The sequence below is a fragment of the Cryptomeria japonica genome, unplaced genomic scaffold (genome assembly GCF_030272615.1).
Source record: "Cryptomeria japonica unplaced genomic scaffold, Sugi_1.0 HiC_scaffold_62, whole genome shotgun sequence".
NCBI lineage: Eukaryota > Viridiplantae > Streptophyta > Pinopsida > Cupressales > Cupressaceae > Cryptomeria > Cryptomeria japonica.
This window is the reverse complement of record NW_026728884.1, coordinates 363,407-435,495: the sequence shown is the minus strand read 5'-3', so window position 1 is coordinate 435,495 and position 72,089 is coordinate 363,407. Positions and strand designations below refer to the sequence as shown.

Genomic DNA, 72,089 nt, shown 5'->3' with positions numbered 1-72,089 from the left:
AGATCTACTTACAAGGAAGAAAATTGTAAGATATTTGATTATGATATCAATAGAGAAGATAATTGCCTAATAGATTATAAGAATAAGAGAGTACATTATTGAGATAAGTCTAAGAATAAATTTTGTTTAATGGAGACCTACTCATCTTAAGATGAAGATGGTGATGACTCAAATGAAGAATCATATTTTTTAGCCATATAGGAAAAGAATGATCAAAGGTTTGGTAATTTGCATGTTGAGAAGAATAGTGAAAGATAAATAATTTTGAAGACTACAGTCTATGCAAAAGTGTAATGTAAAGCTTCGAAGTTTCTTGACTTTGAAAAGTATGGTGGTCGATTAGTAAATTTTTTAGGTGAGGAGGCTACACCCATTTGTGGTAAAGGGACCATATCTATTGATGGTAAGGATAAGACAATATATTTTTATTATGTTAAGGTTTGAGATATAACCTTTTGAGTGTGATCAAAATGTGTAGTAAAGGCTAGAAGCTCATATTTCATGGGTTTAGATGTGATGTTAGAAAAGGAGGTTCTAAAAGATTACTTGTATAAGACAGAAGAAATGGGAATGTCTACCATGTCAAGGAAAATAAAGGAAGTAATTGTCTACTAGTGTAGAGTAGTGAATATTGATTATAGCACAAAAGGTTGCGATATATTAGTTTTGACAACATTGTGTAGATCATTTTCACTCATGCTAGGAGAGATTTACCAAAGATTATCAAAATTGCTAACACGGTGTGTGAGGAATGTCAAATAGGAAAGAAAACAAGGAGTTGATTCAAGAAATAAGAGTATTCTACTTCAAAACCATCATACTTGACTCATAGAAACCTATATAGACCTAAAAGAATAAGAGGACTAAATGGTGAAAGGTATTTTATGTTTCTTATTGATGATTATTCTAAAATGACATGTGTTACATTCTTCAAAAATAAATCTGAAGTATTAGATAGATTTAAGGTATTTAATTGTATGGTCGAGAATCAAATAGATGCTAAGATTAATTGTTTGAGGTTTGATAGGGGAAGAGAGTTACAGAGGTCAGTACAGACTATTATCATTTGTAGTGTTGTGCCCTTTGTCCTTGATGTCAAAGGGGGAGAGAACTAGAATTTAATGGAGTTTATTATTTTATGGTGGTATAAATATTGTCATCAATGATAAAGGGGTAGATTGTTGGAAACATGAGGTGTGTTGTGTTTGATGTCATTGTTTTTTTTTGTATGTGATTGTATGTTAAGGTGATTGAAGTGAAGTTGAAGCTGGAAGATGTTCATTTTTTAAGATATACTATATGGTTTGGAAATGAGAGTTTGAATTTTGTTATCAATAAGTATAAGGTGTTTATGTAGGGAGGTGTTTGTAGAAGGCTAGAGTAGTCAAAGTTGCAATATGTAGGAAAGAGTATTTAAAGTAGCTATGGAAGAATTCTCTATATTCGTGTAGTGTTTAGACATGATGGCTTGGAATTTTGGATATAATTATTTTATTTTGTGGATGTTGCACTATCATTTTTTTCAAGTCCTCTATTATTCAAATGGTGAAGTTGGTTGTTGTAGTTCACTGATAGTGAGGTTTTTTGTTAGGACTAATCCAAATAATTCTTTGCATTTCTATGCTATAAGAATTGTTGTTTTGCCACTTGGAGGATGTGTTCATATGGCTTGTACAATATTCCAGTTCAGAGTTCAAGAGTTGATTTGATTAGCAAGTGCAGTTATGTTGTTCTATTGCTTGGCATGTTCAGTTGTGTTGGTTTCTAACCAGCTTAGTTAATTTATATTATTTGTATCAAACTCTTATGGTTTTGATATACATTGGAGGTTGAGTTAAATTTTAATATGGATCTTACGGAAACATATTTAGATCCACATTGAGTATTTTGTGTTGGGTGATGTTTTTGGGTTAACTGGTTAATGTGCTTTATTAATTTTCTACACATTATATTTGATACCAATTTTAAAGGATGTTTAAGCATATGTGGTTTATTGGAATCAACTTAGAAATATGTGTTTTGATGTGTTTGGGTCTCATTTATCTCCCAGAGTGGACCACATTGTGTTTTATTATTGTGGGTGGTCAACTTTAAGTAATTGATGCATACTCTAACTATGCCTAACTATACCTGACCAAGTTGAGGGTTTCAATAAATAACATAGTATAAATGGATGTGTAGATAGATGATTTGGTGTGTGGATTGTTGTCAATTGTATGTGAATTATGTGCAAGTATATTTGGAGAATCATAATTATACATTTTAGTTTGTAAAGAGCTTTGACAATCATATCTTCAGTTTTATAGTGTTGTGTGACAGAGAATGAAGTGAGTTGTGTTTTCTATGTTATTATTTTCTTGATAAGGTCTCAGGGTAAGTTCCATGACTGTTACATCTTCATTTCAATTCCTTATTTCCATGCACCTTGGGAAGATAGTGAGTCCATGTTGTAGCCTATCTAGTCTTTGTATCTTTCTCTAGAGAAGTGCACTTCACTAATGCAATCCATTGTATCGTGCTTTGGTATTTTGCATCTCACTAATGAAAGTCCCTTGTATCTTGCCTTGTGGTTGTACACCATAGTCTTCTAAGTCCAATCAAGTGCAATGAGCTCCTTGGCCTTGGGCCTAAAACATTGTAATGAGTTATTAATATTGTGAGTGTGATTCTCACCATAGTTTTTCATTTCTTAGGGTTTTCCACATAATTCTAGCGCTCTCTGGTGTGTTGTTCTTAGTGGTTTCATGTTTCATACTTTTAGAGATAAGTTAATTGTGGTTTGAATTTTAAAGGATTAAAAAGAAATTATTTTAAATTATTGACTGATTCACTCCCCTCTCAATTTTGTGGCATTTTCAATACTAAGTGATACACAAATATCAAGAAATATAGTTCATTACTAGAGGAAAAAACATACTAAGATTCATATGCAATAAATTTGAAGTTGATTTAGGAAGGAATAATTTATCTTTAGTATCATTCCACATAATAGTAGACTACAAACATCTTCACCAAACCCTTCAATAAAAGAAAGTTCATTCATTTTCTAGCTTTGTTTGGGATGAAAAAGTATCTACTTTAAGAGGGTCTTCTTATTCCTTATTACTCTCTCTATTAATGGGATCTCTTTCTCTTATGGTGTGGCTTCATATTTTGGAGGGATCTCTATGTATATGGGTATCTAACATGGCCTCATTTGTTGGGACCTATGTTTTAACATAGCTAAGATATTCTTAAGTGGTGTGTTAGTGTAGTTTTTTGTTTTCCTTATGTTAGGGGATATTTATTTTTCCTACACATATTATTTACCCTTTCTTAGGTTATTAGGAGTGGTTAATATGAGGACACATTGTGAAATACTCTATCTGCATGTGTAACTCTCACCCTTACATGGATAGTTGAGTTACACACTCTTCTTTGGATTATTTTTCCACCTCTCATAATCACTATTTAATATTTTTCTAAGTGAATTATGGGGTAGTTAGGTTTCTCACCCTCTTTTAGTTTTATGTGCCACCTTTGATAACTCCTTTCATTTCTTCATGGAAGGAGGTTGTGCCACATGTTTTAGCATATTACAAAGTAGGTAGAACCTCCCACTTTTTATGTGGAATGGGAGTTAATGCATTCCTTGCATGTATATACCATATTTTGGGTATATAAAGAGCACTCTACTCTCTCATTCACTAGTTTAGTGATAGTTTGATGAGAGTATGGAGAGTCTTCTCAAAACAATATATTTTTGTCTTATTTTTTTCCTTTAATTCCAAATTTCACTTTGAATTTATTTATTCTAATCTTTGGTCAGGTATTGTTTGGAGTTACATATGATCAATGACCAACATGAGATCCTATCTTATATATCACTTCTTGCACAATCTACCATTATTATAATATATAAAAATATAGAAAGATCTAGAGAATATTTTTTAATGTATTAAACAAAAATAATAATATAAATATATTTTGTAATCCTTCATAGTGATGCATTAATTGAATAACTACATTATCAAACCTTAGTATTTAATTATAATGTAGTGTGTATGCTAACATGTGAACTAGAAGGACATAAACAATGATGTAAAATACCAAATACACACAAATTAACAAAACATCAAGATAGGATGAAAAAGGAAGAAAAATAACAAAAAAAAAAAAGAATAAAGCAAGAACCCCAAATATTGTTAAACTTTCCTTTTTATGCAATGATGTTTCCTATATTCTTGGTTGGATGTGTGCTAAAACAATGGTATCATATCAATATGGTAGCTCTCTATTTTATCAAGCTTGCATGAAGATGGTGTGAGTGCTCAGAGATTGTAAGTTCAATTGTTGCATAATGAGAGAATGAGGATTGTTTTTGGTTAGGTTCTTGAATTGGTCAAATAAAGGGCTAGGATCAAGAGAAGAGATTTAAGGGATAAGATAGCTTAGGGATCTCACATTCAATGTGAATTTGACAAATGTCAACATGTCAGAAGGTGAGAGGAAAAGGTGGTTCAAGGAAGAGTGTAAAGAATATTTTCTATAATGGCATTTCTTGTCCTCACACTCCAAGGTACCTGGGGGAAAGGAATAAAGGAGTTATTTATTCCTTGGAAGGGAAAAAAATTGAAGAGGAAGTGTAGCATAGTAAATTGTACTCCCTTACAATTTTGTCCTTATTTGGTCCCTCACCTTGGTGTTCATGTCCCAAGGTCTAATTGGAACCCTAATTCTTCTCACACCATGTAAATAATTCATTTTTCAACATGCACACTTTTTCCCCCTATTTCATATATCCTTGAATGGTTAGGACTAGGGTGATAGCACCTTGGTCCTTATGGACCAAAGTGCCCAATGTCATGGTCCTCCCAAATAGGGATGATTTTGGTATCTCATAATGGTCATTAAATTTGAGTGGGAATTATGATTCTGTGTCAACTCATGTCATAAAATTGAGTTGATTTTCAAATGCCAAGTATTAAAGGAGGTCTACCCCTCTCATTTTGACAAGACACACACATCAAATCAAGCCAAAATCACACAATCAATCACTTGAATTCAAGTTAGAAAGAAATCAATGTTCTTTCACTCATTTGAAAAAAAGTCCATGTTCTATATTTATGAAGACTACATGAAACCCTAATTCCTTATGGAGACAAATAAAAATCCATGAAAAGGTATGTCAGTAGTTCTTCATACATTATTCAACATTACCCTCCAAAGGAGATCACTTTCATTAGGGTAATTCATTTTCATTTCATTTTTATTTCATAGTTAATTCTAAAACCAAGGTTTGACCTAAGACAAACCCCTATTCTCAACCTATTTCCCTTCTCTACTATGCATAGGAACAAGTACAAAGCTAAAATTTTTAGGATCAACATTATTCAAAGATGAACAAGATCCCCTTTAGATGACAAAATGTTTGGATGACTAGAGCAATGGCAATACCAGTTTCAAAATTTTAGGATGACCTTTTTGGAGTAAATCTAAAAAATCTTACATTACTCAGATCTAGGTTTGTATCTTTTTCTGACGGTTGTAGCTCACTGTTTCTGCATTATAACATCAATTCCAACATATTTACCCTAATTTCAATATTTTTACAATTCAACTTAAAAATATGGAATCAAGCCCTAATCCAATACAGCTAATTAGAATTCTTAGCTCTATCCTTGTTGATTTGGGGCTAGGTCTATTAGGTTTACCCATTTTTAATGTACTATCCCCTAAGGAAAAATTAGTGGTCTTCTCCTTCCTATGGTGGAAACCCTAATTTTCACCCTTTACAAGAAGTACTAGCCATTTAAGGTTGAGGTGGTCATGGGTTAACTTTATTGGCTAATCTTTGGGATTAAAAATGTGTATATGTTTAGGGGCGAATGATTATAAAAATAATCAAGGATTGGGAGGCAAGTGGAAAATGTAGGAGGATGTGATGGTTGGAGAGAGAATGAGTGAAGACAAATAAAAATTCAATTTAATTCCAAGTTAAGAAAGAGAGATTAAATTAAATAAATAAGGAGGTTTATTTAATTTAATTGGAGGTTTATAAATTAAATTAACTCATTTTGGAAAAAACAAATGGATGAATGATATTTGATTAAATAAATATGGAATTTATTCAATCAAATGGGATCAAAATGTTAGATAGATAGATTAATTAGTTAAATTATTTTAGCTAGGACCGCAGAGGAAATGAGATATGATTAAATAACTAAATTATTTAATTAAAAGCTAGACTTTAGAATAGAGTGAATAATGAAAATTAATTTGATCAAATAACGATGATCAAATTTAGGTGTCTACACTTGGATAACTCATATTTAAACTATAGTTTATATTTTAATGATTGTATTACACTCTAACCAACAATATAAACATAATAAATAATCTTCTTAATAGAAGGAATAAGAATATGTTTAATTAAACTATATTTACTATTATGTAATCATTACATTATATTCAAATTATTTTGTAATGCATCAATTCAAGCAAACACACATAGAAAATCCAAATTAATTTAGTGTGGTTGGAGTCTATAACTAGTGAAGTTCAGATACAAATATTGTATGAGATGACCCCATGAAATTACTATGATTTTTATCTTAACTTTCTACACTCAAAGACAAGTGTTAAAAATTGGATATTGAAAAATTGAGTTAATTTTGGAATGAAAATACTAAATTGAAATATTTTCTCCTCTATATACTCCACAATATAACAAGTCATCTATCATGTACACTTATAAATTGAAATTTAAATATGTTTATGGGTGACAAGGATTCCATGTTGAATGTAATGATATGATAAATATCATAATTTAAAAACAATGATGCATATCATGAAGCTAGGAGTGAAATACTATGAAGAAAATAATAAGGATCAAGAGTTGGCTAGATCTAGAGAGAGGAAAGTAACATGGTCATGGGCTAGTATTTGATCATATTTACATTTCAACCTATCTCTCTCATTGGTTCTTTATTTTGAATTTCTCTATAAATGTTTAGCTTTTAACTAGTACAATATTTTCTATATAATGGTGAGGAAGTTTTCATTGTCTTTAGTTTATTTTTGTTTTATTCAACTCAAAACATTTGGGAATATTATAACAAATTAGAATATATTAATGTAATATCTTTTTTTTTTTTCCTCATTTAAAGAAAAGTTAATTTTATAATATTTTTTTGTTGGTGTCTCAAATGGGGAATTACATCTAGTATCAGAGCCCATATTGTAGCACTAGAATCCCTAATTATTGTTATTGAGTGTGCTTTTTGGTACTTGATGTATGGTTGTTCAAGTAATAATTCTTGAGAATTAATTATTGTCCTTACTACTTTGGTGTGTTATGTGGTAATTTACAATTTTTGTAATAAATCAACCATAAAAATATGTGTAGGAAGATGCCTCATAGGTCCTATTGAGCTTCACTAGGAATGTAAGATACCTCAATTGAGACTCTCCTAAATTGGAAAATTATTTCTTCTTTGTACATTAATGATTTCATTCTCCCACTTTATGCCAAGTTCATCTTCTAGGGCCTTGCTTACTCATTCAAATTCAAAAAGTAAGCTATGGCATGAGTGGTTTGGTCACCTCAACTACTGCTATCTTTAGCAGCTAAGCACTAAAGACATGGTCACAGGTCTACCTCAAATCAGTTTTTCAAAGGGTGTATGTTTAGGTTGTTCCATGGGCAAGCATCCCGAAGAGAAGTTTGATAAAGGGAAAACTTGGAGAGCTTTGGAAGTTCTTCAACTTGTTCATAGCGATGTAGCAGGTCCATTTCTAGTACCTTCATTTAGTAAGGCCCGCTATGTTCTTACCTTCATTGATGACTACTCCCACTTCACTTGGGTCTACTTTCTCATTCATAAGAGTGAAGTATTTGATAGATTTCAGGACTTCAAGACTCGTGTGGAGAAGTAATCAGGGAAAGTGGTCAAGATTCTTCGCACAGATAATGGAAGGGAATATGTGAACAAGAGACTTGAGGATTTTTGTACATTTGAGGGGATGGATCTTTAGCATTCTATCGCATACACTCCACAGCAGAACGGGGTTGCAGAACGCAAGAATAGAACTCTCAAAGAAATGGCTAGCTATATGATACATGCACGTTCTCTTGATCCTACCTTTTGGGCAGAGGCTATCAGTTGTGCCACAAACATCCAGAATCGGGTTCCTCACAAAGCTTTGCAAGGTATTACTCCTTTTGAAGCTTGGTCTGGTAGGAAAGTGATTGTGTGACATTTCAGAGTCTTTGGGTGTCCAACATGGGCTCGCATACCTCCGTCGAAATGCAAGGCATTGGAACCTCAAAGTCGGCCTTGCATATTTGTTGGATATCTTGAGGGTGCTAAGGCATACAGATTGATGGATCCAGAGACACATGAGGTATTCATTGCGAGGAGTGTTCACTTTGAGGAAAGCTCTCCTAGCTTAGCCTCTCTACCTCCTCCACCTTCCTCCATTATGGATAGTGATGTTAGTGATTCAGATGATGAGATTCCTTCAACTCTGACTCGCAGGGTTACACCTCCGCAGGGTCCTCTTGCAGTTGAGGAGCCTCATTCTCTACCTCCACCTAGACCTCGTTGGGCTCGACAAACACTTGAGTCCATGGGTTCTCTTGTTGGGGATCCTTCAGATACACAAAGAACTCGATCACAACATCAGGATCTTCCACATGAATTCATTGCTACCGCTTCCAATCCACAGACATTTAGGGAAGCATCAGGGGTTCCTGAGTGGGACCAAGCTATGGAGGAAGAGTATAGTTCCTTGATGAGGAACAACACATGGGATCTAGTCCATCTCCCTAAGGGGAGAAAGATGGTTCGATGTAAGTGGATCTATTGGACCAAGTTTGCAGCAGATGGTAGTGTGGATAAGTATAAGGCTTGGCTTGTTGCAAAAGGTTTCTTGCAGGTTGCAGGTGTTGACTATACTGAGACCTTTGCACCTGTAGCCAAGATGAACTCCATTCGTTTGACACTTGCTATTGCTACAGCTCATGGTTGGGCTGTACATCAGATGGATGTGAAGAGTGCTTTTCTTCATGGTGATCTTGATGAGGAGATTTCTATGGAGAAGCCACAGGGTTTCATCCAGGATACTTCCTTGGTTTACAGACTAAGGAAATCTCTCTATGGCCTTAAGCAGGCCCCCAGGGCTTGGTACACCAAGATGGATTCCTTTCTTCTCTCTGCAGGGTTCACCAGGTGTCTACATTTTGCAACAAGATGACTCTCACTTGATACTTGTGCTCTATGTTGATGACTTGATCATTACAGGGAGTACTTCATCCATCATTAGTAGGGTCAAATCTACTTTGCATGATAGATTTTCTATGACTGACTTGGGTCTTTTGCACTACTTTCTCGGGATAGAGATTTCACAATCACCTTCCAGGATTACACTATCACAGCCCAAGTATGCTCTTGATCTACTTGCACGCTTTCATATGGCTGATTCTAAGCTTGCCCCGACTCCCTTTGTTTCAGGAGTCAAGCTTGAGGCTCAATGTTCTTCTCCACTAGTTGATGCTACTTTGTATTGTCAGCTTGTGGGTAGTCTCATCTACTTGACTCATACATGCCCTGATATTTCCTTTGCAGTTGGCATGGTTTCCTGCTTCATGTAGGATCCACATGAGCTTCATTGGAAAGCCACCAAATGCATCCTTCATTACATCCAGGGTACACATCACTATGGGATTCACTATGTAGCAGGCACAGGACTTCACTTGGTTGGTTACACAGACTCCGATTGGGCTGGCGATCTAGTTGATCGTAAGTCTACTTTTGGTTATAGTTTTCACCTTGGTTCGGACCCCATTTATTGGTAGAGCAAGAAGCAACATGCTATTGCTCTCTCTTCGACTGAGGCTAAGTATCGAGGCACTGTTAATGCAACAACTAAGACCATTTGGCTCTAGCAGATCCTCACAGAGTTTGGATTCACCACTCCACGGCCAATAGTTCTACATTGTGACAATCAGAGTGCTATTGCAATCTTGAAGAACCCGATCCAGCACCAGTGGACCAAACACATCAAGATTCATATGTACTATATCCAACAGCTCATCCAGGAGCAGGTCATTAATTTGCAGTATTGTCCTACAGCAGAGCAGGTTGCTGACATATTCACCAAACCTTTCATCGAGAGTAAGTTCCAGCAGTTGCGAGCTCTCTTGGGGGTGCGGGATGTGTCATTATGGGGGCTCAACTGACTTCTCCTTCCTCTCTTATGGGGGGGACTTTTTCCTCTTTGAGGTTTTGTCCTTCTTCTTTGAGAGTCTTTTTTACATTCATCTCTCTTTTGGGGGGGAGTTTTTTCCCGTTGGGTTTTCTCCCTTTCTCCATTTGTGAGAGATTGCATTGCATAGTTTTGCTTGCATTTACATATTGTACATGGGTACCTATCATGGCCTAGTAGCCAGGACCCATCTTGCATTGTTGACTTGAGTCTTCATTCCCCTAAGTTACACTTAAGGGGGGGTGTTGGTGTAAATAAATATTCATTTTGGATATTATTACACTTACTTAAGTTAACTTAGGATAATGCATCTCTTCGTAGTTTGGATTTGAGACACTTAGGGAAGTGTGCACATAGGGATAGAGCTTGTAGGAGAAATTCCACCTTTTGTGGTCTTATTTTGCTGTTACACTCCACATTCAGTGGGTCATCCACCTATTGTGGAATATTATATTATTTCTCCTACCTACCCTTAGTATTTCTTACCTACCCTTGTTTCTCATTGAGCCACATGTCATATTTGTGTGCTCATACATCCATATGGCCTTTCCTATATAAGCAGGCCTCTATTTATTGTATTGGTTAATCGAGCTGATCATTTTGCATATTGATGAGAATACAGTTTGATCTTGTCATTCTATTGTCTCTTTTATGCTTTTCATTGTGCCCTTGATCTTGGAAAAATCCTATAGGATCCCTCCAAAGGTTCTGCTAACATTTTCTTTTTCCTCGGAGGAGAGGATTTGGCTCATGTCACACTAGTCCTTTTGATTGACAACTAGGAATGAGACCTTCTAGTGTGCTCAGCCAAAGCAAATGATACAACTGCTTGGCTTGTTGAACCCAACTCAATCTCCTTCGCTTTTCTGGGCTATTGTTGAGTATCTTTCGATAAGGTTGATTCTTGAGGGTCAAAGTCATTTCAAGGAGAGTCCTCAAAAGAATCTACATCTACATTGTGTTTATCCCACTCCTCAAAATTTTTATCCAAAGGGTAGTTTTCTATATAAACTTAGGTCTATTGAACTTCTTGTCAGTATGTCCAAAAAGATAACTTCCTTCTTTATGGCCATTTATCATTGTCCACCCTCCTAAGAAAAGTTGTATAAACTGGTTTAGATGGATTTTCTCTTATAGTTGGGTCATAAAACTTTAACCATGGTATTCGTTCTTTGACAGGAATACCATTTAGCTCCACATATAATTGAGAATCATTTCTTGGAAGGTTAATCTTGGCTTTCCAGGATTCACGTGGCTCATGCACTATAGGATTATTTCTCCTTGCTAAAAATCCATTTGGATCATAACTCCATGGGTCATCAATAACCACGAGACCCAATTGTATCAATTTTGAAGTGAGCACTCCCTCTATGAGGAGTCTTTTTATTAGACCAATAGGACCTATCATTTTACAGTCCTAGGTGACAGTGATGTCATTCTTGCCTATGCCTATATAATTTTCAATCATAACTAATTGCCTAAAAATATCTAAGGCCAGTGTATGATTAGTTACATAAGTGGGGAGGCGAAAAGGCTTGTCGATAAAACCATGTACTCTGACAAAAGAAAAATACTTACCTAGAAACTAGTCACAATAGGGGCTACGTGTAAACATCCAACCAATTTTCTATAATAGGAAATAGGAAATATAAAATGAGACTTCCATCACTAAATCTTGCATGGTAAGTGTTAGGAAACAATCAGCAAAAGAATATGCATCATGTGTGGCAGATAGTATGGGAGTCTATATAGTCACAGGCTTTCACCTATTGTGCTCATAAAAAAATGATAACTTAATATATTGACTGAGAAACCCCCATTCTAATGCAAGAACATGTGAAGCAAAAAATGAGTGTACCTAAATCTATAATGTGTCTTGAAGTGTATTAATTGCTTTTCTATTCTGTGGGCAATAATCTCTGAGAAGTCATACAGGAAAGATTCATTTTGCTTCTAGAGTTTGAACAACACACCCATTTGGAAAGTATAGATGTGCATATTATTATCAAGGCCACAAACATAGGCCAACATTGAGGTGACTTCTTTCAGGTCATTTTACTTCAAATCATTGAATGCCAATGGGGATTTTGAAAGCTCAGTGAGATTCGTCTCCATTGCAGTTCCGCAAAAACTTAAAGTAGCCTTCCTTTTACATCAATAATTTTCTAATAATTTCCTACTAAAAATATCCATTTTATTAGAAAGAAAAGGGATGCACAACAATGTCTCAAGTGGCATCTACACTTATATCAATTCTCAATGAAGTGTGTTGAATAACAGGGGGTCAACACTAAAACATCATGAGCATGCCTCAATGAATTCAAAGAAATGAGGGACCATTTGGATGACATATTATGAAAGACCACAATGCCAAATATTTACCACCACGTGTCTCAATTTTACTTTGTAAATGAAAATCTTAGTGCAAGAAGCCTCTTGAAGGCTCTTGGGATGCTTATGTATTTCGAGATCAAGAACCTCTTCATATCTGTTTCAAACTAGAGCGGGGTTCTTGGTCATGTCTTTTGTCTATGGGAATTTTCTTGGATAATCAAATTTTGAAGGAATGAAGTGAGAAGTGTATGAGATATCCCCAAGAAAATTGACCCAAGTCTCAAGTTGTGTGATGTATCAGCAGGAACATCCATCTCAATGAGCCAAGATTGTTCTATCTTCTCCTTTTCTTAGAAACGTTTTGGTGCTAGAAAATATATTTTTGGAGAATAAAATGTTGCATGTTATCTTTAAAATATTTTCTTCTCCAAGAAACTTCATGCCTTGATTTTCATTCTCAATAGAATGTTAATAATGGGCTTTTCCTTGGACATGCACCACATATGCTTTTCACGTAGAACTAATTCTACAAGACACTATATTAACTTCCACCTCGAGTGTACTTAAAAGCCACTCTCCATCTTATACCATCGTTTATTTTATTCACACTATTATCTCAGAACCTGCAATAATAGTCAGTGATGTTGATGCAAGCCAAAAGCTAGCGACGATCTACCTTAATCTTGAAAACTACACACGATAGGATGCATGGCGCACGATAGCCCCTTGCATACTCTCCTAAAAAAATGCACAACTTGACTATGATTTGGCTTCCTAATTTTCACTAGCTGTGAAATGACCCATACAATATCCCAACTTGTGATCATTACTTCAACCTTGGCTTTTATTTTATAGATTGAAGTTCCTTCATGTCTATAAATATAACCATGATGCAGAGTCCTTGTTGTCTTAGAGTTTGATTTAGTTTGTTGCATATTAGGAGCTTGGATACTCCCATTAGGTTCTCATTACTTCATCTTGAGCTCCTCTTGGAAGCTCAGGTTCTTGAGCCATGTATTCACAAAGGGCCTTCCCTTAGATTACCTTGGTGGGTCTGATGTCAATGCCATACTCAAGAATCTTGGTAATTCAATTGGCTCTCTTATCTGTCATTTCTCCTTTCATTATGTATTTATAGACCATAGGGTGAACCATGTAGATAGTTGTCTTATTACAGACAATGAAATGCCTAAATTTCTTCAAGCTTTTTACTATGGCAAATGCTTGTTTTTAAACAGATTTGTACTTTACCTCATATGCTTTATCATTTTTGATTGAAAGGAAATTGGACGCTCCCCTGTACCTTCTACATCCCTCTGTTTTAGTACAATATTAATCAAGTTATTGGCATAAACATACATTAGAAAATCTTTGGACATATTTGGTTTAGACAAGACAAGGGAAGATGGGATGGCTTCTTTAATCTTTTTGAAAGCTTCTTTAGCTTCCGGAGTCCATTTGAAATGAAGGTCCTTTCTTAGCATAAGATTTATCAATCTTACCATTCCAGTAAAATCTGAAATGAATCGACTAATGAAATTCATCTTCCCCAAAAAGGATTGGACACCCTTCTGTTCATGGAAAAAGAAATCTCTTTGCTAGGTTTCACATAGTCTAGGTCAATGGAAATCCCCTCTTTAGACACTACATATCCTAGTAGCTTTACTTAAGAAACTCCAAAGTTACATTTCTTGGGGTTCAACAAGATACCAAACTCTAGCCATTTCTAGAAAACTAGCTCTACATGATCAAAATAGTCTTCTTTATTTTTTAAAAACATTGTCAAGTCATCCATGTAAATAAGAATAATCTTGTTAATCATGTCCCAAAAGGCTATATACATGACTCTTTGGAAAGTAGTACGAGCATTAGACAACCTGAATAGCATCTTTTGATAAGAAAACATTCCCCATTTGGTGGTGAAAGAGGTTTTGTGCTGGTCTTCTGGCTTGACAAGGACTTGGTTATATCCGAATAACCATCAAGCATAGAAAACATCTCAAACCCGACTACTTTATGCAAGATCTATTCTATTGGAGGCAAGTGTAATGGTCATTCAAGGACGCTCTATTTAGATACTAAAAATTCACACAGAGGCAAATGTATCCATTATTTTTCCAAACCGGCACCATGTTACAAACCCAAGTACTATGTTTGATCGGATAAATGATCAGGGATTCAATTAGATTTTGTAACTTTTGTGACATTAGGAAATCGATCTTGGGGTTCATAGGACGTTGCTTATATTGGACAAGATTTGCCCCTTCAGTTAGCTCAATGGTGTGTTGTATGACCTCAAAATTGTAGCCTTTGAGGTCATCATATGACCATATGATATCTCTTATGCATTCATCATAGAAATGAACCAGCCTCCTTATCATGTTGAGGGACATTTTTTCCTACCCTGAGCTTCTCCCCATCTCCAACATGAAGTTTGGTATAATCTCCCTTATATGTGATCAATTTCCTTTTATCATTTTTTGCATCCTCTCAATCAAAAAGGTTTTCCAAAGTGATCAAACCCTATGGGACTTTATTTGATCATAGTTTAATAACTTGTTCTTCGTTTGCCTTAGTGACCTTGGGCAACAGTTGGTATGCAAATTCCTTGGATTTCTGAATAAACGTGGCTATATGTTGATCATTTTCAAAGAATTTCTAGTGTGCATCATTGTCTAGGATATCTTGTCTAATGTCAGCCAAACTGAGTGTTTATTTTCTAGCAACTCAGAGGCCGAGTCAAACTGTGATCCTACTAAGGTCATACGATCAACACCTTCATTCTTCTTCCTCGAAATCCTCTGAATATTGAAAGCATCAAATATTTCAATTAGATCCCAAACTCAATAGCAATATGAATGCATGGGAACATGCTTTGCAGCTAATATCTCCTAGAATTGTTGAACCACTAGCTCAAAATGTCCCAAAACTTTAAACCGCTTGACTCCAAGGTATTATTTGTTAAGTTTGCAACAAATTCCTTGAATTTTCAATCATGTGATGAATCAAAGTTACTTTCTCTCTTATCCATGAGATAAAATAAATTTTGAATGTATCTTCTTGATGTTAGATTACACTTAGATTCTTAAACCCTACTTATATGATTTTCTACTCAATAATCCTTCCGCATGGAATGAATATTTGTGTTCGTTCCTTATTTCTTTGTAGTTTTTTTTTTGTTTCCATTTAGTTTAGTTACCTTTCTTTGTTTCTAATAAAAAGAAATACCCTTAAGAACCCAACCCTTATCATATGAAGGGGTTGGCTCTTTCAAACATAGAGGAAAATCATTAATCCCATAGTGATCTCTCCACTATTAAAGCATTTTTCACTATCTACTAGATCATTTAGGGTCATTTTCAATGTAAAACTATTGTGACAAGTATGTTTACAGATAGGCATAAAGAGTACTGCCCTAGATACAAATACCAAGAAGTCTAAGGCCACCCATAGTTCTGGGATGACAACTAAATCTCTAGAAATTTTATGAAAACCCTTGAAAACATAAGATTTATCTTGTAAAAGTCCTCGATGTAATTATTTATTTAATAATAGGAATCTGTGAAAGCTCAATTTCATGAAGTAAAAAAAATTGATTGACATAAATATCCTAGAATAAATATGAAATTTACTAGCCAATGAAATGTCTTTAGTAATCCAATAAACAAGTTAAGAATTTTAAATAAATATTTATAACTAAATAAATTGGAAAGAAAAAGATTCCCTATAACATTGATTCCTTTTCATTGAATGGGAGAATTTAAAACTACATGATAAATGTTAAAAGATTCTATAGCATGGACCATTTACTAGCCAAGTAGCCTATATGCAACTCCTAAGCCTTCTTTCAGTGAAAGACCTAGCTAACACTAGTACTTGCATCTAGGTAAGATGCATTGTATAATGCTGATAGTAATTTATATGATTATAAATGTGAGATAAAATTATAAAAATTCAAAACGTGTCAACATTTTTTTTTCAAAGATGTAATAAATGGATCCAAGGAGTCCTTATGTTTCCTCCTACATTAGGTGTTGGTCCCTTGAAAATAAGTTGAGGAACTAATCTTGGTGAGCCTTGAATAATGCATGTAGAATTTTGGGTGGACAATTGTGTTGCATTCAACTCGTTCAACAATGTCAACAATGATAAATGTTTATGATGTTTGAATTTTCGACAATAATTTTTTTTAGGCATGAAAACTAGCAATGACATTCTAGTGTGAGACAATATTTTTGGTGGGGGCTTCCCCACCATAAGATAGTCTACTAGTGCTTGCATCTAAATGAGGTGTAATGGACAAGTCAATAGTAATTTATTTATCTTTAGAATTTTAATATAGAGGATTTTCTTCATTAATTACTATTATTAAAAAAAACTTTAAAACAACTAATAAGAAAAATATAAAGGATGCAATCATAAAATAAAAGGAAAACCATCTCGAGTTAGTCTAAATATGTGATTTGATAATTTGTTAGATTGTCATATATATATATATATATATATATATATATATATAGTTTTTGTTTTGTTTTGTGTTAATATTCATAGATATTAATAATATTGATAAGTACATTTGTTGGATTATCATACTTTTAAAATTAATGAACCCTAAATTAATTCTCACATATTATTCTAATATTGAAAAGTAATAAAAACAGTTAATTCCTACAAGCATTTCAAAGAGGTTGAAAGAAAATATGTTTCTTGGTGAAAGTTTTGGAATGAATTACATTTGTGGAATTCGTTGAAACCCTAGAGAAATTTCCTCTAAAATTTTAACAAAATAGATTTGAATAGAATTGGCAGATACAAAATTTGTAGCCAAATCTCCTCAAAGTTAAACTAAAACAAATTAAAGAGGATCGGCCACTGTGCAACACTGAGGCAAATTTCATCCACAACAAATTCTAAGCAACTTGAAATGTAAAAACAGTATCAAAGAGGTAAAATCCGACACTTGATTAAATTTTCACAAAAAACATTCAAATTCAACAACAACCGTCCACAGAGCACACATGGAATCTTAAGAAATAATTAATATTAAATACAAATTCTACACCTTCAAATTCAACAACCACCATCCATAGAGCACACATGAAATCTTAAGAAATACTTGATATTAAATGTAAATTATACACCTTCAAATTTAACAAACACTGTCTACAAAGCACCATGAAATCTTAAGAAACACTTAAGATTAAATACAAATTGTACACAGCTATCTAATTCGTTCATCCCTACGGGATCAAACCCACCCAATCCTAAATCAAACTACAAACACATTCCAAATTCTGTGTTGCCAAATTTGTAGATAAATACACAGAATTTGGATTCTCTGTAATTTGTAATTGATCTTGGGTATTTTCATCTTCAGAAGATCTCGGTTTTGGAGCCCACAAAGACTTTAAATTTTGCCTAAAAATTCCTTTCACCCCGTCATTTGTTTCTATAAGAATAAATTTCACCACTACTTGGAAGCCATCTGTGGGAAGGGCTCATCGAACCACGCGTAACACAAATAATGTTCGGAAAATTGTTTTGAGATGACCGATTTTGACATGAGACAATTTCCCGATGGGGAGTTCCTCCCGAGGGAATGATGGGGAGTTCCTCCCTAGGGAATAGTAACAGAAATGAAAAAATATATTCGTAATCAAAAAGACAACTTTCAGGCAGCAACTTCCTCACATATTATGAGAGCATTGGAAGACAGTGGATGCCAGGGCTGTGCTAAGCACATTTAATGTTGCTTATTCACATTTATTGTAGGTCATTCATTGATAGTTGAGATAGTAAATGCACTTCTTGCAGAGTTTCTTGAATTTCCAGTCAGTGGGAAGGATTGATGTGAGCATGCAGCCAAAGCCAAAATTCTTTCCGATGTTATTCTTAAGAGATTGATCATGCAGCTTTCATATCTTAGCGAATAAAACATATACATATTCCAGCTACTAGCTTAAGAGATTGATCATGCAGCTTTCGTATCTTAGCGAATAAAACAATAGCGAATAAGACGAGACGAGAGGAATGCAGAAGTTGTTGGCTTTGGCATCCTTGGGCATGTTGAGCGTCTGTGTTGATTTATTGTATGACTGGTTGGGCATATTTTTCCCGAAGCAAACTGAGGTAACTATAATGCATACCTCAACTATGTTGTTTTTCTTTGCAAAGTGCTTGCAAGATTTTTGGTTTGCTCTATCTGGTCACCTTCAAAAAGCTTGCATTTGTATTGTAAGTAGAGGGGTTCCGTTTGGCTTTCGGTTTACAAGATTTAAACTCATTTGAGGCGGTTTATTTCAGGCCGCGTGTCTGGGTTACACGATGCAGGCACAGTGACAAATGTAGCCAATGGAGAATGACCTTTCTTTTCCCGACACTACACCAAAATTTCATCACCGACGGAAACATGTACCACATAACACACAATGCTCGGAAAATTGTTTTAAGATGGTCGGTTCTGGCGTGAGACAATTTCCCGGTGAGGAGTTCCTCCCCAGGGAATAGCCTATCAGCTTAAAAAAACCCGTATAGTACTTAAACTATGTACAAGAATTATCGATTTGAGGCAATTCTAAATTAATCTCAATCTCAAGGAAAAGTGCTTCTAGAGGAAGATTAGCCCGGACCAGCAACATACATAATTTATCAAAGAGATTGAAAAGAGATAAAAAGAAATGGTTAGAGAATCACGTTGGACGATAGTTTAGAATAATCCTATTTTATTGTGCAAACGAGAGGGAGAAGGATACTCTAAAAAGAAAAAGTTAGGTCGAAAACTTTGTAATTATTGATGAATTTAATCTCTTTTATACTGTTAATGAGAAAGCTACAAAATAAAGCAGCAGCAGCGGTAACAAGAAATGGCACCCTAAGATAGGGATTGGAGCTTTGGACTGTAGGTAAGAGGACATATACAGAGATCTGCAGCGGGTGGGAGTAAAGGAGAGCCTCTGCTTAGCGTTGTCATACAGAATATGGTAATCTTGTTGCTGAAAACTTCCAAGGACGGCCGGTACACCTGCAACCGAAGCCTCATCCATATCTAACATTGCCAGACATAGTAAATTTCCAATTTTAGTCGGACCAGATTCTGTATATTGAACGAAATTATGTTTACCTTCGACAATATAATCTGCACCAAGCATATGGAAAGTCATATTCACATCAGGGATATAGTCATAGTAGGGTGATGAATAGCATACACTTAACCCAGCTTTAGAATCGTTAGATCTGGGTAGCCCTAGGACAGAATCTAAAACAGATGCCACTGCAGTGAAGGCAGCGTGCGGCAAAACTGTGTAGTGTGTTCCAGAGTCGATGATGAATCCCCCGCTTCCATTTGATTGTATATCGAACGTTCCTCGTGGAATATTGAGAGACACGTTCCCCAGAGTTATTCCTTCCACGGAGAAATAATAGTAGCTGTTAAGCTTGGGCAGGACTGTGTTGTTTATCACCATCGTCGACTGCACTCCTATGCCGTTCAACTCGGCTGCGCTGCCCAACAGGAGAGGCGTCGAAAATCTGTCAATGTCATGAAAGGGGGATCCATTGTATTCGAAAGATAAGCAGTAGGAAAATTTGGATTCTCCAATCTGTGAGATAAGCGATAATTGTCCTCGGCCGAGCCCCACTACGCCATTGGCCTCCTCCAAGCCATCTCCCTGAACGATATGGCTGCACCCAAACGCTATTCCGCCAAAGGAATGCGCAGCCCCGGATGTATCCGCCATGGTGAACGTCTCGAATGACAGTTCTCCCTGCGTGCTCCAGCTTCCGCTGTATATATGAGAATATTGACAGTCCAGCGCACAAGTTGAATTGCCAAGGGCAGAGCAGAGGGAAGAAGAGCAGGGAACCGGTCTGTATGTGGAGGAATCTTCTGGGTAGAACATAGGAAGAGTATATCTCCTAGAGCCATTGAAGGGATCGCACTGAAACCAAATCAAATCGCTTCCCGTGTCCACTTTTCCTCGGAAATTTCTTGGTGGGGTTCCGATGCCAATGTTCACTACATGTGTTGTGGGCAAGCGGATCAAAGGAGCAACAGCGCCACCCAGTTGGGTTTCGGTCCTTCCTGATTGCACAGCTTTAATCGAGGCTTCCATTCTTTTGAGCCTAGCAATGGCGGAATTCCTTTCCAAATGGGGGCCTCCACGCGCTTCTTCTGAACAGAGCAAACTGAAAAAACAACATATTGTTAGATTCGCCACAACTAATGTGATCGCATTTTTGTGTGCCATTGGGCACCTATTCAATCCCGCTTTCAAATTTCCCTTAATTACTACTACAGGCAGGTTTACTGAGGGTCGTCATTTATAAGGATTAGTCTATATCTTAATCGGATTGTTTAATAAATTGTGCGCCTGCAGGTAACTTCAGCATTCTGTGTTTCATCTGTCCAACCGTAGGATATAACGACGAGATTGATGAGATTATAGAATAAAAAGGGCATCTTGTTTAACAAGAAACAACGTGCGGAGTTTTCTAGTTGTTGTATCGAACGTGACAATGGGAAAGGCGCGGAATCAAGAGAGTTGTTATTTTTTTGTAATTTCAATTTTGGCCGAAGTGAACATGTTGATCAAACATTTCACGTAAAATTCGACCTTGTAAAACATTTCTGAATTCCCATTTTAAATTTTACTATAGATTAAAAAGTTTTTTTCTAATTTAGTTTGGATTTTAGAAATATGGCATGTTTCAATTACTTTTTAAAATATAATTCATATTATATTATAAATGATAACATAAATATTGTTAGTAAAAAAGATGTTCTATGTTTATGTTTTTTTAAGGAGAGATGATGTAAGATTATATCTATGTAAGATAGACAATTGCTTTATTAATCACTTTTATTTTTTTGTCCTATCTATTATCGAAAAGTTGTAGACTAATCTAATTATGAAAATAATGTTCTTCATTAATTTTACAAGAAATGCCTAACAAATCATGGTTCATGGTTACATATGACACGATGGAAAGCCAAAATTAATGTAAATATAAATGAACAAAAAATGTCCCATATCTAACATAGTGATCTTTCTACTATAGACAACCATCATAGCAATCCTCAAGAATTTATCTATATTATACTAATATGTTTATGTAAAAATAGATTGATTTCTTAAAATTATTTATTTTAGTCTCACAATTTGCACATGAAGTAATAAAAATTTAGTTTATTAAAACGGACTTTTTCTCCTCAATATGAAATACTTTTATTTTTGTGATTATATATCAAGATCAATTAATAGAGCATTTCCAAAGGTCAATAATGTGATGGCATATGTCATCTTCATAGTTGCATATTTAGAATCTCAATAAACATTATTTTTACAATACTTTGATGATCCCTCTATAATCATTACCCTATGTAAAGTATGAGATAGCCCTTCAAACCATGTCTTCCCTACCATTTCAATTTAAACTAGGTTGTGTATATATGAACTATTTGTTGTGACCTTCTAAAAATTTAAACCAATCCTAAATATCATAATAAATGGGTTTCTCTTTTGAATGGTTGAACTCCAAAACTATCTTTCCTTATTTTAAGTTCTTCCTTGTCAACTAAATAGAATCACTCGATGATTGATTGATCATATGAACTCTTGACCTCATTTGTATACATGTATACTACTAATCTCACTCTATCTTGATGTTTTTATCATGTGTTGTGGAAACTTATATGACCAATATATAGGATGTCCATATATAAAATAATTTTATTAAAAATTGTAATGTCTACCTCAAAAAAATATATACCTCTTCAAGAGTAATATCTTCCTATTGTTCTATGTATTTTGTTCTAAGTATGTTAAAAACTAGCCTCTTTATAATGGTTGTATTTTCCCTTTGCTAATTGCATATATTATATCCTTATCAAACCAGCCTCTACCTTTATCTAAACATTTCTACCTTATTGATATTGGTTCCTTATTTATACGAACCTATTGATAGGCTTCTTAAAAAAATTATAGTTTTACAGTGTTCGAACCATACTTTATATTCATCTTTAGGACATTGACATATCATGAAGCCTTCACATGATCTAGCTATTATTATCCGATCTTATGGAAGTTTTATTTTTTTTCTTTACATGCAACTCCATTTTTTATAATTTCTAAAATTTATTCAATAACTCAAGTTGATAACCAGGTTGGAATAGCATGGCCTTCATTCTAGTAACTATCCTATTTTAAGTAGTCATTTTTCTTCCCACTTCTGTTTATTTCAACAACACATCTTTCCACCAAAGTACAACATGCAATTTTATCTTGGTTTATGTTACCTTGATTCTGTTGGGGTCCTCTATTTGATTATACTCAAAATATTTTTACATTTCAATTAGCTAAGGAATTAGATGTTCTAAACCTAGACACACTAAGAAACTTCAAATTTTCATTTTCGTTATTTTTTCTAATCTCGAAAATAAGATTAATTAATTTATAATCTCTAACATCCATTCCATTTAGATCATTTTCCCATCTCACACTCTATACTCTCCAATGTTCATGGCCATTTCCATCCTCTTAAAATAAATCCATTATAATTTACATTTTAATTATGGATTCACTCTATTGATCTGAAATTATTTTTATTAGAGGAATACTCTCTTCATTACTCTCATTCCTCACTACAACATCCTTTGTCAAAATCCTATGCAAGGATACACACACTCTCTCTTACACATTGTTTTGGATTATTGCTAACCTTAAAGTGAGAATAGTGCATTCCTTCCTGTATTTGTAGCACGGTATGATAACAATGGATTTGATATAGTAAACTCACAAATCAATTTGTAGCAGTACACAGGATGGAATTGGGATAAATTATCTCGTACAAATGTGGCATCAAACACAATTATTGGCCGTCTAGAGATAAAAACAAAGTAATGCTTAATCAATAAATTACCAACTAGCATCGTCGACAAGTACATGTACAGACTGTAAACGCTTTCCTCGAATCCCCTTTCCTTTCGTCGTCTTGTGGGAGATTCTCATCAAAACAAATATGTATCAATGTCAAAGTACAAGAATGGTCCAAGAACCAGCCGGCTGCGATGAAAGCTGTCAAAAACCCAAAAAAAATAAAATATCTAAACACAAGAATGGTCCAAGAACCAACAGGGAGCCAATATAGAAGTTGTCAGAAACCGACTCATAGATTTAGTAGGGTACTGTTATACAAGGCGATCCCCACTCCCCACTAAGCAGGCCTGCAACTAAAGGCTAGAAAAATTAAGTCCACAATGGCATACAAAAATGTGGTCACAATGCTTGCGGTAAATCTGTTCATGTGCTGCTTTTGTACGTTACTTCTTGCGGAAGCTATGCGCGCAAACCACCAGTTCAGAAGTGATTCAGCCTTTAGCAGGCTCAAAAGAATGGAATCCTCAATTAAAGCTCAAAGTACAGGAAAACTGGAACCTCTAGTGGGTATGGGTATTCCTGAGGTGGGCGAGGACAGAGCATATTTCATGATAATCGGAATGGGAACGCCACCAATAAGCATACGCTCACAAGTTGATACGGGCAGCGATCTAATTTGGTTTGACTGCACAGCCCTCCCCACGAGTTCCTCTACCTTCAAATCTCTCCCCTGCCCATCTTCCCTCTGCTCTAATCTTCCCAATTCGACCTGTTCAACCAGCTGTCAATTTTCTCATAATTACACAGGCAGCCGGAACATATCGGGCGAGTTATTCTCGGAGACCTTCACCATGACAAATGGAAGCGGGACTTCGCATTCCTTTGCTGGAGTAGCATTTGGGTGTAGCCATGACACCCAGCGAGACGGCGAGGTGGGTGCTGACGGCGTAGTGTGGAAAAATAGCCTCGTCGGGAGAAATGGCGTCGTGGGGCTTGGGCGACGGAAATTATCGCTCATCTCACAGATTGGCGAGTCTAAATTTTCCTACTGTCTTGCCGATGATTACTCGGAAGACTACGATGACATATCCTCCACGCCTCTCCTTTTCGGCAGCGCAGCAGAATTGAGCGCCACAGGAGTCTAGTCGACGATGATGATAAAAAACTCAGCCACGCCGGAGCTCAACAGCTACTATTACCTCTCAGTGGAAGGAATAAGTGTGGGGAACTTATCTGTGAATATTCCGCAAGGAACGTTCGATATACAAGCGAATGGAAGCGGGGGATTCATCATTGACTCTGTAACACCGTATACTGTTTTACCGAATGGAGCCTTCACTGCAGTAGGATCTGTTTTGGATTCTTTTTCGGATTCTTCTCCTTGGTACAAGAGAATTAACATCTCTCGAGATGGGTTTAGTCTATGCTATCAAGCAACTTATGCCTTTGCACCTTATCTGAATATGACGTTTCACATGGGTGGGGGCGCAGACTATGTTATTGAAGGAAAACAGAATTTCATTACATATACAGACGTTGATCCATCTGTAGTGTGTCTGGCAGTGCTGGATATGGGGGATGCTTCTGTTGAAGGTGTGCCAGCCGTCCTTGGAAATTTCCAACAACAAAATTATCATATTCTCTACGACAATGGCAATGAGACTCTTTCGTTTGTCCCCACCAATTGCAGGCGTCTTATCAATGGCCCTTTATTCTATCCCGAATACACACAGTCTAAAGCTCCAACTTTGAGCTGCCATGGTTTGTCGCTGGTGATACTTTCTATTGTAATTTCTTTATTAATAGATTAATCAAACGCAATAAAATTTCCAAGTTGTTGCTTGATATCAATCGTATGTTAACTGAAAGTAACCATCGCTCCATAATGTTGAATGGGCATGTTGGATAAATAAAGAACACTATAAATGAAGATATTAGTCAATAAATTATTTGATATAGTACATATAAATGATGCCACTGATTATTCATATTTATAATTGTTTTTTTCTATTGTTGTGTAATTTAAAATAGGTTGAAACATTTTTAATAATTTTTATTATGAACATTTCATTCAAAGATATTAGTTAATAGATTGTTTGATATAGTATTATTATTTCATATATATATATTTTTTCTTTTGTTATAATGTAATTTGAAATAGGCTGAAAATATTTATTTGTTTAGATTTGATAATGATTAAATTTTGGTTAATTTGGTCAAGCAATTTTAATTGTAATAATTGTGATGTTGAATCATATTGAACTTTTCATGAAAGTTCAATCAATTGTTTGGAGGTTCAAACTCATCAAAATGAAAAGGAATCATTCAATTTAATATTAATACAAATATATATTAAATAAAATATTAAGATTTGTTCTTTTAGAAATTTATAAATCATGAGCAATAATAATAAGGGGTATTAACTTTTAGTAACAGCATGCTTTGCATGACATTGTGCTTTCCTCAAAATCATTTGCACATTCCCATCTATTTAGAGTTTTGATATTTACAAATAGAAAAAACTATTGTAGCATCTCTAATAACTTTTTGTTTGTTTTCAAGAAAAGAATGACCATTATAGCGAAATATAATCATTAAATTACCGCAATAGATGCAAAGCTCAACTTAGTTAATATATCAAGACTTTTATCCCTGCACATATGAAATGCTCTTTTTTTTATTTTTATTTTTATAGTTTTCTATATTTTTTAAATTTTCTACATCACACCCCCCAAGAATAACAAGTTTCTATTGTAATAGAAATTTAAATTGCACCTTCTAAGCTAGAAAATTTAGAAAAACCTTACATAACTTTAAATTACATTCTAATATAAGTATAAATTCATATGATAGTAGTAACAACATTCATTTAATTTAAGTGTAAAATGAGAAAAATAATGACAACATTGATATGCAAGCTAGAAAACAAATTTATTAAATTAACATTTCCCCAAGTGCATTCACAAGAAAACTATCATGGATGGTGCAATATGGCAACTCAAAAGGAACTTCAAATGATTTATCGATTCTCTTCAATATAGGTACAATATTATTAGTGTATGATATAACATTGTATTAATTGTTATTACACCTGATATGATGCATGTAACCTTTTGAAATGTTAGAACAGCATCTTATATGACTATTCTAGCGTTTTGATGATTGGTATAATGACACATATGATTGATGTAGGCTTCCAAAATACTAAAATAACACCTTATTTAACTAGTATAACTTTATAACAATTAGAACAACACCTTATATGACTAATTAAATACTAAGGATGATTAGTGGTGGCTGGGAATGATGTAAACTAATAAATATGTAATTTGACCTTGCGGTTGGGATTTACTAATTTTACTCCTCCAAAGGTAGTTCTTAGGTATGGTTGACTAGAAATATAATAAAGAATTCATATCCATAAGTTTTTAATGCACACCAACTCTCTAAAGCCTTCAAAATTAATGCAACAACCCTTAAATACAATAAGAAAAATTCTATTACCTCTATAATATATCTTTAAATATCTAATGAATCAATGAAGTATTTAATAAACTATTATCTCGTAGGTCTATCTCTCAAAAATCTATCAAAAAATGGTCAAACACAGGTGTTGGGCACCCTACTCGAGGTGTTTCCACCTATTCAAAAGTCATCACAACTTTTAATAGTCTACTCTATGCTCTTATACCACTTTTGATGTTAGATATAAACTTGCACACACAGAAAAAAAGGAAGAAGGGTTATGTTGTATAATGTCTTCCCTAAATCAAAATCCATGCTAGTGTTCCCAACTTGATAATAACTATAATCATGAAAAAAAATGCACACCTAAAAAAGATGGAAGAAAAATAATATTGAAATGTTAAATGAAATGATTACACCTTAAGAATGAAACCCTCTCATGGAGTTTTGCATAATTTTAGTGGCGTAATGATATTTATGGAAGTCCTCCAAATGTTTTGTACAACCATTAAGATATAAGTTATCTAAAGCAGATACCGAGTTGAATAGTTTAGATTGGTTAATAGGAAAATGATAGCTAAATTTCAGTATAACAGATGTCAAACCAAAATTCTCAAAATCTTATCTTATTTATGGTTTCCGACTCATCTATTATTATTGTAGTTTCTATCTGAATCAATCGCATAAGAAAAGAAGAGCTAGAAAGCAACGAAGTTTCTGCCTATGAATGCAGGGACTGAGTTTGCGAAAAGGAGTCAGTCTATGGTTGAGCCACTTGCAAACTATGAAATGGTTCTCCATTGTGTGTATGGTTCTCCACTTGTAGACAGTTGTGAAATGGTTCTTCAGGGTTCTCCATTCAATTTCAAAAGATTCTTTCCCCTCCATTGAATTTAAAAATTTACTAAGGCATACCTTAGTTAAACTTCCCCACCACCTTGTCCAGCATACCCTTGAGATTCTGTTGATCCAGTCGCCTATAGATAAGTAGGGGGTAGCTTCGCCGAGAGCACCTGTTCCAGATCCTGAAGCAGCGAAGAGAGCAAAGGCAAAGCCCAGTAGCAAAAGGTGATACTACCAAGCCATAAAGTTCTCGCGAGCTACCCCCCACCAATATTGATAGCTTGTTCCGACTTTATGCACATTGCCTAGTTTATCCTAATAAGCATCCGTATAATAACCAGCAGCACCAGAGCAAGCAGAGGCAGTAGTAGGAGAGGCGTAGGAAATGGCGAGAGCATAGGCTTCAGTGGCAAAGCAAGCACCACAACTAATAGCATCAGAGCTGGTCTACAACCTATATTAACAAATCTTCCAAAATTTTGTCTATCAGAAATTATTGTCAACTAAAACTTTCATCAACTAACAGATTTTTTGATTTGAATACCCCGCATGTCATTAGATTTTATAAAATTTAAGACTTCCTGGTCGATTACACCTGTTGTGATGCTTTTCACTCCATTCAGTCTACTAGAGCCTAAGAATATATTTGCAGCATACATGGTTCCCATCATCATGAACAGGTCCTGTTCGCTATCTTGCTCTTGATTTTATTACACTTGAATCTTAGTAATTATGGATTAGAATTAAAACAAAAACACAGATATTGCTTACTATGAAATTTGAATATTCCAATTGAACTATAGAGTGCCATATTTTATCGTGAAAAGTTAATTCAACTCCAACTTCATATCACATCGGCTCACATATTTGTCCCTTGTTGCCAGTAGATGATACCACAGATCAATCTTGAGATAAAAGTGAAAGAAAAACATAGCAGATTGTAACCAGGACTTCGCCAATATGTTTAAAACTGTTTCAGAAAATAACATGTAAATTGTATCCAAAGATTTTGAGCATATAGAGCTGGAAAGTAAAGATCCTTGGCAGCAGAAACATGGACACTTAACTCCTTAACTAGTTAAATATTTTACCTTTATAAAATGCTATATTTCAGTATTTGAAAATAATTAGAAGATCCAAAGATTCTGACCGAGATGGAAGATGAAGAAGTGATTGGAAATGAATTGTTGTAATAAGCTTCACTTGTACTTACCTACAAAGATTCAATTCTTTGTAGATCTCAGTGAATTTTCTACCAAGTTGGTGCGCAACAGCCACAGAGGTTACCTCTAACATCAAAGTTGCAGGATTATGCCCATCCCTCATCTTGAGAATGGCCGGAATAGCCTTCAAGAAAATTATACCAATATTCACTCAAACCTTGCCTCATAATTTTTAGGCATAAATGACACTCAAGAAAAACCATACTTTCTTGGTATAGGGAATTTCTTTCTACCTCAAAATATTCTATTAGATTTTTTTATTGAAGGCCCAGTGCACCAGCATTAATGATTTCACTTTCCCACTTCACTAACAACAACTGCAATAAATGAAAAATTCACCAAGATTAGACTACAAAAAGAAGAATCTACCATTCTCAAATGTCATACCCCATGTAATTACCTCATCAAATGCTTAAAAAATATCAATACTTGGCTGGTGAATAGTGCAAACTACGATACACCCTGTATCCACAGTATTCCGCACTGCACATATTATAATAGCAGCAACCCGAGCATCTAAAGCCGAGGTGCGCTCATCCATGAATATGACTGAAGTTCATTTGTTGCTTCTAAAGCTCTCTTAACCAATTGACAATTTTTTGTATTTATGGCACTTTGTAAAGCATTAAAATGCTCCAGAGGTGATAAGATCTAAGCTGGAATTATGCTGCCAAAGTAGACAAGAAGCAATCACCCAAATTGAGGAATGCTTGAATGAGTTTCTGCATTCACTCTGGTTCCAGAGAACCATAAGATTCTTCCTCTAAAATTTTATTCAAGCATAATGAATGAAACCAAAAATTGAAATAAAATGGGGAATGAATTTAGGCTTCAAGCTAGTGTTGAAAAGTGAAATTGCTCTTAGAAACCAAACATAGAAGTTCAGGTAATTCCAACCAGAGTATACATAGCATAAACAAGATATTTTCACATACACGCACTACTTATTTGAAACATATAACTTCAAATGATACAAAAAAATTCCTATGCAAAATGTTGACAAAGAAAATCACATGGACAAACAATATGGCCAAAAAAGATTAATTTAATCTTTACTCTTGTTGCGTAAACTAGTTACCACTAAGACAAATCTATTAGGCATACCTTTATCAAATCTGCTAGATAATGTACGTCTATGTCATCAGAAACAATCGCTTTATTGAGTTGGTTTCGTAAATGCTCTTCTTCTGTACTCTCTGCATTTATGCAGAATATACCTTCCATTTGCAAGCTCATATAAAACAAATGTCAGTGAGACCGCAAGACAATTGTGAACTCCTCAAGCACTATTCAGATGCAATGAAATATGTTTATTATGTAAGAATAGAACTACATACCTTCAAACCTCCTTAGGCATACAGCCATTCCTGCATAAGCAAAAGAATAGGGAGCACATTGTTCCCTTTTGAATCATAACAGCACAACATTGATTCTACCGACAACCCAAAGACGCACTGCAAAATATTTTTTAAAAGGAATAAGATGCACATCCGTACAATTTGCCATTAGAAAATATATAATCCACCAGCTGTTGAATCTGAAGGATATGAAACATGACCAGACAGAATTAAAAAAGAAGCTGGAAGGCAACTATAGGAGAAGAGATGCAAATGTAGCATAGCAGACCTAGAACTAAAGAGACCAAAAATAAAAAAAATATAATCCATCCAACTTTCATCAGTTACCGTTACTTCGTAACACTAACAAATCTATGATATCCGTCTCACCAGTTTGATCGCTATCTGGCATGCAACATACATGATAAAAATGATTTGCCACCAGAAAAGATCACAAAGGATGAAAGAAAATATGAGAAGACAACTGTTTACTTATTTACCGATACCAGCTCCTGTAGATCTTGCAATGTACTGGCAGAGACCTCGTCGATAGTGCGTTCTCTTGCATTGATACCTACAAATTCATCTACCAACTAATTGCAGACTACCAAAATATGTTGGATTAAAGATAATTGATGTCGCAAACATGCATACAACTCATGCTTTAATTGTAGAACTCCAGTTCTTTCTATGCACAAGAAGAAAACTTTTTTCAGTTTTTTTGAGACAATTATTTCAGTTTTATTTTTAGTGGAATAAATCATGTGTACTCACATGTTTTATTTTTAGGAGACTATTCAATTAATTATTTTATTTAAATAATGCATAATGAATGTAATCAGGAATGAATTATTTGTTGGAAGAGGTTGCAACCTCTATAAAAACTCCTAAATTGCAATGTTTAGTATGGCTTGCAACAATTTAATTTGGTTTTCCAGATTTGACTAAAAGATTTGTGTTTGTAATTAAAAGATTTCTTTTCTTTAATGAATTTGTTGTAGCAGTTCTTTGTTTTTCAGAATTCAACAAATGGTATTAGAGCATTAGAAGGGATCCATGGAAGAGTTCAAGAATTTGCAGTGTTGAAAAAGATTGTGGGAAAGTCCATTACTGTTATTGGAAGTCAGAAAGGAAGGTTGCAGATCCCTGAAAGGTGAGATTTCAGTCACCAATAATTATTGAAGTCTTTGTTTCCTTAGTCGCTTGATTGTAGAAGCTTCCATAAAAGAAGTTTGAAGAAAATTGAAAAGTCTTAGAAGAGAAAGAAGAGCGTAGAAGAAGTGTATTAGGGAAATTTAAATTGTGTGTTTGAATGGGAAAAATAGGAAAAAAGACGAAAAAACAAAACACAAGTTTAATTTGTGAGAAGGATCTATTGAAAGAAGAATTGATGAAAACAAACAAGTGTAATTCAAAATTAATGGAAACTAAAATGAGATTGAAGATGGCATCGTTCGCAAAGGAGTCTACTGGGTTTCAAGCTAGGGCATCGATGCCTTAGCTCATGGGTAGTTGTTGTCTGCTGGTGCGTCCAGGGGAGGGTGGTGGAGTTTAGTGTAGGGAGGGGAGGAGTTTCTTTAGGGGTGGTAGGTATTGGTGGTTGAGTGGTGGTCTGCGGGAGGAGGGTTGTGTTGCGCATGACAAGGGCTCGGGGTTCCCTGCAGGCCCATGGATAGCCAGTGGGGTAGGGGGGTTGTCTTCTTTTCCATTCAGTGGTGCTTGGGAGGGGTGGGTTTTTGTTACCTTGCAGGGGTGTGATTCCTTGCTTTTTCCCCTTTGGGATGTGGGTTTTTTGTGAGGTACAATGTCTAGTATTGAGGGAGAGGCCTCGAAGGCACCTCCCATCATGGATTTTCATGTCATGGTGGGTTCAAAGTCCCCATCCCAAAGTATCAAGACTTTTGATAGAATCTTTTTGCCTCAGATTCGGGGTTTGGTAGTGATGGTGGTTCTTGGATTACAAAGATTAATGGCTGTCTGGAGAGATGCAGTGAGAGACTGAAGTTGGTTATTCCTCCAAAGATGATAGCTGAAGATGTTGAATACTTTTCAAAACACTCACTATGTTACAAGTTTTTGGGGATGATGGTTTCTCTGCAATTTTTGGAAAAATAGGTGCAGAGGACTTGGGCAGCAGAAGGGGAAATGGAGATTATGCTATTGGAAAACAACTACTTCATGGTTACATTCAACTGCATGGAGGATCACAATAGGGTTTTTGAAGGAGGCCTGTATTTTTACAACCAGGTGGGGTTGTTCATCAAACCTTGACATGCAAGGTTTAAACCTTCAGAGGAGAGCCTGAATAGGGTCCCAGTGTGGGTTTGATTATAGCATTTTCCGGTGAAATGCTATCAAGAGGATGTGTTGTGGATGATCACTTCATTGCTTGGGAAGCTTGTTGGATCTTCAACGCAAACCCTAGGGAGAAAGGTAATGAATTTTCTTGTATCTATGTTGAAATTGATCTTAGTAAACCTTTACCAAATATGATAGATATGTGTGCGGGCTCTTATTCTTGGGTTCAATAGTTGTATTATGAGAATTTTCCATTTCGGCGCCGTCTATGTCATGAGTATGGTCATTTACAGTGCAAGTGTCCTAGGTATAAACTGGTGGTGCGCCAACATCAACAGTTGACCCATAACGTAGATGGGCCTGATAAAGGAAAAGATGCCATGTTGGATGAGGTAGTGGGTGTAGATAGTTGTCTTAGTTAGGACAAAGAAAAGGAATCAAGGACAAAAGAGGTCCTTGAAGGAGACACAAGAGGAGGACACCTTTAACAGATTTGAAGCCTTGGATGAACTTATCCAATAGGAAGTGAACCCTGGGTTAATTTCTTTGGATCAAGGTGCATCAAGGTTGGTTCTAGAAAGTGTGATCTGGACTCTACCCAAGCTCTGCAAGTGTTTGGAAGTCAGAAAATAGAGATGGATCAGCGAGTAGTGGCCCAATTGGGACCCACTTCTAGTGCAGAAGTGAAGTTGGCTGGGGGAGAGTGTTCTCCTGTAGCTCAAACATTGGAATTTGCTGAGGTCAAAAGTAATAAAACCTCCTTACACCTGGGTCTTCATCAAAAAGACATTAAGAAAGGAGCATCGAAGAAGAATTCGAAGGTTGGCAGAAAGAAGGATTTGGATAAGATAAAATTGATGGGAGAGAATTTGGTTGAGTCAGGGTCAGTAAAGACTCTGGATTCTCATTTTTCCAATCCCCTAAAATGATTGTGCTATCATGGAATGTGAGGGGCTTGAACAAAGGCCCTAGACAAAAAATTGTTTGGGAGTTGATAAGGAGTCATTCACCTGATGTCCTTTTTGGCAAGAAACTAAACTTTTTGTGGAAAGTATGATGGGTGTGGTGTTGAAGCTTTGGAGGAGAGGTGAGTGTCAATGTATTGTAGTAGTTGGCTCCTCTAGAGGGGTGGCCTATCTTTGGAACCCCTTGAGGATTCATCCTATTTAGTGGGTTGCTTCCAGATCTTATTTATCCAGGGTTTCCTCTAGTCTTGAGACTGGGGAATATATCTTGTTTACTAACATTTATGCCCCCACTAATTTTTAGGGTAAGCAGAATTTATGGTCTCACATTTCTTTTATGTGAGGGTTGTTCCCTTTTCATCCTTGGATTATGATGGGAGATTTCAATGCTATTTTAGAGTTGTGTTAGAAGAAGGGTGGTGTTATGCATTTGTAACCTTCTTCTTTCCTTCTCCAGAATAGTATATCTTCATTCCATCTTATTGATATTAAGCCTGGTAATTATCTGTTCACATGGAACAACAGGAGGGTAGGGGAGTATTGGATTGCAGAGATTTTGGATTGCTTTCTGGGTTTTGGTTTTTGGGTTGGTGGGGGGTGGTCCACATCTTTGGAGATTCTAGACTGGAGAGGGTCAGACCACTAGCCCATAAAGTTGGTGTCTTCTTCTGCTCGAGTCACCCTCACTCATTCATTCAAATTCTAGCTTATGTGGTTACGGGATCCTTCTTTAGAGGATCATGTTGCGGAGTAGTGGAGGAAAGGGAGGCCAACTTTTGGCACTGCTATGTACACTTTTGCCAAGAAGTTGCAATTTGTTAAGGTTCAGTTTAAATGGTGGAACCACCCGTGTTTCAAGAATATTTTTCATGCTAAGAAAGGTGCTCAAATAGTGTTCAATGGCATTACCAGGGAAATAAGAGAGCATGGTTTGTCTGAATCCTTTCTTAGGGAAGAAGACAGAGAAGTCAAGGCTTTAGAAGAATGCGAGCTTAGGGAGGAAGTCTATTGGAAAGAGAGAGCTCATATTGATTGGCATCAAGCGGGGGACAAGAAGACTACATTCTTCTTCAATTTAGTGAAAGAAAGAAGACATGGCAATTCTATTCCTGTTCTGGCCAATGTTAAAGGTGAGTAGTGTTTATCCTTGCACGATATCTCTAGGGAGTCTATACAATATTTTTGGTCCTTCTTTAGTGAGGATATGTAGGGGAAATCAGAAGAGGAGAATCAGGTTCTTTCTTGTATTCCTTCTATAGTTACTAGGGAGATGAATGAGTAGCTTATGGGTCCTATTTTGCTAGAAGAACTTGAGAGGATTATTTTTCACATGAGGAAAGGAAAAGACCCTGGTCCAGATGGGTTTCCAATTGAGTTCTTTCAAGATTTCTGGGATATTATCAAATTGGACTTATTGGAGGTGGTCCAAGAGTCCCAGAGGAATAAGAAGATGCTTCATGCATTGAATGCAACTTTCATTACACTAATCCCCAAGTGTGATGGGGTTGACTGGTTAGGCCAGTTCCACCCTATCTCTCTCTGTAATATGATCTATAAGATCATTTCTAAGTTGATAGTAGAGAGGTTGAAGAACTGGCTTGGAGATGTCATCTTAGAGGAAGAGAGTGGGTTCGTGGAAGGTTGCCAAATCCTGGATGGTGTGATCATTGCTACTGATACCTGTAATTTTATGGAAGCTTCCAAGGAAAAAGCTATGTTTATTAAGATGGATATGGCTAAGGCTTATGATAGTCCATTAGTCCTTTATCCAGAAGATCCTTAGGGCCTTTGGCTTTGTTGATGAATGGATTCAATGGGTAATGAGTTGTGTTACATCTACCTCCTTCTCTGTGCGAATTAATGGAGATCATACATAGTTTTTTGGTACATCTAGGGGTCTTCGTCAGGGGGACCCCCTCTCCCCGTACTTATTCATTCTTCTAGATGAGGGTCTGGGGAGGTTGATTAAGCATAATGTGGGTCTGGGTATTCTTCAAGGTTGGAGTTGGGGAAATGACTTGCATCCTCAATCTCATTTGCATTTTGCTGATGACACAACCCTGATGGGATTAGCTCGGATTAGAGAAGGTCCAAATCTATGTAAAGTTTTGGATGTTTATCTTTTTGCTTTAGGCCAGTTGATCAATGAGGATAAATCTACCATTCTCTTCTTCAACACACCTGGAACTATTCAGAGGAGGATTTCTCATATCCTGAGATTCCAGGTCGGTTCTCTTCCTTTGACTTACTTTGGTATTCCTATCTCTACTGGTAATCCTCCTAGGGATTCATGGCAGGGTATCTTGGATAAATTTTGCGTGAAGGTTGAACATTGGACACATAGATGGTTATCCTTTGTTGGGAGGGTTCAATTGATCCAATTGGTCGTTCAAGCTCTTTCGATTGATCATTGTATGCTCCAAGTGGCCCCTAAGTGGTTCTTGAAGGGATTGGATTCTTTGGGAAGACAATTCTTATGGGTAGGTAACCTGTCTTCCTACAAATGGTGTCTTGTCAATTGGGACTTGGTGTGTAGCCCGAAGCAGTTGGGTGATCTTGGCTTAAGGCAATTTGTTTTATTTGGGGAGACTTTGGCGGCTAAATTGTACTGGAGGTTGTGTGTTAAACAAGATCAAGGTTGGGCTAGGATTTTGTCTTGTAAATATATGCAGAGCATCCCAAAGGAGGAAATCCCAAGATATCCACTTGAGGGAAAAGGTTCATCGATTTAGAGTACTCTCAAGAAAGGGGCTTTTGTTATAAAGGAAGGAGTTTTTTGGATATGTAAGAGGGGAGAAGAGGTTCTTTTCTGGTTCAACTCTTGGGATGGATATCCCCGCATCCTTGATCAGTTTCCCAACCTTGAGAACCTTTACCAGAGGTTCCTGGAGGCAGGTGGGTCTAGGGTGAGTGACTTTAAGGTTGTTTATAGGTGTGGGCATTTGGATTTGGAGCGGTGGAAGGATCCTAGTGAATAGTCAATTGCTAGTATGGAATAAGAGTGTGCTGAGCTGTATGGCATTTTGACAAGTAGACATTGTATCTCCCTTAAGGGTAGGGATAGACTTGCTTGGTCCCCAAACCATGAGGGCATATTTTGTTGTGGCTAGTGGGTACTAAGAGCTGTTGTCCCGAAGATTGGAGGACTTGGTAATGGGGAGGAGGATTCCTCACACCTATTCTTCAGATGCCCTTTCTTGCTACTAATTTGGCATTACTGGTGGAGGGTGTGGAAGCACCCTTGTGTTCCCGCAGATTCTTTGGTGGAGTTTTGGAGTAGTTTGGGCAGGCCTCCTATTTTGTCCTCTTTTCTCCAGACTGTCTGGCATATTAGGCCCATTTTCATACTATGGTAGATCTGGCTAGAGAGGAATAGGAGGATATTTTTGGAGGTTAGATCGTTAGTTTAGCAAATGTGAAATAAAATCATTGGTATGATTAGGGAGATGATGGAAGCTAAATGTGAGGTGAATTTTCCTTTGGATAGAGGTGAGGATGATATTGTGAGTAGGTTGGATTTGTAGGAGATATCTCCTGCCTCAGCTTGTGTCATGAGAGGTAGATGTGCTATGAAGAAGGTTCAAAGGGTGGGAAGGTGGATTCCCCCTTAGGATGAGTCTATCAAGATTAGCACTGATGGTTTCTCTAGGGGTAATCTGGGCTCTTCTAGGATTGGTGGTGTTGGTAGGGATAGTAGGGGGAGGTGGTTTTCTTCTTCTTGGTGCATAAAGGGCGACAGTCTAATAAATTTATGGAGGGATTAGCAATTTTCTATTCCCTTGAGTGTGCCTTGGAGTTGGAGTGGCGGAAGGTTATGCAAGTCAGATTCATTAATTATTGTTAACTTGTTGATTGAGCAGAAGGTGAATGGGATTCACTAGCAGCTGGCAGGGATCGTTCACTAGATTCTTCAAATTAGTTCTATGATCAAGAAGGTGTCTTTCATCCACATTCCTCATGAATCAAATAGAGCAATTGATTGTTTGGCTAAGTGGGCCTCGGAACATGATGATGATTGGAAAGTTTAAGGTTGGGAGAAACTCTCCCCGTATTACTGTTAGGACCTGCATAAGATATTTGTTAAGGATATGGATAGTTACGGAGCTGACTAATCTTGGGTTGGTCTTGTGGTTCCCTCCTGGGTCTTTGAGACTCTAGTTCTCTTTTGTAATTCTTGATTCTGATTTTCAATAAAGTTTTTACCCCTTTATTAAAAAAAATTCAGAATTGATAGAAACAATAAAAAAATTGAGAAAAGACATATATGAAAGTTCATGTGAGAATGATATTCTTAAAAAAGAATTGGAGAAAGTTGAACAATAAAATGTAGAATTAAATAAAAAGTTAAAGGTTTTTTAATAAGTCCAAAAAAAGAATGATGATCTTTAAAAATAGATAACATTGTTGGCCTAAGAAAATGTGAGTTTAAGGTTGAAAGCTTTAGCATGTGATGCTTCATGTGATACAAGTGATTTGTGTCCTTCAATTGATATGGATGGTATACCAAAAGTTTGTTCGGGTGGAGATAGTCAAGTTGAAAGTAAGGATGTGTTTGCATGCACATGTGCAAGTTGTCATATTAAAAACAAAGGTTACGCTAAAAATAATATTGGTATGAAGATGATGCAGAAAATGGGTTATAAAGGAAAAGGTTTGGAAAAGCTTGAGCAATAAATTCAAGAGCCCATCCATCCAATTATGAGACCAAAGTATGAAGGTCTTGGATATTGTAAGAAATAGAGATTTGATGTTGCTAGTGTTACACGCTTGTGTAAATCAGCTAAAAGAATTCAGTGTTCACATTGCCATTGAGAAGGACATACTGAAGATAAGTGTTGAGGTCTTCACCCTTATTCAATTTGAGGGTTGAAGAATCATTGTGAGAAGTCATGTTGGAATGAAGAGATGAATGAGAAATCTAAGAAAGGTTGTATGCAGATTGATTATGGTTGGATCGATGGATCTTGCTGGCAAAAGTTAATGAATATGTTCAAAACATTGTACAAGCCTAAATGTTTGCATGTGAATGGGAGAAGTGATCAAACATAGTTTGGATGTTTGAGTCAAGTTACAGATGACTGGTTGCTATGATGGCACATTGAAGTGCCACGAGTCTACTTTAAGTAAAGGAAGGGGAGGGAAGACTTTGTGATCTCTCATGAAGTGAGTTGCCAAAGTTTGGATTTTACTACATTGAATTCTCTTGTACAACAAGGTCACATAAGGTTACAAAGATTTAGTTTCTCAAAGCTTCAAGATAAATTTGTGATTCTCAGCATCAAGGGGGAGTATGAAGATAATTGATGCCCTGAATATGCATACAACTCATGTTTTAATTTTAGAAGTCTAGTTTCTTTCCATGTACAACAAGAAAACTTATATTAGTTTTCTTTTAGAGAATTAGTTCATTTTTATTTTTAGTGAAATAAATCATGTGCACTCACATGTTTTATTTTTAGGAGAAAATTTATAGTTTTATTTGGTTAATTATTTTTGAGACTCAATTAATTATTTTATTCGAATAATGCATAGTGAATGCATGAAATGTAATCAGGAGTGAACTATTTGTTGGAAGAGGTTGAAACCTCTATAAAAACTGTTGAATTGCAATGTTTAGTATGTCTTGCAACAATTTAATTGGGTTTTCCAGATTTGAATAAAGGATTTGTGTTTGTATTAAAAGATTTCTTTTTTTTATGAATTTTCTATACCAGTTCTCAGTTTTTTTAGAATTCAACATGGATAAGTATTTCAAATAAAAAAATGTGCAAGTTGTACATAATGTATACATGAAAAAAATTTAGACAAAAAAATGAGATAGTTTGATTGGCTTAGGAAAAAAAGATTAATCATTGTTTCATTAAGAATCGCTCAGGTATAATTTCTTGCAAGCAAGAACTAATAATTGAAAAGCAATTTATCTACTAACTTCTAACAATATTGGCATTAGAAAACTATCCTACCTAGTAGTGAAGTCATATCAAGTGTGAGAAGTTGCCCCTCCTCCTGATGAAGCTCTCTTGATTTATCTTACTGGTGATGATCTGATTCAACTAGCTTCCTCTATCCTTTCTTAATGGAGTGTTGATTTTCTTCTTTTGGTAAAGTTATGTGACTCAATCTATCTCTCACTCATATGACAATGATCATGATAACACTTATAAGAATATGGCAGCAGATGGAAGAAGATTTAGAAAGGAAATGGAAGATGAGACTAACACAAGGTAATGATGGTTTATAATCCATGTCTTACATAAAGTCTCCTGAGGGCATGGGGAAATATCATTCAAATTCGTGGCATTTCATCCTTTGTTTTTCCTTGATATTAAGTATTCTCATGGTGTGATTTTAAAAAAAATACATCGTCTTCTCTTTTTTGTTGCCACACCATTTAGAAGGTATGAGTGGTAACTAGTTGACATAGAATTTGAACAAAAACTACATGGATGGCTTTTCTCTTTCCCCATGTCACTATTTCTCTTGTCGATTAGGTTTTCATTAAACTCAACTTCATTCATCATGAGTTGGTTTATTCCCATATTATTTTAGTTTGTAAAATTTAATATATTTTATTATTAATTAGCTATTATTTTAAGTCAATTAAATTTATATTATATTAAAACAACATAATACATAAATTCAAATATCAAGACAAATTGACATGAGCACCAAGTTATGAGTGGCAAGAGGAGTTCATAACATTGACAAAGGGTGTTATAATAGGAAAGAAGAGTAATTAAAAAAGGATGCCTCTTAGAATAAAATAAAAAGAAGATTAATAGAGTAATTGAATCCCTAATTAAGATGTTCATAAGAATGGAACTAGTTTAAGAGGAAAAAGGAAGTGGCCATGCACATTGAAGAGTAGAATATGTGAGTGATGAAAATGAAGGACCAAAATAGGAGGGATGGGAAAAGGAAGGTGCACTAGATAAAATGGATGCTGGAGACTATAATTAAATAATTTCATCTTCAAGATTGATAAAAAAATGAAAATGGAGTTTCTAGTTAGTATTTTTAGGCTAAGAAAATCTAATTCATTAGGTAATTAAATGTAAGGATATTTTGAGTATAATCAAATAGAGGACCTTAAGAGTATCAAGGTATCACTACTAAAGAAACAATTTCATGTTGCACATTAGTAGAAAGATGTTGAATTGAAATAAAAAATAGTGGGAAGAAAAAATGACAAGTTAGAATACAAAAGTGACTATAATGAACGCCATATTATTTTCACGATTATTGATCTAAGTTGTAGAATAAATTATAGAAATTATAGAAAATGGAGCTTCATGCAAATACACAAAATATTTTTTTTATAAAATTAAGTCATAATGACTAGATCATGTGAGAGTTTCTTCATGCATCAATGTCTTAAAGATGAAAATTTAGTATGATTTGAGCATCATAAAGCTATATTATTTTTAAGAGGCATATCAATAGGTACCAATAATTAAGAGATAAAAATCAAGAAATTATAGCTACTTATATAAAGTTAGAGGCTGGTATATTAAGGATACATATATGTAATCAAGAAAGGGAAATTACAACCACTATATATTGGTTAGATTTTTACATAGAAGAAAAGACATAGAACAATACGAATATGTTATTCTTGAAAAACCATTTTGTTTTTGATGTAGAGGTTAGATTTTTCAATCAAATTATTCTATATGTGGACATTCTAGATGTTGATTCTATAAATTTCCACAACACATGTTAGAAGAAATAAGATGGAGGAGGCTACTAATTTACATGTAATTAAACAAGTTCAAGAATCCATATGATCCAACAATCATTGAGTGATTCTATTTAGTTGTCAAGGGAGAACTTACAATAAAAAAAGATAACTTTGGAGTTGACAAATAATTAGAATGGGACCATTTGAAGGATAAACCTATTTGCTACAATACTCAATATTGGTTTCAATTTGTAGGAGAACACAACTAATAGTGCATATATACACAACCTAGTTTCAACAGAATACAAGAGAAGTTAGGGTTTAAAGGAGTGTCTGTACAAGTTGTCATTATCTCCCATTGTTTGATAGATCAAAAAAATAATGATAAAAAACCAATAGGTGCCCAATTAATTAAACAATTTGATTAACATACAGACTAATCTTTATAAATGATGACCCCCAGTGAACTTGCCTCTAGTAGTAATTAAGAGAATTTGGAAAACGGGATTGAATAGATGCTCAATGAAATACAATTAAGTGATCACATTATTTTTGATTAAGGGAAAACAGGTTTGGAGAGGACTAGAAACCCCGTACATCAAGTTTTAAAGGGACTTGAAACCCTCAAATTTTGTGAGGATTTGAAACCTACAAAGAAACTTCTACCATAAAGATAGGCAAATAAGATCAACAAACTAAAACAATAGATTTGGCTAGAACTAGCCAAAAGCTAGCACAACCAAAAATAGAAAAAAATGAGCACCAAACCAGCTGGCAACACAACATAAATCATTAGATTAAGTCGATAGACTCCCACATCAAAACATCAAGGATTTTCTGAGCTCCCTTAGCCATGTTCAGAAAAATTAGGCAGCAAAAGGCTAGCCCATCCCTTAACCAAAAACAACTACAGTCTGTGATGGGCCCTCAAAAACTATTAGCAGCTAGTGAGAATTGATTACATAAAAGAAACATTAAAAACTGAATCGAGACATAGGGGTTTTGAAAGGCTCCCCTAACCTTCAAGAGATTGTGTTTTGAATGCCTCCCACAACCAAAGGGTATATCAAGGCCCCTGCAAACCACAATGGGTTTTGAGCAAGCTCCCAAAACCAATAGTAAACTGAGTTTTGGGAAAGGTCCCAAAATCCACAAGTTAAAGCCAACAGAGAAAAACTAGTTGAAAATAATCTCCCCTTTGTTAGAGCACTTTTCCACCTCTATAAGAAAAGGACCCACTTCTATAGGATCTAAAGAGATACAGATCACTAGTTGAGCCTTCCAAGCACCATTCAACACCATAAAGGTCAAGGGAAAAAAAAAACCACACCCACACACAGAAGATCTGAGATTAAAAAAGGCTCTTGAAGCCTTCATAGAAAATAAAGGCCCATAGTAAGTAAGAACCTAGCGAACTGACAGAACTAGATAATACACCTCCACAGGATTAGAGTGGTCAGGAACAATCATTTTGGTAAAGAAAGAAGATTAGTTTCCAGCCTCCAAAAATAGGGCAATAGATCCCCTTAAAAAAATCCATCTTGAAAAGATTGACCAGACACTGCTTCCTCCCACCAGGATTCTATTCACCTCTATAGATTAATTAAGGAGGGAAAAAGGAGGAACAGAGCTCCCCTACGAAGAAAAAAACTCTCCAAAGGCAATAGACAACCTGAGGGGGTAGAAGAGCTCAAGAACCCTAACAAAGGCCAAGTCCAAGTAGATCCATCTAGGTCCCAAATAGCACCCCCACACTCCACCGAGATAAGGGTAGTGACACATCCATAGGTCATAGTCAGACCAATAGGGAGGATAGCAATGAGGAACCCACAACTACAAAGGGGCTATAGAGGGTGAGCCACAAAAGGCCAAATCTCCCACCGCCAAGCCTCCCCCTTGACGAGGCCCACATAGAGGAACAACAACCACTGCACCAAGTCTCCATTAGACCAGCATCCACTCTTTCAACCAGTTCTAGTTCTGCTATCATGGCTACCCAGTAAACAACCATAAGCGAAGGAGTGGACCAAAATGAAACAAGGCACAAAAATGCCATCGCCATCACCATCTTTCAAGTCTTCAACAACCTCCTCTGAAACCCTAGTCCCGCTCTTGCATCCCTTCCTGCTCCTAGACTCACCATGCTCCTTGTTCTCTCCTTTGTTATGTGTGTTAAGTGATCACACTATTAGTGTTGAATTGAATCATATTTTGTATTCTTAGATTACTCTTAGTAGAAGTAGTGCGTGGAGGCCTCCATTTGGAAATAAATTTTGCCATTACCAAGCCCAAAAGAATGGAAGCCTTGGTTAGATTTGTACAATCAGAAAGGACAAAAACCTAACTGGTTGTTGTCATTTCTCCTTTAACCCACTTTCCCACAACACGTGCAATTTAGCATTAAAACCCCACCAAAAAATTTCCAAGGACAAGTGGACATAGGAAGTGATCCAATTTGGTTTTAGTGCGATCCATTCAGTGGCTCTAATGGCTCTAATCTTCCTACATTCTACTTGGAACTATTGGGATGTGAAGCCCAATAGTCATGACTATTCGTCTTTTAGAAACTCTTTGCTTGAAGCCTTTATATGATTATATGTATACTTGAGTATAGTCCATGCTTGATGTGTTGTATTTGTATTATTGATTAATAGAGATTACTCCCTACATTTTTGGTGGACGTAACCACTTAGTGGTGAACCACATTAAAACTTGTGTTATGTGTTTTCTATTTTAGTTTTCTGTTAGGAGTTCTTAAATATATTTTCTCTGCTTGTTTATAATTAACAATTGTTAACAGAGCTATGGTAAAATGTTGAGCAGACATGGGTTCCCATGTATTGTGTTTGATCCCAGAGCTGGGTGCTTTCATGTTATAAGGAGACATGCTAAAGTTTCAAATGATGAGTCCGAATTAGTTGATGAAGCCAAATTAATCATCAATAAATTTCTTGGTAGTCTAGACTTAGTAGAGAGTGATCTCCAAGTGAAGGTTGAAAATAAATCTCATGTTCATTGGTGGGATGGATGTAAAAAGGGGGAGACTTTGGCTAAAGAAGAAGAGGGCTTGAAGTAATCATTATTTGAAGAAGAAGAGACTATTTTTTTTTCTTCCAGGATGAGAAGGATGCCTCTTGGGGTGAGGAGGATAGAGTCTCAAATCTAACAAATGAAAATGACCCTGAAGAAGGTAAGGCCAAAAACTTAGAAGATTGCCTATACGAACGAATTGAGAGACTGAGAGGAAAATTTTATTCTCATGGAGTGAATATACAATATGGAAGATGAAATGGCATATTTATGAGACAAATTTATGAAAGAGTGGGAGTTTTTTTAACAAAAAAAGAAATGAAGAGCTGAAAAAGGAATTGGTTACCGTCAATACATTTTTTTCTAGATTAGACAGTGTTTTAGGTTCTATGGATATGTCAGTAGAAATGAATATAGAGAAGGACATCGTGTCCTAAGTTTAAATTTTGGACATTGAAGAGGTGAATAAGTGGCTAGACAAGTGAACCCTGTTTGAAACACTCGATCATGGATGGTTGGACAACATAATACAGAGTTTGTTAGTGATAGAAGCAATAAAGGCTGAGAAATTCGACGTGGAGGATGAGGAGAACAAGAAGTTGTATCTAGTAGATTTTCCTGAGACCATGAAAGTAGAAGAGGCCATTGTCACCATCCCTAATTGCACAAAATATGGGATTCTAGTTTGGAAGCAGTGCCTGCCAGAAAAAGGTAGCAACCATGAATTAGCAGAGTTAAATCAGGAAAGATCCATTGGAATATTTAATTCCCTAGATTTCATTTCCATTGAATGCATTAAGGAATGAGAACCTCCACTGACAAGAACTAACGAAGGGGTTTTGTTGCCAGAGGATGAAGGAGGAAGTACATATTAGGCATGTGAAGATGATGAATTTCATTCTTCTCAGCATGATATTTCCATTGATAGCTTGTCCACATCTGCCCAAGGTAAGGATCTTCTAAAGAATGCATCTATGAAAATTTCTCATGGAAAGCATTCTGAGCTTTTGGATGAACTAGTGTGTGAATATGAATCACTGGAGGCATTGGCCTAAATTGGAGAATACCCACATAGCTTGGTGTGTACTGATTGGATGAAAATTAATGTTGTGGATTTGTTAAAGGAAGGATGACTTGGGCTTCAACAACTAGCCATGGTGGATGGACTTTGTGACATCATGTATCCTGCTAGACCAATGGTTTTCCATGTGAAGTTGTTACAATATGATTGCATTAGTAGGCATGCAAAATGCAACAATGCATCATACTTATGGGCCCTTCCACACCTAACGGCTAGTGGATTTGTAACGGTTTTGGACGTAATCGAGTTTGGTAGCTTGGTACCAAAAGCTATAGGTGGCATGATGACAATGTCTATTCCAAGGAATATGATGTTTGTTCTAGAACCTTATGAATTGGTATTATTGAGCAGGCCTCATCAATCATGGTGTTTGAGAAAGATGCCATGTCTTTAGATTTTTTGTTGACGGGGAGCACAAGAGGAGTGTATCGTGATGGAGTGTTTTTTGAACCTCCAAAAAGTGGATTTGTACCTGAGTTTTTATTAGGAGGAGATGATATATTTGACTCTGATTTGACTTGGAAAAGGCTTATCCATAGTGTCTGTGAGAAAAATTGTGTGATATTGAAGTCTTTGATGAGCCTGATTTCAATGTGGAGAATTTGAAATGTAGAGAATACTGAGAGAATGGCTATGCCAGTTGGATTTCAAGTGGTAGATTGTTGGGATGTGAAGCCCAATGGTGATGACTATTCATCTTCTATAGACTCTTCGCTTGAAGGCTCTATATGATTATATACATACTTGAGTTTAGTTCATGCTTGATGTGTCTTATTTTCATTATTGATTAATAGAGATTACTCCCTATTTTTTAAATTGTGGATGTTGCCACTTAGTGGTGAACCATGTCAAAACTTGTCTTATGCATTTTTTGTTTAAGTTTTCTATTTTAAGTTCTTAAATATGTTTTCTCTACTTGTTCATAATTAACAAGAAGATTCCTCCACTTACAAACGGATTCCCAACTTCTCTTCTCTTCTTCCTTCCCCTTTGCCCTTGGCAATTCAACATGCATTATTTCAAACAGGTCTTTTAACTAAAAGAAATAACTAAATTATTGAAAATCATATCTAAATAGTTGTCTAAAAATTATAACCAAGGATGAATTTATTGCATGGTAGTGCATGCTAGTGAAATTGAGTTGAATAATAGGACACAAGCATCACTTGTCAACATGAATTTACTATCATGGATATTTGTAAGATAAAAATGGAGAGCATTCTCTCATTTAAATGAATGAATGCATATCTTATTATGCATCTAGTATAAAATGATAGGTCATTTCTGAATCTCTGAGTCATGAAATGTTTTGTGAGTGTATCCCTTTGATGTTAGATCATATTATAATTTTTAAAATTTAGTTGAATGATTTTCTTTTCAATAATTCTTCCCTATGGAATGGATCTTTGTATTCTTCTTTTTTTGTTAGTTTAGCTATCTTTCTTGCATACTCTTCAAATTTTAAATCATACCGTCTGAAATAGTTGACCCTCTCAAACATTGTTAATTCAATAATTATTGAAACATTTGTCCATATTTATTTGTAATCATAAATATAAAAAAGAAGAAAAAAATCTTTGTACAGTTGTTCAGAATAATCATCTCTTTACATAGTAGTTTAGAACTATTTCACCTTATTGTGCAAACAAAAATAAGAGAGTATGTGAAATCCAAGAAGTTAGATCAAAATGTTTGTAATTTTTCATGAATTTAGTCTCTGTTATAGGGTTACTGAAAGGGCTACAAAATAAAGAAGCAACATTGATAACACATGTTATTTAGATTATGGGTGTTATAGCCATATGTCAAAAAATGAGAACCTATTTTCTACAATAGACAAATATTTCAAATCCAACTTCAAGCTTGGTGATGATGAAACATTGGAGGATGCTGCAAAAGGAAATATGAAAGTCCATACAAGAAAAGATATGAAAAGTGTGAAAGAAATTTATTACACTCCACAATTAAAGAATAATTTGTTGACTATTGGATAATTTGAAGAGAATAAATATAAAGTATTATTTTAAAATTAGTAATATACAATATATGATATGAATCAAGACAATTGGGTGGTTACAGTTGTGTCTATGTCAAAGAATTGGATGTCCTCATTGATGTTTGGTGAACACAATTGGAAATTCTTGTCAATATGGAATATGAATATAAAATTTTGTTGTGGCATCTCAAGTATGACCATTTGAAATTTCATAGCTTGAAGCTTTGTTGAGGAACACAAGAAGGTTTGTCAAAGATGTTCTAAAGGAGAGCATGTAATGGAAAAAAGTTTCAAAAGGCAATGCATGGAGGATCCATTATTCACTTCGGCTAGTTAAGTCAGGCATTTGTGGTCCTATGTAAACAAAGAGTTTAGGTAAGTCATCATATTTTTTTATGTTTATTGATGAATACTCACAAAAGTGTTTCGTTCACTTATTGAGGACCAAGGATTAAGCCTCTAAAACATTTGAGAGGTTTAAATCCCTTGCGGAAAATGAAAAATTGTACAAAATCAAATGCTTAATAAATACTCATAGAGGATAATTTTGTTGAAGAGATTTTTGAAATTATTGTAATATGAATCCTATCAAAAGACAAATCACCACTTCTTACACACCTCAAGAAAATGGAGTAGATGAAGAGAAAAATTATATAGTGGTGGAAATGACAAGGAGTATGTTATAGACCAAGTGATTAGGCAATTATTTCTAGGGTGGTCTAGTTACTACAATATTGCACATTCTCAATTGCAGTCTCACTAGTGTGCTGAATATGATGACTCTTTCTAAAGCCTTGTAGGAGAAAAAGCCAAATGTTAGTTATTTAATTTTTTTGGTTATTTAGCCTATGTTCATGTGGCTAATCAAAAGAGATAAAATTTAGATTCAAAAATTAAGTCAAGGATTTTTGTTGGGTATAATAAGAAAATTAAGGCTTACATGTTGCATAATCCTCTCACTAATAGCCTTATTGTGTTATGACATGTTATTTTTTATGGAGGGGGAGATTATGCTAATAAAAAGGGCCATGTTAAGATGTCAAAATCTATTTTGAATAGTTATAGTATTCAAGGTATTCACCATGAATAACCAACCAATATTTTAGTTTCAAGTGCTACAAATCCACCAAGTAGTCCCTTATATAATTCTTTAATTCCAAGTTCTACATTTAGAAAGTAAAACATTTATGTGATATTTATCAAAGGAGCAGAAGACAAACACATGAAGAGAACTCATTTGGTGATATAGTAAGTTTTTCTTTGCTTTCAAAAAAATTGAGCCATCTTGTTTTCAAGATGCATGCACTAATGAGGTTCAGTTGCAACGAAAGGAAGAAGAGATAGGTTTAATTCATAGGAATAATGATTGGGAGTTTATAAAGCTCCCAAATATCAATAAAAAGTTTGGTGTTAAGTTGGTCTACAAGACTAAGAGAAACAATCATAAGAGTGTGGAAAAAATACAAAGCATAGTTAGTTGAAAAGGTTGAGTATTCAAAGATTCAAGATCAGATTGCAAGAACTCTTTGAATCAAGGAAGTTGAAAAATGATGCTTTAGCACCACCATGGTCCAACTCACTTTAATTGTTAGATGCACCACCAGTAAAATCATCTTGATTTCCATATGTAGTTCTACATATTTTGACAATTAAATTCAATTTTGTTTATCTTTTAACAAGCTTTATTTTCCATTCAAGTCAATTGTTATACATAGTGAGAATAATGCATGAAAATTTACCTAAATTTTTACCTACCATAATAAACTCCTATTATATTTACGTGATCTTGTTAGATAGTTTAAATAACCAAACGACAACTGAGAGCAGGGGGGTGAATGAGTTGTCTTAGATTACCAGAACCTTAAGCAATTAAAACTTTAATAAAGAAACCCAAAAGATCAATATCGGAATGCATAAACCAAATAAAGACATAGCAGATAAACTAATTAAGCATAAAAAACAATCAGAGAATAAATACCAACCACATGACACTAAGATTTGTACTTGGAAAACCTGGTAAAGGGAAAAACCACGGTGTGAAGCCTACCCATAGTTAGATAATACTTTTGCAGTAAGTATGTGAATTACAAATGAGGGGCCTACACTTGTAGGAAGGCCAACAACCTAGAGAACACTGCTTATCACAAAAGGAGTCTCACTAACTACATAGAAATATAGACTACAATCTAAAAGAAAGAATGAATTGCAAAGATAGCATGCATCTCCTATGCCTGAGTCTAGTTCTAGTTAAGCTCAATGCCAGAGGACTAAATCCTCTTACATAAATCCAACTCGATCACCAATGATCGACCAAATCCTCTACTTGAATGATAATTACTTTATTCGCACATTACATATCCATATCTCGTACCCATATGATCTACAATGAGAGCTTACATCATATATCTACAAACTCTCGACCATAGATAATAAGGTCGGCCATCAGACAATAAACCAATTACATAATTACAAAACATGTTAGCTTGATAACAAACAAATAGTATCCAACCCATAACACATCCCAGAAATGAATCAAGAGGTCCAATCCACATGTTACATTATGTCGGTCCATAACCTAGATAAACCGAGACCCAATTTTAGGTCCACACATGCTAAAGCAATGATCCCAATCAACCAAGCCTCTAACACAATCACCATCAATATCCTAAATCTCCACTAGAAGTTGCACCAACACCACTTATGCATAACATCAAATATCTTCATCAAAGCTCTACTGGTGAAACCCTCACCGGAATAATAAACCAAGCTTACTAGCCTACAAGACAACAGTCGATCACCAAATCAAAACCAACTAACTGAACATGAATTAGAGTAGCATTCATAAGCCAATTCCATAAACCAAACATGTCGGAGCATACCAGATCATCATGATCTAATCCAACCAGAAACCAAACAACCTACCCGAACAAGAAGAATGTCAGTAAAGCAACCAAAACAACTATTGTTGACATCAATGACAAAACATCAATGCAACACATAATCAATTCCTCCAGATGGCCAAAAATATCCCCCTTTGGCATTGATGGAAACACTACATGTGAAAAAAATCCAAGTACCAAGAAGTGCTAAACAAATCTTCACAAAAGAATATAGCAGTGAAGTTCTAAAACATGCTCCCCCTGAAGTATACATCCCTTAAGTTTTTCACATGAATATCTCTCCCCCTTTGATATCAATGCCAGAAATCTAATAAAAATATCAAAGCAAAAATAAAAAACCACTGAATCATAAGGCTAACTACTCCCCCTGAGTAGTAGCATCCCCACATCAGTCCAAAATGAATGGAATCTATGATAATGCATACCGATCTTATGCCAAAAAAATCAATTAGTTCTTTGTCGAAGGGGTAGAAACCCCTAATTTGTCTCTCAGGTACTCAAACGATTCTTTAGGCAAACATTTAGTGAAAATATCTGCAATCTTCTCTTTAATGTTCATAGAAACTAGTCTAACCTAATTCTCTTCCACCTTTTCCTTCAAAAAGTTATACTTAATAGATATATACTTTGTATTAGAGTGAAATATCAGCTTCTTTCATATGTCAATATCAGTAGAGTTATCACAATAAATAACTACTGGTCCAATGTAATGAACTTTAATATCATTCAACATTTTCTTCATCCATAGAACTTGTGTACAATTAGTTAGAACATCAACATAGTCATCTTCAACAATAGATAAAGAAGTACATGACCTTTTCTTGCTGATACATGAAACCAACTTATTTCCAAGAAAGAAAGCTTCACCGAAAGTTCTTTTCCGATCATCAACATCACCTTCCCAATCTGCATCTGTATATGCACATAAAGTAAAGTCATCATCCTTAAGGTACCACAAACTATATTTAGAAGTACCTTGCAAGTATCTAAAAACTCTTTTCATAGAAGTCTCATGATTTTCTCTAGGATCACTTTGATAACTTGATGCAATACAAACAACATTCATTATGTCAGGCCTAATCTAAGTCAAATATAGCATACCTCCAATCATAGACTTGTATCTTGTAAGATTTACCAGTGCAGATACATCTTTCCTTGACAATTTCTCACTGGTGACCATATGAGTACTTATAGATTTAGTCTTCCATACCAAATTTCTTCAATAGTTCCCTAGCATACTTAGTTTGATAGATGAAAATATCTTTATTAGTTTGAGTAATCTGCAAACCAAAGAAAATTTCATTTCCCCAATCATAGACATTTCAAATTCTTTCTCCATATTTTTAGAAAATTTCATGCATAACTTATCTTCACCTGCAAAAATGATGCCATCAACAAATACCTCAATAATTAGTATATCATCATTAGTGACTTCATAGTATAGATTACTGTCAGCATTACCTTTATTGAAACCAAGCCTAAAAGTATATTTATTCAACCTTGCATACCAAGCTCTAAGTGCCTATTTCAATCAATATAAAGCTTTCCTTAACCTACAAACCATATTTTTATCATCTGAAAGTGAAAAGCCATCAGGTTGCCCAATATAAACTTCCTCATCAAGATCTCCATTCAAAAATGCACACTTAACATCCATTTGATGAACCTTGTAGTTTTTATGTGCAACATAGGCAAGAAATAATCTTACAACTTCAATCCTAGCTACCGATGCAAAAGTTTCACCATAATCAATTCCTTACTTATGAGAATATCCTTTACAAACCAATCTAGCTTTATTCCTTACAACTTGTCCATCTTCATTAAATTTATTCCTAAAATCCCATTTAGTTCCAATAACATTCTTAATTTTAGGCTGGGGAACTAAAGTTCATGTGTTATTCTTCTCAATTTGATCTAATTATTCTTCTATAGCTTTCATCCAACATTCATCTTTACATGCTTCAATTACCGATACCGGTTCAACTTGAGAAATTAAATATACCTCATTAGCTACCAATCTCCTTCTTGTCATCACTCCATTTCTCTTATCCCCAATGATATGATCTTTTGAATGATTCAATGTCACATACCTAGGAGTGTTCTAATTCTTTGTTCCTCTTTCCCATCCTTCAGTTACTGTTGAATTTTTTGATACTGCTAGAGTAACTTGCTCAACTTTCTATTCTGGTAAAGGTATTACCAGTTTAGTTATGATCATTTCCACTACCAGTTTTTGCTCATAAACTCTGATTTGACTTCTATTCAGCTCATCCACCTTGATATTAGTGCTCTCCACAATTCTCTTCAATCTTTTGTTATAATATCTATATACTTTGCTTTCATTAGAATAACCAATAAATATTCCTTCATCACATCTAAGATCAAATTTTCCAATGATATCATCTCTCCTAATATAATATTTACTACAAAAGATTTTGAAATACTTAGTTGTAGGTGTATTGCCAAACCATAATTCATAAGGTGTCTTACCAGTTTTTTCTTTGATATGTACTCTGTTGAATGTATAGACTGCTTTTCTTATTGCTTGTCTCCAATAAATTTGAGCTAGATTAGCTTCCATCATCATTTTTCTAAAGCCGGAACAATTGTCAAGAAATCTTCGAGAGCTTAACCTCACTCATGGGTAACTTCCTGAGTAGTGAAGACATTCTCATTTAGACAACGAAATTCCTAAATAATGTCTGAAATCTTTGAGAGAATCAACTCACCTTCTTTAATTCTCTTAATGCCCAGTGGGGAATGATGAGCCTACAAAGTAAGGAAAAATTCCTTAGATGCTCGATAACTCATATTTAAGAGATGAAGCTTGTATTTGATGTAATCTCTTGTAGCAACAAAGATATCATTAACCTATTTTTTGTGGTAAAGGTTCTCCATCGTCACTTGTAGATTGTAAGAAAAGGGATTGTGACAAGATACTCAATGGTATAGTAGAGATCTGAAGTGGTAGTTTCCTAGGACCATTCATGGAAGAGAGGAAGTTGTAAATCATATATATGGAGGAACAAAGTGTCATGTAGGATAGAATGGTTCTACCAAGCAATCTAACCAGCCTATTGAGTAGGATGGCACTTTAGGTTATAGACCCATAGCATGTGGGCCACCATAGGCATATAACTTCAAGAAATATTCTAGAAAAAATGAATTTTAGATGAATGAGCTTAGACCACCAGTTAGTAAACAAAAAAATTGATGGGAAAAGGGTTTGACAAGGTGACCTTAGGATGAGGCAAAATCATTAGTGCCTAGGAACTGAAGAGAAGGTAAAAATAGATTGTTCTATCAACATGGCATGATCAATCCTTTTAAGAACTCGGTCATTACCTACCTAAAACTCACTCCATGCATGCCACACAATATTTTGTTGGTAGTAAAAGGAATTAGGAGTATAAAAACTTGATTTATGGCATGAAAGGGAACTTATCCCTTTTTATAAAATGCTACTTCAACCATATTTATATTATCACATAACACCCAAGTGTCTAGAGGCATTTAATTAGCAATCCACTACTAAAGACTAGGTCTCTTTATAATATCATTGGGAGCACAAACATTAATTATCCTAAATAAGTGATTTATGATAGACAAGAAGGTCCATAACTCGCTATTGTATGGTCAAATCAATGATCAATCGCACAAATTGACCAATGTGGTGCAAGCGTAGTGACTACCCCTCCATGCCTAGCCTTGTTATAGGAAGCAAGAAAAAGGCTACTTAACCAAATAACTCTGCATGTTGCAAAAAAGGTTAGTTGGATGAGATGAAATCATAGATATAGGATAGAGTGTCTACACAAAAGTTGAAGACACAAAAGCCTCAATAGTGGTGGGAGCAATATTTTCCTTCCCCTTCTTAGAAGGGTTTGAAATGGGCATGGTAGGTGGTGACTACATAAGCAATGATTGCATGCTAGTTGCATCAATTGGCTTAGCTGAACAATTGCTAGAATTACCAGAGATTTTACCCTTGTAGGTAATTATAGGGCATTTTCCCTCCAAAATAGAAACCTCAAGAGAACGTTGAGAATCATAACTCTTAGGAGGTGACCTAGCTCAAGGATAACCTAAAGAGAAATCTTAGTTTCATGCTCTAAAGATTAACCCAAAAAGAGTATTGGGTAAATTTACATAGGGCACATGTTTGGTGTGGTAAAGACCTCCTATTTGAATGTCCACCATCCCTTTGAGGTCACAATACAAGTTGACATTAACATAGACCCTTTTTTGGGATCGAGCATGATAAAAGAGGTCAGGTTTGACACAAACAAACATTACTAAAGGATTGGGTAATGATTAGCAATAAAAGGCCAACAAGGAAAAGGCAACTCAATGAATTTAATCTAAACTGGGAAACAAAGCCTTTTCTGATTACAAACTATGAAGTCTCAAGACCAAGGTTGGAAGACCAAGAAAGAGGACCTGACATACTAGGGGACATGTTGGAAAATAGCTTGAACATGGTTAACCTCAATTAAACAAAATAGAAAAATATGCTTGGTCAGATTTTGGATGCCATGTAAGCAATCCTCGTTAGGGTTCCATGCCTTCACAACTCAAGCCTAGAGAATTCTTTGAGGGGGGATCCTCATAGCAAAAAATCCTATCAAATTATGCTTCTCTAACCATTAATATGCATTCTCAAAATCCCAGATGGACAAAATGAAATTTATAGGTTTATCGAAAGATGTACCTCATGAAACACTTTGGGCACAATTTTTTGGGCACGTTTATTCACACGAGCTATTATCACCAATTGCCAAATCATCAACCCCAACATTAACTATTATTGTGAGGCTGACTGAGGCCATTATAAAGCCAAAGGACCCCCATAGTTAAAGTATTATGACATAAGGTTGAGGAAAACCACACAGTATGCAAGGAAGACACAAAACCTTAGCAAAGCACAAAACCATCAATGTAGGACCAATTTTGGGAGAGGGACAAGCATCGATTTCGATATATAATATATTTTATCATAATATATAAAAATCTATTTAAAAATTAAAATAGTTTACAGAAATTCAGTTATTAAAATATGAAAGTTATTAAACTTCAATGTATTTAATTGTTAATGAAATCTAATAGAAATTAAACTTAAATTTTGTTAAAAAAAGAAAAAAACTCTTTCGTAATAAAAAATTGAAATTTAAAATATTTAATTATTACTAAATACATAAGATTTATATTTTTATTCATAATCAAACAAGTAAATGAAATAAAAATTTATTTCTATCAAAATATAAATTTTAATTTATATTAAAAATACTAAAATTTTAATATTTAAATAATTTAATATAAATAACATTTTAAAATGAGAGCAAGCACTAAAAGGATGCAAAGACACAACAAAGCCACTAAAAGGATGCAAAGCCACAACACGGAAATTGAGGATATTAAGCTGCCTGTGGACAATATGGAACAAATGGAGCTGGGGTGGAAATGCTTTAGAAATTGACCTAAGCCTGAGCTACAATCGGTCTTTTTTAGTTTTTAGTCTGTGTTCTCTTGTTTGCTGGCGTTTTGTTCGCCAACTGTCTTTCCTTTGGTTGTTGTCTTTTGTTTAGCTACACTGTAATGTTTATCTTTTGATCTTCTGTCTCCATCAAAAACTATTTTCCCTTAATCAAAAACATTTTAAATGACGTATTTAAATATTTGTACAACTTTAAAACATTACAATTAATAAAAGAAAAATAAAATATATTAAAAATTAAATTAAATTAAATTAAATTAAATTAAATTAAATTAATTAAATATATTTAAAATACTCTCATGCTCACATGTTGTATAGACCATTCCTCAATGCGTAAGTGCAATTTATAAATCCAGCAATTACTGATGGTGAAAAACAACATTCCCAAACTTCCCTTCTACTGCTAAAATCAACATAAACTGTGATAAAACTTTTAACAGCCGGAAACAGTAACAACACACTAAGCCCAGAGTTCATAGTGACTGGGAAAGGGGTTGAGTTAAGAGAGACAACCACCAAAGCAGTCAGCGCTTAGTGTATTGTTTAAGCTAAGCAGAAAAAAATGAAGTCATGCTGAAGAAAAAATTTCGCACATTTATTCAAGACAAGTACAATATAGTTCTTCTCCAGTAGTGCAGACTCTCTATTCTCGACAAGTACAAACTATGTAAACTCTTTGCCCGAATCCACCGTCTTATTGTTGTGCTGTGGAAGCTTTTCGTCCAGACAAAGAAGCTTTTCTTATTTATTCCCTCGCAATCATCTCGAATGAAGCACTCTATGGAAGAATCTCTGATATCTCCTACCCAAACATCCCCATCCAAAAAGGTTACAACACAAGAATACCTTTAAAGTAGTACAATTATAAAAGGCGATCCCCACTCTCTAGTAGGCAAACCTGCACTCGGTAGATATAAGGTTATTTCAAGATGTGTTCATCTCAAAAATCTATAAATTATTCATAGTAGTGATAAAGGAGTCTTAATTTTTTATAACAAAATTCTTAACTAGTCATAGTGGTAGCCTATGAATCACTAAATCCAATAATTGTAGAGTTGTGATGTTTATGAATTAAAGAAATTATTGATGCATTTTTTAGAATTTTGTGTTTGTTTTAATATAGAAAATGATTAATATAGTAAAATATATTATCCTAAACTAATAATATGATTAACTATTAGATTATCTTGCCATAAACAATGTACAATGTAAGAAGTTAAGATATGATTTTGTTTAAAAGGAAAATTGAATGTATCCCAAATTAAGACCTCCAAAATAGCATTATTTGTATGTCAAATAGCCGTTCCTAATTGATAGGACAAAAAAAAGTGGCTAAATTATTTCAAAAGCAATAAACACTATAGAACATAAAAATATATACAATAATAATGTCTATAAATTATTGATAAAAATAATGATAACCTCAATATAATAAATGTAGTGCTCTACCTAATTATACATTTTTTCTATAGACATAAACTTTGTTGATGACAAAATATCATGACTTTTCAATTTATTAACTTTTTTAATGAATACATTAAAAATTCCATGACTTTTCAATTTATTAAAAGCCTTAATATCTTTATATGTAGACACGTTTAATACATGCATAAAGCATAAAGTAATAACAAATTCACCTAAATAGTGATGGGGCTATGATATGGATAGGACTGACAGATATCAAATAGAATTTTTGTTTGTTTTCAAACTATATTTTTCAAAATGGCTGAAGGTTATAGTTGCTCCTACTATTCTAATGGTAGGGTGGAGGGGATTACGTTATGTATAAAATCTGGCATATCCAATTGAATATTTCAGACTTCATGAAATTTATGTTCCTATCCTCCGACCAATGTTAGTAGGAATAAAGGTGGTATCCCCTTTGGTTTCCGGATATAACCAAAAAAGATTCCCTATAAAATTGATTCCTTTTCGTTAAATGGAAAAATTTAAGGCTGCATGATTTTATGTTAAAAAATTATATAGCATGTAACATTTACTATAAGTTTGCCAAGTAGCCTATATGCAGCTCCTAAGCCTACCTTCAATGAAAGACCTATCTAACAAAATAACCGTATAGCACTGAAACTATGTACAAGAATTATCGATTTGATCTCAATCTCAAGCAAAAGTGCTTCTAGAGGAAGATTAGCCAAGACCGGCAATATACATAATTTACCATAGAGATTGAAAGGAGATAAAAAGAATTATTTAGAGAATCACGTAAGACAGTAGTTTAGAATAACTCCATTTTATTGTGCAAACAAGAGGGAGAAGCATACTCTCTTTATTGAAGTAAAAGCCAAAAAAATAAAAAAATTACATTGAAACGTTTGTAATTATTCGTGAATTTAATCTCTTTTATAGGGTTAATGAGAAAGCTACAAAATAAAGAAGTAGCACGGGTAACAAGACATGGGACCCTAAGATAGGAATGGGAGCTTTGGACTGTAGGTAGGAGGGATTGGGAGACATAGAGAGAGAACTGCAGCGGGTGGGAGTAAAGGACAGCCTCTGGTTAGCGTTGTCATACAGAATATGGTAATCTTGTTGCTGAAAACTTCCAAGGACGGCCGGTACACCTGCAACCGAAGCCTCATCCATATCTAACATTGCCAGACATAGTAAATTTCCTATTTTAGTCGGACCAGATTCCATATATTGAACGAAATTATGTTTACCTTCGACAACATAATCTGCACCAAGCATATGGAAAGTCATATTCAGATCAGGGACATAGTCATAGTAGGGTGATGAATAGCATACACTTAACCCATGTTTAGAATCGTTAGCTCTGGGTAGTCCTAGCACAGAATCCAAAACAGATGCCACTGCAGTGAAGGCAGCGTGCGGCAAAACTGTGAAGTGTATTCCAGAGTCAATGATGAATCCCCCGCTTCCATTCGCTTGAATATCAAACATTCCCCGTGAAATATTGAGAGACACGTTCCCCAGACTTATTCCTTCCACAGAGAGATAATAGTAGCTGTTGAGCTTGGGCAGGACTGTGTTGTTTATCACCATCGTCGACTGCACTCCTATGCCGTTAAACTCGGCTGCGCTACCGAACAGCAGAGGCGTGGAAAAGCTGTCAGTGTCCTGAAACGGGGATCCATTGTATTCGAAAGGTAAGCAATAGGAAAATTTGGATTCTCCAATCTGTGAGATAAGCGATAATTGTCCTCGGCCGAGCCCCAGAACGCCGTTGGCCTCCTCTAAGACATCTTCCTGAACGACATGGCTGCACCCAAACGCAATTCCGCCAAAGAAATGCGCCGCCCCGGTTGTATCCGCCATGGTGAATGTCTCGAATGACAATTCTTCCTGCGTGCTCCAGCTTTCGCTGTATATATGAGAATATTGACAGTCCGACGCACAAGTTGAATTGGCAAGGGCAGAGCAGAGGGAAGAAGAGCAAGGAACCCGCCTGTAAGTGGATGAATGTTCAGGGTAGAACGGAGGAGGATAATACCAGTTAGACCGATTGAACAGATCGCACTGAAGCCAAATCAGATCGCTTCCCGTGTCCACTTGTCCCTGGAAATTTTTTGGTGGGGTTCCGATGCCAATGTTCACTACATGTGTTTTGGGCAAGCGGATCACAGGTGCAACGGCACCACCCAATCGGGTTTGGGTCCTTCCTGATTGCACGGCTTTAATCGAGGCTTCCATTCTTTTGAGCCTGGCAATGGCGGAATTCCTTTCCAAATGGGAGACTCCGCGCGCTTCTTCTGCACAAAGCAAATTGAAAAAACAACATATGGTTATACTCACCACCACTAATGTCATCACCTTATTGTGTAATGTCATCACCTTATTGTGTGCCATTGAGCACCTATTCAATCCTGCTTTCAAAATTCCCTTAATTATTACTACAGACAGGTTTACTGGGGTCGTCATTTATAAGGATTAGTCTGTATGTTAATCAGATTGTTTAATAAATTGGGCGCCTGCTGGTTACTTAACCATTCTGTGTTTCATCTGTCCAACAGTAGGAGATGACGACAAGATTGATGAGGTTATAGATAACAAAAGGGAATCTTGTTATTCACGAAATAACGTGCCGTATTTTCTTGTTGTTGTATCGCAGGTGAAAATGGGAAGGCCCAGAACCAAGAGAGATGAAAACTTTTGTAATTTCCATTTTGGCGAAGCGAACTTGTTGGGTGGTCTTACTTTGGTAAGATTTATGGTGTGCAAGTACAAATGATAGCTGGTTTAAGTTCCAACCGTAAATCCTTTGGCCGTCTAGCGACAAGAACAAAGTAATGCTTAATAAATAAATTTCCCACTTGCATCATTGACAAATACATGTGCAGACTGTAAACTCTTTCCCCGAATCCCCTTTCCGTTCGTCGTCTTGTGGGAGATTCCCGTCAAAACAAAAATATAAAGCTGTCAAAAACCAAGAAAATAAAAAAAATGTCCAAACACAAGAATGGTCCCGCATAATTGTAGTGGCATAATGGTATTTGTAGAAGTCCTACAAATATTTTTTATCAAGGTAAAGTGGATTTTTTATAGGACCCAATTTTGAACAAAAAAAGGAGGATACAAATAGGTTAACTAGCAACAACAAAATAACAAAGGTGAATCAAAAGATCATTACAACTAATATATATATCAAAAAAATTGCAATGAAAATAGACTACTAGCCATATCTAGAGAAATAAATTAAAATCAGAGTTGGCACCCAAATTCATCCCAAAGGAGCTACCTCAAAGGGAGTAGCCTTTTAGGATTGGCATTTCTTCTTTCATCAAACAAATGTCTGAGAAGCCTTATTATTATGATCCAAAAATTTAGGAGTAGCAGAGGAATCGCCATTTGAATAAACTATAGAGACTCCGCCCAATTGTGAATTAGGTTTAAAAGGAGAGACTAAGTATCTAGGATAACTAAGCAAAGAGGAGAGTTATCAAAGCCACATGTGAATGATGTAGCAAAAGAGGAAATAACATTTAGGCAATCCTAGCCATTTGAACTAGCAGAGGAAGAAGGCACCAATTGAGTAGGACCATTTGAATCAAAATTTGGTTCACTAGAAAAAAAAAACCGAAATGGATTAGAAGAGAAATTTTTCACCAAGTAAGGGAAGGCCTTAGAAAAGAACCATGAGTACAAGTCAAGGTTGAATGGCTAGTAACAAAATAACATATATAATAAAAAGAAACACCCTCGTAATTAATCATCTAAGTTTAACAATATTTAAGCGCATAATATACAATGTCACCTTGTAAATCATTCAAGATATTCATATTAAAATAGATATGGGTAGAGGAAGAATGGGTGAAATTAGTAATATTTGAGTCTACCTTAAGGAACTAGCCTACAGTATTACCAACAACCTCATAAAAAATTATGTACTAAAACTATAGTGGAAGAAAGGGAAGTTTTATCCAAATAGAGGAAATATCATTAGACTACATTAACAAGTTGAAAGAGGCCATCCAAGGATGAAGAGAGGAAGTATAACCCCATTTTTAGTCCCCCACAACAAAGATAGCATTTTAGTCTCTTGGAAAGGGAAGACAAACAATAAAGAAAATATGGATAGAAGGATTGATTTCCATTTTATCCTCTACCACAAAGGTCCATTGCTCAAAGATCAACTATTGCAAATCTAGGAACATCATCCAAAAATGGATAAACTTACAAATTAACATTAAACTCTCAAAAGAAGAGATATTGTTAACCATCTATTGACCAAGAACCACCATAGGAGTTGTGAAGGCACATAGAAGTTATTTCTAGGTGATTGTTGATCACTAAAATTGCTTTAAGGACTATAGCCTTATGGGAAACTCAGTGATGCGAGACTTGTTTTTTTTCATTAAGTGACCTCCGGGATTTTAGAAGTTGGCTCTTCATTCATTTAGTCCCATTCAAAAATTTGCATGCCCAGAACATTAATTAAGATATAACCAAAATTCCTTTTAACATAAAGCAATATACACCACACATCGACCAAATAACAAGTGCAAAAATAGTTTAATCGGCAGAGTATTAGGCATATAATTCTAAAGTTATATTAGAATTTCACATTCACATAAAACTATCAAATGCACAATGAATAATAACAATCATAAAGGCTACAAATATAATCTGATTATCTTGTCTTCAAAAATACAAAACAACACATTAAAGGCTAAATTCCTATAGAATATCAGTTTATCTTTTTAAAATAAGTTTTGAACCCTTGCCAAGCTAACCTCACTATTCTTATAAAACAAAATTCAACAACCCATAAGATGGGAAAACAAAAAAAAATACTACTAGCAACTCCTCCTCATTTGACGACATGCAAAAACCTACAAATGAAAACCATCCTTAGCTTCTAGTGAAACCACATTTTGTTGTTTTGTTATTTGGATCAAAAATATCTTTTGTCAGCTCATCTGCAACTAAAATGTGAAAAATTTTGTTCCGCCTCCATGGGAGACATGTGATAGTAGGAGGAAGAGAGGAGTGGGCCATGCAAACTACCAACCCAGGACCACCCAGGGAACTGCCATGTAACACGACATACTCCTCTGCAAACTGCGGGTCCCATTTACTTGGGGCAAAAATGAGCATCATAAATGAAATGCCATGTGTCAAGAGCACATGACTTAACTAAAATGAAAAAGAAAATGGTGGTAAGAATGAGTTTTGTGCCAATACATTATGGGCATGAGCCAAACTCTTCAAATTAGAGCATGTACAAAATAAAATACATAGTTTTTTGGTGACTTCTGGGGAAATCCTACCTGTAGGGTGCCGATACCCTAAATTTTTGGTTTCAAACAGATTCAAGTATAAGTAGGGAATAGTCGGTCAAGGACCTGCTGCAAAGGGACCCAATCATTCTCTGAGAGGTGCTCCCAAGATTCAAGGATTTGATAATTTTGATCAAGGTGAATAATCTCATGGAAAGGGAGATTGCCGAGCTCATTCTAAGTAACCTGAGAAAAGTATGGAGTCAAGTCAAAGGATGCAATAATTCTTCAACCTCTTTGGTAGTAGGGGTAATCCTTAGATTTTGGAGAAAAGTCTACTCTTGCCATTGTTTCTCAATCAAACTCACGATCTTCTCAATCTTCAAAACTAAACCATCAGGAGGAAGAGGGGAGGGTAAGCCAAGACTTACAAAATGTTCAAAATGCTCCTTAATATCTGACATCAAGGATTTGAGTGATCTTAAGGTGGACGCAGCCTGAGCTACTATTTGGTGGTGATAGATGAAACTATTATCCTTTCTAACCAATTGCTTATAATCATTTACCCCCTTGGCCATCAATTCTTCCTCATAAGTGGTGTACAACCACTTGACTAGTTTTTGAGCATCAAGGACCTTAGTCATGGTATACTGCATGGACTCATCGATCAAAATTCTCACCTTAGCACATAGAGATTGTGCATTACCTAGAAACTTTAGGGCCGATTGCAAGACATGGAGAAATTGTTTAATTTTTTCCCAATGCAAGACATATAACTCCCAGATGAACAAGATGAAATTTGTCAAAGAAATAGGTGGAACATCGATGGTTTTTGACAAGAGATCAATTTCCTCTTCTTTTGCCTAGACTTTTGCATACAATTCTCTCACCTTTTTCCTGCAACAGATGCTTTATGTTCTAATGCTATGACCCCGGTGGCCTTGACTCACAATGTTTCTTATGTCCAGGCTAGTTCACTACATTATTTTTCTAGAATATGCTTTGAATCTCACAACTCATCATCTAATTGGGCCTACCTTGTCTACCATTCTTGTGCTGCCCATTCCTTTTCCTCTTTCTCCTTCGAGATGAGTGCCTACATTTGAGTCAAATCTTTGAAGAGTCTATTTTTATCCCGGATTGCATCTTGTGACTAGATCAAGATTTGAGCTATATTCGGGGAGTCCACCTGGAGTTGTAGGAACTCTTGTTCTTTATCATAGAACCTTTTGCTCAATTCACTATTTGATACTTGCTTGACTTGCAGTTAATCTGTCACCACATTTAAAGCACTTTGAAACCTTTCCATTTCAATCCTCTCCTTTTGAACATCAACTTGATGGTGATATATCTTAGCATTCTTAGCCTTCTCCTCTACTTTGTAATGGTCAAGCGTGGTTTTAACATGATTCAATTTTGATATGAGATTTTCTACGTGCTTGCTCCCTTTGAAGGAAATCAAAAGACATAACCTTTTGTGTCTACTCCATCATCTTGACTTTACACTGTGTGCAAGCCTACTTCAAATCTATACCAATGACATGCAATGAATAGTTCATGGGATGCATTTCCTTTGTGGTTTGATGACATTAGGAACCATAGTTTCAAACATTATGTTTTTGGTCTCTTCATTGAAGTCCGTCTATATACTAGGCTGCAAGGGCTTTCAACAATATTTATCTATCCACTTTGCAACCCTTTGAACTTGATCCATTTTATAGGAGTTCATCTATTGTATAAAATATGAGGGAGACAAAATTTCCTGCCCTACAAAGGGAGTGCCATGAGGAAGAGTGAAGGGTACTGAGACAATAGGATCTCTTAGCCGCATTTGTATGGGCTAGGGAAGTGTAGCAAGAGAGAAAGGAAGGATACCAAACATAGCCCCAACAGGATGGGATGAGATAATACCAACACTTGAAGATGCAAGAGGTCTAGCGGAGTTGTAAATCCTAATATCCATGCGGTAGGAAAACATACTAGGGGATCTTCGTAGATAGGAAAACATACTGAATATTACTCAAGGCCCAAGAATCACATAGGGACATTGTGGGAATGCTAGTAGCTATAAGGCATGGCAAGGGTTGTGGCCTTGCTATAAAAACTATAACTCAGGCAGGGGAGAATACCATGGTGGTTGAGACTATAGAAATGGTGACACTGGGAGCGACTAGAGATTGAGAAGAAGGAAGAGGGGGAGCAAAGAGTACTTTAGCCAATGATCTTGCTTCTATTAATGAAACCTGAAATGCAACAGGTAATTAGGCTTGGGATCCCTCCAGAGGTTCTTCTAATATTTTCTTTTTCCTTGAAGGAGAGGAGCTCGCTCAAGTCTCACTAGTCCTTTTCATTGACAACTGGGAATGATGCCTTTGAGTGAGCTCAGTGGAAGCGAATGATACAACTGCTTGGCTTGTTGAACCCAACTCAATCTCCTTCCCTTTTCTAGGTCATTGTTGAGTATCTTTCAACAAGGTTGATTCTTGAGGGTCAGAGTCATTTCAAAAATATTCCTCGGCAAACTCTACATCTACATTTTGTTTATCCCACTCCTCAAAAATTTTATCCAAAGTGTAGTTTCCTATAGAAACTTGGGTCTATTGAACCTCCTTTTGGTACATCCAAAAAGATAAATTATTTCTTTGCGTCCATTTATCATCATCCATCCTCCTAAGAAAAGTGGTATAAATTAGTTTAGATGGATTTTCTCTTGTAGTTGGGTCATAAAAAATTAACCATGGTGTCCATTCTTTGATGGGAATAGCATTCAGGTCCACATATAATCGAGAATCATCTCTTGGAGGGTTAATCTAGGCTTTCCAGGATTCACATGGCTCATGCGCTATAGGATTCTTTCTCCTTGCTAAAAAGCCATTTTGGATCATAACTCCATGGGTCATCAATAACCACGAGACCCAATTTTATCAATTTTGAAGTGAGAACTCCCTCTGTGAGGAGTCTTTTTATCACAACAATAGGACCTATCATTTTACGGTTTTGGTTGATAGCGATGCCATTCTTGCCTATGCCTATAGCATTTTCAATCATAACTAATTGCCTAAAAATATCTAAGGCCAGTGTACGATCAGTTACATAAGTGGGAGGTGAAAAGGCTTGTCTATAACACCATGTACTCTGACAAAACAAAAATACTTACCTAGAAACTAGTCACAACGGGAGCTACATGTAAACATCCAACTAATTTTCTATAACAAAAAGCAAGAAATAGAAACCAAGACTTCGATCACCAAATCTTGCATGGTAGGTGTTAGGAAAGGGTCAATAAGAGAATATGCATCATGTGTGGGAGATAGTATGGGAGTCTATGTAGTCACATGCTTTCACCTATTGTGCTCATAAAAAATTGATAACTCAATATACTTGACTGAAAAACCCCCATTCTGATGCAAGAACATGTAAACCAAAAAAGAAGTGTACCTAAATCTGTAATGTGTCTTGAAGTTTATTAATTGCTTTTCTATTCCTTGGGCAATGTCCTCGAATAATTCATATAGGAAAGATTCCTTTTGCTTCTAGAGTTTGAAAAACACACCCATTTGGAAAGTATGGACATGTAGATTATTATCAAGGCCGCAGACATAGGCCAACATTGAGATGACCTCTTTTAGGTCATCTTACTTCAAATCATTGAATGCCAATGGGAATTTTGAAAGCTAAGTGAGACTCGTATCCAGTGCAATTTCGCAAAAATTAAAGTAGCCTTCCTTTTACATCAGTAATTTTCTAATAATTCCCTACTAAAAATATCCATTATATTAGAAAGCAAAGGGATTCACAACATGTCTCGGGTGGCATCTACACTTATATAAATTCTCAATGAAGTGCCTTAAATAATAGGGGGTCGACACTAAAACATCATGAGCATGCCTCAAGGAATTCAAGGAAATGAGGGACCATTGGGATGACATATTATGAAAGACCACAATACCAAATCTTTACTACCATGTGTCTCAATTCTAATTTGTAAATGAGAATCCTAGTGGAAGAAGCCTCTTAAAGACCCTTATGTATTTTGAGATCAAGAACCTCTTCATATCTGTCTAAAACTAGAGAGGGGTTCTTAGTCATGTCTTTGGTCTTTGGGAATTTAATTAGCTAATTAGGTTTTGAAGGAATGAGGTAAGAAGCGTATGAGATATCCCAAACAACATCGACCCAAGTCTCAAGGTGTGAGGAACCCGACGTCTCAGCAGGAACATCCATCTCCATGAGCCAAAATTGTTCTATCTTCTGCTTTTCTTAGAAACTTTTTGGCACTAGAAAATAAATGTTTGGAGAATAAAATGTTGCATGATATCTTTAAAAAAAAAATTTCTCTAACAAGCTTCATGCCTCAATTTTTATGCTCAATAGCATGTTAATAATGGCCTTTGCCTCATACATGTACCACCTATGATTTTCATGTAGAACTAACTCTATAGGACATTATATTAACTTCCACGTCAAGTGTATTAAAAAGCCACTCTCTAGTTTATACCATCATTTCTTTTATTCAGACTGTTATCTCAGAACCTGCACCCCTTTCTCTATTGCAATTAAAATAGCCAGCGATGTTGATGCAAGTCAAAAGCTAGTGATGATCTACCTTAATCTTGAGAAGTACATACGATGAGATGCATGGTGCATGATCGCCCCTTGCACACTCTCCTAAAAATTGCACAACTCGATTATGATTTGGCTTCCTAATTTTCAATAGTTGTGAAATGACCCATACAATATCCTAACTTGTGCTCATTACTTCAACCTTGGCTTTTCTTTTATGGATTAAAGTCTCGTCATGTCTATAAATATGACCATGATGCATAGTCCTCGTTGTCTCAGAATTTGACTTAGTTTGTTGCATATTAGGAGCTTGGATACTCCCATTCAGCTAGTCTGTGTTGGGACTTAGGTGGTATTATAAGGGAACATTTATGTCTATCACTTTCAAAGCTTGAGTAGCCATAAAAACCTGATAGTCACTGCAACCATGAAATGGGTATTGGGAGAGGACTTTGTAGGCTCTCTAGATAGGTATAGGGTGAATACAGATATCACCTCTCACTTTGTTGCTTCTCTATTGGACATTGCATTGTCTAAACACCTTATTACCCTTATTACTGAGGTACTTTTCCCTATGATGTACTTGGGTGGGTTGGAAGAAGTAGTTGAGTATGCAGAGTTTTATGTGGGCATCATGTCAATGTCGAACTTGCGATGTTTTATCAACAACAATGAGGTGGTCCCATGGCTCCCATTTGTTTCTTGCTTTAAGACTATGATCTTGACACTACAGTGTGAATGGGTTTGGCGAGCTACTAGTTTCTTGTTGCAATTGAATCTCCTAGTTGACTTGGATGGGGTCACCTAGTAATTTTAATTTTGCGACTACATCTTCCCGAGGATCTTGACTTTGGAGGATCCTCCCATTCTTTAGGTAATCATGGATTTCTCAGATTCAAACTCGGAGTTCTTAAGGAGAGCAAATGATGATGAGGAAGATGACAATGGAGAGAAATTGTAGGCTCCTCCACTACAACACCTTCTTCTTACCGCTTTCTTTTCTTCTCTGCAACAATGCCTACTTTTTCATGTAACTATATAAAAACATAATACATAATATAATATGATATATGCTTTTATATATCTATGGATTTTCTCTTTTCAACAATGCTTGCTCCTCATGATTACTATTATTGGTTACATGCTTCATTTAGAAACTAAGGTCTCAACAAACTCTAGAGTTAGGACAAAAGGCCTCCAATGAAACAAAGAACATTATTTTATAATATTGACATAGAAATAAGCAATTAAGGCTTAATTGAATGGCTTAAGATGGATCACATTAATTGGGATCTCCAATAGTTCACCTTGCATGTTTTCTAGGGTGAAAGCATTAAATTCTTTGCACACAAAAAATATGGAGTGGACCTTCCCATAGGATATCAAACTTTGTGTTTTACCCTAGCTTAGCACCACATTCATTATATTTTAGGACACGATCTCCACAGTGAAAACCAGGGTCAGAACTCTTCTTGTTGAACCACTTTTCGATAATTTGTTGTCGATCTTGGAGAGATTCGAAAGCCTTTTCCTTTTTTTCTTGCAACTCTAAGAGTTACGCCAACCTTACCTCCGTGGGTTCATTCTCCTCTAGCTCTAGAGATTTAAGATGTGGCAAAGCTGGTATCCCTAGTGAGACTGGGAATTGTGCTTCTTTTCCATATACAAGCTCATATGGAGAAATTTTAAGCACCTACTTGGGGGTCACTCAATCTTCCCAGAGTGCATTCTTCAAGTGATGGTGCCATTCTCTCTTATATTCAGCTTTGATCCTTTTAATGAGTTGAATCAAGGTTTTGTTAGTTGATTCAACTAGACCATTCCCTTGCGAGTAGTAGTTCGAGGAAGTCTTTAGATAAATGCCATGGCTAAAGATGAACTGGGTAACCCTAGAACCCGTGAATGCTCTAGCATTGTCTGATTTTATAGTCTTTGGTGGGCCAAATCTCATAACCAGCTCCTCCAGGAAACCCAACATCTCAGCTTCTATTGCAATCTTCAATGAAAGTGCCTATTTCCAATAGGTGAAATAAACTATTGCAATAAGAATCTATTTACAGTGGATGGAGGACAACTAGTTGATCATTCTTATGAAATCCAACCCCCATAGAGAAAAAGGTTCATCTACTAATGCATGCTCAACTTACATAGATGCATTTTTACGTTTCCTAACGTAGAACTGGCATTCCTTGCATTTTCACATAAGAGAACATGCATCCTTGAATAGTGAAGGCCAGTAGTACAATCTGCATGGGCAATTTTAGTTACAATTGTCTGAGCTGAGAAGTGACCTCTCATAGGGCCGTTATGGAAATCGTGCAGAATCCTCTCAACTTGCTTCTTGTCTACAAAGCGGAGTAAAACTCCTTCGAAGTTTGTCTTGAGTAAGACTTCTTCTAGCAACTGATAACCATTATTTTGGAGCCTATAGAATCTTCTCTTTTCATGAGGAAGGTCTACTAGGAATCTTCCGGTTCAGATGAAATCCTCCTGGTCAATGATCTAGGTCATTTCCTCTAGTTTTGATTACATCAACATGGTCTCATCTTGAGCTCCTCCTGGAACCTCAGGTTCCTGAGCCATGTATTCACAAAGGGCCTTCCCTTGGATTACCTTGGTGGATATGATGTCAACGTCATACTCAAGAATCTTGGTAATTCAATTGGCTCTCTTATCTATCATTTCTCCTTCCATTATGTATTTATAGACCATGTAGGGTGAACCACGCAAATAGTTGTCTTATTACAGACAATGAAATGCCTAAATTTATTCAAGCCTTTTACTATGGCGAGTGTTTGTTTTTAAACAAATTTGTACTTTACCTCATATGCTTTTAGCATTTTTGAATGAAAGGAAATTGGACGTTCCGCTGAACCTTCTATATCCCTCTGTTTTAGTACAATATTACTCACGTTACTGGTATAAACATACATTAGGAAATATTTGGACATATCTGGGTTAGACAAGACAAGGGTAGATGAGATGGCTTCTTTAATCTTTTTGAAAGCTTCTTTAGCTTCCAGAGTCCATTTGAAATGAAGGTCCTTTCTTAGCATAAGATTGATCAGTCTTACCATTCCAACAAAATCTGAAATGAATCGACTAATGAAATTAATCTTCCCCAAAAAGGATTGGACACCCTTCTTGTCCATAGAAAAAGAAATCTCTTTGATGGGTTTCACATAGTCTAGGTCAATGGACACTCCCTCTTTAGACACCGCATATCCTAGAAGCTTTACTTGAGGCAATCCAAAGTTACATTTCTTGGGGTTTAATTAGATACCAAACTCTATGCATTTCTACAAAACTATCTCTAAATGATCAAAATGGTCTTCTTTATGTTTTGAAAACACTGTCAAGTCATCGATGTAAATAACAATAATCTCTTTAATCATCTCCCAGAAGGTTATATACATGGCTCTTTGGAAAGTAGCACCAGCATTGGACAACCTGAATAGCATCTTTTGATAAGAAAAAAATCCCCATTTGGTGGTGAATGTGACTTTGTGTTGGTCTTCTAGCTTGACAAGGACTTGTTATATCCAAAAAACCATCAAGCATAGAAAACTTCTCAAACCCGGCTACTTTATGCAGGATCTATTCTATAGGAGGCAAGCATAATGGTCATTCAAGGATGCTCTATTTAGACGCTAAAATTCCACATGGAGGCAAATGTCTCCATTATTTTTCCAAACCAGCACCATTTTACAAAACCAAGTACTATGCTTGATCGGATAAATGATCAAGGATTAAATTAGTTTTTGTAACTCTTGTGACATTAGGAAATTGATCTTGGGGTTCACAGGATGATGCTTCTATTGGACATACTTTACCCCTTCAGCTAGCTCAATGGTGTGTTGTATTACCTTGAGGTTGTATCCTTTGAGGTCATCGTATGACCATACAATATCTCCTATGTATTCATCACAAAAATGGATCAACATCCTTATCATGTTGAGGGACATTTTTTCCTACCTTGAGATTCTCCCCATCTCAAACATGAAGTTTTGTATAATCTCCCTTATATGTGATCAATTTCCTTTTGTCATTTTTTGCATCCTCGCAATCAAAAAGGTTTTCCAAAGTGATCAAACCCTGTGGGACTTCATTTGATTGTAGTTGGATAACTTGTTTTTCGTATGCCTTAGTGACCTTGGGCAGTAGTTGGTCTTCAAATTCCTTGGATTGCTGAATGAACATGGTTATATGTTCATCATTTTCAAAGAATTTCTAGTGTATATCATTGTCTAGGATATCTTGTCTAATGTCACCTGAACTAAGTGTTTATTTTCTAGTAACTTAGAGGTCGGGTCAAATTGTGATCCTACTAAGGCCATACAATCAACACCTTCATTCATCTTTCACGAAATCCTCTGAATATTGAAAGTGTCAAAGCTTTCAATTATATCCCAAACCCGATAGTGGTATGAACGCATGTGAACATTCTTTGTAGCTAATATCTCCCAAACTTGTTGAACAACTAGCTCAGAATCTCCCAAAACTTTAAACTGCTTGACTCCAAGGCATCAGTTATTAAGTTTGCAATAATTTCCCTGAATTTTCAATCATGTGATGAATCATAGTTACTTTCTCTCTCATCGATGACATAAAATAAATTTTGAATGTATCTTCCCGATGTTAGATTACACGTAGATTCTTAAACCCTAGTTATATGATTTTGTATTCAATAATCCTTCCCCAAGGAATAAATATTTGTGTTTGTTGTTTATTTCTTTATATTTTATTTTTTTGTTTCCATTTAGTTTAGTTACCTCTCTTTATTTCTAATAAAAATAAATACCTTTATTGGCCCTTTCAAACATAGAGGAAAATCATGAATCCAATAGTTATCTCTCCACTATTAAAGCATTTTTCACTATCTACTAGATCATTTAGGGTCATTTTCAATGTAAAATTATTGTGACAAATATGTTTACAGACAGGCATAAAGAATACTACTCTAGATCCAAATACCAAGAAGTTTAAGGCCACCCATAGTTTTGGGATGACAACTAAATCTCAAGAAATTTTATGAAAACCCTTGAAAATATAAGAATTA

The 72,089-nt window shown here is 35.5% G+C and overlaps 3 protein-coding genes across 3 annotated transcripts; 1 reads left to right on the top strand and 2 right to left on the bottom strand.

The window, feature by feature from the left end:
• Positions 1-19,391: 19,391 nt before the first annotated feature.
• On the bottom strand, positions 19,392-20,828 carry LOC131863419 (aspartic proteinase nepenthesin-2-like). Its single transcript, XM_059215123.1, has one exon. It carries the CDS (start codon positions 20,826-20,828, stop codon positions 19,392-19,394), a length of 1,437 nt encoding a protein of 478 aa, XP_059071106.1.
• A 3,008-nt stretch (positions 20,829-23,836) lies between these two features.
• On the top strand, positions 23,837-24,601 carry LOC131863418 (aspartic proteinase nepenthesin-2-like). The gene has a single exon (XM_059215122.1). It carries the CDS (start codon positions 23,837-23,839, stop codon positions 24,599-24,601), a length of 765 nt encoding a protein of 254 aa, XP_059071105.1.
• Positions 24,602-58,130: 33,529 nt separating this feature from the next.
• Positions 58,131-59,669, bottom strand: LOC131863417 (aspartic proteinase nepenthesin-2-like). The gene has a single exon (XM_059215121.1). The coding sequence runs from the start codon at positions 59,667-59,669 to the stop codon at positions 58,131-58,133; it is 1,539 nt and encodes a 512-aa protein (XP_059071104.1).
• Between the last annotated feature and the right edge of the window lie 12,420 nt (positions 59,670-72,089).

Excerpts from the sequence above, each read along its gene's own strand:
- LOC131863418 (XM_059215122.1), top strand. The coding sequence starts at position 23,837 with ATGGCATACAAAAATGTGGTCACAATGCTTGCGGTAAATCTGTTCATG.
- LOC131863419 (XM_059215123.1), bottom strand. The coding sequence starts at position 20,828 with ATGGCACACAAAAATGCGATCACATTAGTTGTGGCGAATCTAACAATA.
- LOC131863417 (XM_059215121.1), bottom strand. The coding sequence starts at position 59,669 with ATGACGACCCCAGTAAACCTGTCTGTAGTAATAATTAAGGGAATTTTG.